Source organism: Gopherus flavomarginatus, chromosome 3 (genome assembly GCF_025201925.1).
Source record: "Gopherus flavomarginatus isolate rGopFla2 chromosome 3, rGopFla2.mat.asm, whole genome shotgun sequence".
Taxonomy (NCBI): domain Eukaryota; kingdom Metazoa; phylum Chordata; order Testudines; family Testudinidae; genus Gopherus; species Gopherus flavomarginatus.
The window spans coordinates 74,895,233-74,967,321 of record NC_066619.1 but is presented as its reverse complement, the minus strand read 5'-3'; positions in this window follow the sequence as shown (position 1 = coordinate 74,967,321).

Sequence of the window (72,089 nt, the reverse complement as noted above, 5' to 3'; positions counted from 1 at the left end):
CACAGCTGCAAAGAGTTATCTGTGGCTGTTCTTGCAGAAGCAAATTTTCAGACAGCCACCTGGCTCCAACAGCTTTTTCAGGGGGCATAGCCTGTCAAATTATCCATTAAGGATAATTTATATGATTTTTTCAAATAATTTGTTTGCAAATGTTTTTAGTATTTGACAAACCAGCTAGTCCATAGATAATCAGACAGTAATAGGAGAATAATTTATTTGACAGGTGTATTTTCCTATCAGTATTTTTTCAATATTCAGTCAGTCTGCATCTACTAATCATATCTTCCCACCAGAAGTTCATTCTTCCTGCCTAGACATCTGCATTGTTTATCATACCTTTCTGCTAAGTTAGCTACCACCCACAAGTTTCTTGCCAAGGTGCAGGTAGTAATTAATGCTACTTGCAGATACAGGGAAAGCATCCTTTTCTGGGTGGCATTTTCATTTGGGACGTGTCAAGGATAAACTCCTATTTAGCCATGGACTTTACCCTAACCATAGTGCAGAACCCTGGCTTCACAGTTAACTTCAAGAAGAGCAGTCTAGTGCCATCTCAGACAGCCGTTCATCTGGGAGTGGAAGTTGTAGTGAAGAAAACAGTGAAAGGTGTGGCATGACACCCATATTCAAGGAGAAGTTTCTCAAAGATCAGGTAATGATAACCCTAATATCTTCCAGTGTAAGCTGCAGGATAAAATCCATCTTTCCTTGCTGGGGACATGGAGTCAAGTACCAACTATTTCTTTTTGTAAATGTTTTCAAACCCTCTGAGAATCATGCTACCAAAATGGTTGAAATAATGTATTTCCATGCACTTATAAGCAGCAGTCCCAAAACAGTGATAGATTCACTGGCACGCGGGGACCCCTTTATGTAGATTAGATTTTCAGATGATTGTTTACCAGGGTAGAGAACCAATGCAGAAGCTTGATCTGGAGATGTGAAAAAGAGCAGTATCATTGCCTGCATTTCAGGGCAGTAAATTACATCCATTCCATGATAATCAGCATGCCCTAGTCACTACAGATGACACAACCATGGTGCCTTATTTGATCCAAAAATGGGTCCCAAAGTATTTTACCACATCAATAAACAATTCCACAACTCCAGTGGGCACTGGAGCACATATTCCAACTGCAAACAATGCAGGTGGAAGGTACTTGAAATACAAATTGAGTGAGAAGTCTCTCATAACAGAATAATTGGCCCTGAAGATTTCAGTGTATCAGGGGTTGATGAACTCCCTTGAGTAGAGCAAAATCAACTTATTTCACCTCTGAAGAGAGCCCCAAGGACAAATATATATCTCCATGAACCAGCATACAAAGCAGTTGACACATTGTCACAAAAATAATGGCAGTTTGAGCTGTAGTATAGCACTTATTTCCTACTACGACTGTCCTCAGAAAGGTGTGTAAAAGGAAAAAAAAATGGGCTAGTCTTATTTTGATCATTCCTTACTAGCCGGGAAGATATTTTTTGTAGGTGGTTGAAATAAGCATGTATCCTCCTGTCCAGATTTCCTATCGCAAAACAACATCAGGATCCACACTCCTTGAATGTAGCAGTATAGCTGCTGATTGGAAGTCTATGGCATCTCACACTTATGGTTATATGATGAGCAATGATAACCGTATGTAACTCTTTTATATAGCACTTTTCATCAGCAGACCTCAAAACCCTCTACAGGGAGGTCAGGATCATTATCCCCATTGTACAGATGGGGAACCTGAGGCATGTAGAAGTGAAGTAACTTGCCCAAGTACACCCAGCAGATCAATGACAGAACCAGAAATAGAATCCAAGTCTCCCAACTTCCAGGCCAGTGCTCTCCCCACTAGGTCACACTGCTTCCCCTATAATTTCTATAGTCTCTTGCTGAAAAAGTAGAAAATGCAATAATTTCTTTTAACATAGCGCATCAAGTGGAAATGGTGACTGTGATATGTAGTGAGTATATTTTCACTGGCTTGAAAGATGTTGTCAATTCTACAGATATTCAGGAAAGGATCACTCTTCACTACAGCAATTAAACACATGCTTAAGTGTTGTCCTGCATAAGCATGAAATTAAGCATGTGCATAGCTGCTTTCCTAATCCAGGAACTATGTATACAGAAATAACTCTTAAATGGGTAAAATCTTACACCCCAGTTGAAATATTTTAATTATGCCCACTGTATATGTGTAAGAAACTGAGACTTTTTCTTATGGGCTGTGTCAAGGGTTTTTTCCCCACTTTGAACTTTAGCGTCCAAAAAGTGGGGGCCTGCATGATCGCTTCTAAGCTTAATTTCTAGCTTAGATCTGGTATGCTGCCACCAGCCAAAAATATAGTGTTTGGCACACTTCCTGTTCCCTCAAAACCTTCCCTGGGAACCCAAGACCCAAACCCCTTGGGTCTTAAAACAAGGAGAGAAAAACCATCCCCCATCCTTTCCCCCCCAAGACTTTCCCCTCCCTGGGTTGCCTTGGGAAGCTATAAAGATCCAAACTCCTTGGATCTTAAAACAAAGAGGAATTAACCATTCCCTTCCTTTTCCCCCCACCAATCCCTGGTGAGTTTAGACTCAATCCCTTGGATTCCAAAACAAGGAAAAATCACTCAGGTTCTTAAAAAGAAAGCTTTTAATTAAAGAAAGAAAAAGTAAAAATTATCTCTGTAAAATCAGGATGGAAAATGTTTACAGTGTATTCAGATTCGTATAGACTAGAGGGACTTCCCCCGCGTAGCCTGAGATTCAAAGTTACAGCAAACAAAGGTAAAAATCCTTCCAGCAAAAGGAAAAACATTCACAAGTTGAAAGAAAACAAACATAAGACTAAGCTGCCTTGCCTGGCTACTTACATGTTTGAAACATGAAAGACTGATTCAGAAAGATTTGGAGAGTCTGGTTGTACGTCTGGTCCCTCTTTTTCCCAAGAGCGAACAACGAACAAAACAAACAACACAAATGAAGACTTCCCTCCACCAAGATTTGAAAGTATCTTGTCCCCTCCTTGGTCCTCTGGTCAGGTGTCAGCCAGGTTCACTGAGCTTCTTAACCCTTTACAGGTAAAAGAAACATTAACCCTTAACCATCTGTTTATGACAGGCTGATATTATAAATTCCATTTTTTTAGTATCCCAAAGGTTAAGAATGTGTTTCTTTCTCAGGCTAAATGTTCTGCAGTCTTGAAAAAAAATCATCCATTTGGATTCATTCAGCCTGCTTTGTTTTATTACAGGTACACCTAATCCATTATGCTTGTTGTTAACATGACAAAAGCCAAATGCTCAATATTTGTGGGAAACGTTGGGAAAATCTGCAGAAATCAGCAACGGGATCTGATTCTTATTTAATATTTCCTCACAGAGCATAAATAATCCTCCTTTTTCCTGTCATGCCCACATACATACAGAATTGAAGAAGCAGCAGCACAGGCAGATTTGAAAACATCATATATGCTGCTTTTTAAATATCTGTCAAGAGACATCAGATTTCAAACAGAGAATGGCTTTCCCTAAAGAAATCTGCTTATGAATGTTGTAAAAGCAGCCTTGAAATTTCTAAACCTTCACTGATTTAACATATTTTTCCCCATGAAAGAGAATCCTCCATTTAAGCTTACTATTTCGAGTGCCAGACATATAGAAGTTAATGGCGAAGAATTTGAAAATATGTTAAATTAGGCATCTATTTCAAAAGTTGTAATTCACTTGAACCATTAAATCAATTACATCAATAAGTTTTTCAAAAAAATCTATTCCAGTTCTCTCTGTAGTGCACCAATATATGGCAAAAAGTGTAGGATGCTTAGAGAGAGTAACTTCAATCAAATTGTTAAAGTTTATATAAAGTTTGAAGAGTTGTTGATTAGTCCATGCTAAATATGAGTTTAGTAACCAGTTACTTAGGGCGTGATCCCGCATGCCCCATGAATGGTAACATTCCACTTGACATCAATAGAAGCAGGATTGTACCTTTCAACCAGAATTTATGTCCAGTCATCTAACTGAAGTAATAAACACCCCAGTAAATTAAAGTTCAACTAATTAATTTTAGTATTAGTATTTCTGGAGTTATTACATACAAGAAAGACTCTAAGAATCCTAACAGGTGAAGTGTCAGCTATGGAGAGTAAACAAGTACAATATCAAACTATATGGAAATGTTGGGAAATCTCTCACTGATGAAAATGGCTTATAATCTTGTTCTTTCTTATGGCTCTGGACTTTTAAGCATAGCCCTGGGAGAGGTGCAGTATGAATATAATTCATAAGGTAACATATGATTTGATATATTTAGAATGTCTAAATTGGTTAGCTGAATTCCTGATCATTCTTAATATAAGATAATGAACTGAAATTATTTTGGCACATCTTTAGGGCCAATGGTAATTTGCAATGTCAAGAAAATGACGTCAAGGCCAAAAGAATGTACTGGGCATACACCTGTTGCCCTACAACAGCACTCTGTGGGGTACATCAATATTTTCAATATACAAAGTGGTCTAATATGAGCACTAACCGCAACTCTTAACTGCTGCTTACAGCTCTCTGAGTATGAGGGCTGGATCCCATTTTGACACCACCTAGACTGCTGTTAAATTGGACAGCATTAAGTTATACCACAGATTTAGCATTCTTAAGGGACCTTAAACCAGTGGAGGATTGAGATAGTGGAACTCTACTCCACCGTGCTCCCTCTCCACTGCAACATGGTCTCTCAGTCCCTCAGCATGCTCCCTATACTCCTGAGTTACAGACCTGGATCTGGCACAGTTACAAGCAGCAGATAGTTCGCCTCACCAGGGAATTCTAGGAACTAACAATCAGATTACAGCCCATTTGCATCCCTTGAGGGGCCCAAAGGGCTGACCTCATTAGAGAACCTAGCTGATAGTGTTCTGCATATTAACCAATCACATGCTTTTTTCTTTTAACACATGCTTACTAAATTAAGTAAAGATTTCTACAGAGTGGTAGAGATCAAACATCAGCGTAACCAGTTTAAAAACAGTTACCATTGTCCCTAGCAGCACTCAAGCTCTTCTTCTACAAAGCCATGTCACCAGACAAAATCATTGCAAAAGGTGCAGACTATAACAGTAGTTGCTATAAAAATATCCTATTACAGGTCCCTGGGTCCTCTACTGAATAACAATCCAGCTGAGTGGACTCTAGCTTAGGCAATATGCATAACATGTACAATAATTAACCCTTTAGTTACTAAGTCAATATACTGTGCAATTCACATAGTTAATAATGAATTTCAGAAATAATTTACATTCTTATTAAACACATCACCACTCTAAAGAGAACATACAACCTTTGTAAGAATCATATTCACTGAAGAAATACTACATAGTTATATAAGTGGCATAACATGCAATAATTTACTCATCGCATCTGGGAATACTGTTTTGTTGCTTGTGCTGATGGTGGCAGTATCTGAGATGACCAAAACATGTTGTTTCACATACAGCAATGTGCCATGCTTGGTATCCTGTTTACTGAATGCTCTATTCAGCTGCAAAACCAAATTAATTGAGTTATGAATTTGGACAACAGAATGTATTGACCCATCTTTTCAGCCACTAGTTACATTTTTAAAAAGTCTGGATGGTACAGTTACTTTGCCATCTGTGGCAGCAGTAAGAAAATGTGCAGAACCATGGTCATAATTATTGCTGACATCCTATATCCTGGCATCTAGTAACAGCTAACAAAAAGGCACCTGCATATGCTTCTTGAATTCTTTAAGGGTTATGGACTTGAAACTAGCAAAGTGAAAAAATAAAAGGCTGCCATCCAAAGCAACTCCACTGTGCAAATTCTATTTGCATTTATTGAGGATAGAAGAAACCATAACATGCCAAACATGTAAAAATGTATCAGCAGCAACATCATCAGGTTTAGTCTCCCTAGTGGGCCTTGTTATATCAAAGCCCTGGCAAAGATGAGAAATGAAGGAGCATCAAATATTTTTCTCTAGTTGAATTCCTTTGGGTAATATTCCTACAGTATTTATCAAATCAAAACAGCATTTTTCAACAACTCCTCTGTGCATAACAGCATTCCAGCTCAAAAGGTTAGTGTTGATGATGTCAGACCAGACCAGCAAAAATAAAAATAAACAAAACCAACCAAACAAAAATGAATTGTGATTCATAGTTTACAGTCTGTTCGTATTTTCCCTGAAATCAGATCTCTATTTTAGTCAGACTTGTGAGAAATTGGACAGTGACAGGAAATACCTATTTTTATATAGTATCAAAGAAGACTATTGTACATTGCAAATATATTTCGTTTAATTGTAACATGAACCCTGGGCACAAGTCTGAGATGCTGTCCATGCTAAATCTTCATCTATCTGACCTATCTGTGCACTTCTCAAACATGAATACATTTATCCTTGCAATACCCCTGTGAGATAGGAAAGAAAGTGGAATGCTTATGAATAGACTTTGACTTTTTCCCAGCATACCCATTAAAAATCAAATTCTGGATTGCAATTTAGCATACACTGTACTGTCAATTCTGCTTTGGGATTTCATCTAAAATTTTCCTCTGAAAATGCAAGATATTACTGTGCAGCATCTGGAAATTTGTACTGGCCATTGGCTTCACCATTTAAAAACTTGAACTAGGGGGTAAAGGCTGTTTTCTTTATTGTAAGGAATATGACTTTCCAGTGAAAAACTGTTTGCTTCATATTAATTAGAGATAGAAAGAGAAAGTTTAAGGTAGAGTAACATTATTGAGAATCACCCTATGTCACTGCTGCATATGATCTTGGAAATTCTGTTTATCTGAATCCGTACCAGTAAGATTTTGGAGAAATGCTTATCTTATCTGTAATGCAGTTCCTTTTAGAACCTGAACACCTCATTACCAGTGAAATCTTTTGTGCTTGACTCTCTCTCTCCAAGAATCATTCATACATGTAGCTGCCACCCACACATAATACCCATGCAAGCAAACCAGGGATACATATTAAGTTTAGACTAGGCTTTGGAGTTCAGGTTGAATCAGGACCAGAATTAGACACTAAAATAAGGTCATATTGAATGGTGCTGAAAACGGAAGAAATATTTCTGAGATCAGGGCATGAACTCAGTTATCTTGCAATATTTCTTACATCTTGGACTGAAACATTAGGAGAATGATTATTTTCATGCCATTTTTGGCTGTATCTGAAGTGGAATAAGAAAATGTGGTCTCTTTAGGATCTGATTTATATCCCATTCAGAACCGAAGAGGTGAGATCAGATGCATAAATTCAAATCCTAACCTTTGAAATTTTAGGGGTCTTCACTCGGCCTATCATTAATATGAGCTGATCTGAATTTAATAAACAAAATATTTTATTTGCCAAAGTGATTGTCTGGGAGTGAAGAGGAAGAAGTTCAGTGTGTCCTATTACAACCATAATATTGTATGCACTGTTTTGGAATGGGTCAAAGGGCTCTTTGTAGGAAAAAATGCTGCGTGTTTGGAAAAAGTGATATATCAGCAAGCTGCATATGGAAAATAACTTATAGTCATAAAAATAAAATATCAAATGGAGATAAAACACAGTCGGTTAGTCATTGAGGAAAAATTTCTCCATGAGAAATGATTTAAACTAGTAATTCTTGAAAAATTACAAGACTTGCCTTGATATATAATGTGATATCATACAGCCCAGTTATTTCATGTAACTGTAGATTATTTTGGTGAATCAGATATATTAACCTTGTATTCTAGAAGCTGAAAATGAAACACAGATACACACACTCAAGCAGTTTGCTGAATGCTGTTTTTTCAGCAAATAGGTTGAGCATGTGTATTCTAGTGTACACATCCCATGTAAAATAAGCATTTTAAGCATAGTCTCTAGTTTACAATGTACCATAATTGACAGGAACTGTTTGTTTTCCCTGGCATAAAAAGCCAAATATTTTAAGTGTAAGGGACATTTATTTTACATTATAGAAAAAGACAAATTTAAGGATAGGATTCTTCCCTTGGCACCCCAGGACTGATCAAGGTGAGTGAGGAGGGGAAGTCTTGTGAAGGGAGGTAAGAAATTTGGCTCAGCCAGCCAAAATTGCTCTCAAGGGCTCCTGGGGATGTATGCTAGAATGACATGTCTAGCATTGTGTTAGGGCTGGTCCACACTACGAGGGGGAAATCAAACTTAGATACGCAACTTCAGCTATGTGAATAACGTAGCTGAAATCGAATATCTAAGATCGGATTACTCACCCGTCCACACCGCGCGGGATCGATGTTCGCGGCTCTCCCTGTCGATTCCGGAACTCCGTTGGGGTTGATGGAATTCCGGAATCTATATAAGCGCGCTCTGGGATCGATATATCGCGTCTAGATTAGACGCGATATATCGATCCCCGAGCAATCGATTTTAACCCGCCGATACGGCGGGTAGTCTGGACGTAGCCTTAGAGATGGCAACATGCTCCTCATTCCTCACCTCACACGGGAGGGTGGTAGTTTTAGAAATACAAGCATATAATTCCGTTCTCAATCCTTCCCTTTAAGAGCTTGTCTTCATTAGAGGAGTTGGTTTTTTTTTTTTACCTTCACTGATTGCTAAGTAACTTGAAAGAGTTAACATTTTTGTAAAACTTGTTATGGACATACCCCAGGGTACGAATAATAGCTCCATCAGGAATGCAAATAGGGCTAACCATTGCATCTTCAATGGCAATCTGTCCCTTTGTAGGAGTGCAATGGATGGGGGTTGCTTCTGGTGCACTTTCTGGGCCAGAACCTGGCCACCCACAAAAAACCAAACACCTATCAGTCTAGGTGAGAGGAAGTACTATGATTTGCTCTAAACATTCTGCATCTGAACTGAAATTCAAAATGACCAGCTACCTGTGCAGTAGGGAGAATGATTGTTGTATACTTATGGGTACAGTACACAGAACATCAAATAATACCTCCTTGCTCTTCCATAACTACATGCAGCCCTACACTGCCAAATTCAATGCAAACTATCCATACAATAGCTAGGTATGGTTTTAAAAACAGTTTTGGTGAACATAATTTCCTTTGCCTAATTTTTAATAAAAATAAGCCCACTAAGATCAATTACCACTATTGCACATGCATATGGGACAAATGCATTAATAAAAAGATTATTTAGAAGCCTAACTGGCCACCTGCATGTATATATACCTGACGTGTCTATATAACAGTGGTAACTGTACATGGAGCTGTAGTTTAGCTATTGCACACACATTATAGTGCGCACAAGTGGGACTTCATTTTTTATAGGAATTGCCATACTAGACCTACACCTCACTGGGAGACCATGCCCTCTCATAACATGGCAATGCCCTTTTAGCACAGGCATAGTTCCCACACCACAGACCTAGCCCTTAGGATTGCAGTATCAGGGACAATCTACACAAGACATCTGCTGAGCTGTGGGGGTGGCCCAGCATCTCTCTATCTGAGCAAACTGAGCCTTCCCATTTCCAGGCAACAGCTCCCACTCTTCAGGGAGACTCAGATCCACCCCTAAAGAGGAGGCCTCAGCCCCTGCCCACATGGGTGTCTTGCTGTCCAACAAGATCGGGAGTTGCTGAGTGCTGCAAAAAGCAGCAATAAATACTCCTGACAAATAGGTGAGTGTTGCTGCTTCTTTCTTTCTTTTATTATTATTAATGATGATAATGATATTATCAGGAGGAGGGTTGAGGTTGAGGTGCTGAGAAAACAATCCCTTACTTTTGAAATGTGGTGTTGGCAACCTTATTCATGATCGTGAGTGCCAACCTCTGGGCAGACAAAAAGCAGGGCAGAAATCCCACATCGGTTATATGGTCCGTAATTAGATTTTACCAACCCGGTAACAAGTGTGAACTCCTAAAGCACTGTAACACTGTGAACTCCTTGGACATTCCAGTCTGTCTTGCCACTCAAGCAAGCTGGACTGTGTGATAGATGGTCACTTTATACCAACAATCACAACATTCAGGTTACTCCCAGTCCCAAAGGACCAGCCACTTACCTCAGATCAGTTGTACTCAGATCTCAAACCGCAGCCACTGGAAGCTGCAGGGGGCCATGCCTGCAGATGGTCAATGTAAACGAAATGTCTCGTGGCCCACCAGCGGGTTACCCTGATAGGCCAAGTCCCAACCCCTGCCATAGGGGAAATTTCTTCATAACCCCAGGCAGTTATTAGTTGGCTTATGTCCTGAATTCATTTTTATACTTTTTCTGTTGCCCTCATCAATATAGCATTGCACCTTGCCACATAACTTATCCTCATACCACTCGTTTGGGATAATAAATATCATTTTACAGATGTGGAACTGAGGCACAGAAAGATTAAGTGATTTACCAGAGACCACACGGTAATTTCATGGCAGAGCCATCAAGAATGGAATGTAGATTTCATGGGCATCAGGCTAGAGCCTTAACAACAAAAACATCCTCAGTGAAGCATAAGGCTTTATGTTCTCTATGAAAATGTTCAGTTACCTATTTAATTGTGGATGTTTCTCATTATCTGTGAAAAAGTCTGATAATTTATTTAATCCTACTAAATTCTCAGCCAAAAATACATTGTAGCAATGATTTTCTCAGACTAAAATTAAAACATGTATCAATATTTAAGATATACCAATATTTTAAACTATGGTTCCTAACTAAGTTGTTTTTTAAAAAGGTACATTTACATTTTCAGTTTGCTGATATAATTTCTCACCACCAGTGGTGACATTTTACTGATGCACTGACAAGTACTTAACAGTCTTAGCAGAGTCAACAGAGAGAATCAAATCATAATAAACAGTACATCAATGAAATTCATATAGAGAGGTAGAGAAAACAATTTCAACCTACTAATGGCTTGTGATGAATTGCATTGTTTACACAGGTCAGGGGCTGGTTTTATACCGAAACTAAAGCCCTAGGTTTTGCTTAAATAATAACCTGGCACACAAAATGTACCATGACTGACCCAATAACATTACTGGCCAGCTAATTGCAAAAGGCTGCAACAGATTTAATTCCTGGCCCCAAACTGGGATAGGACTCTGAGCAGACAGTGGGGTTTGCTTGATATTTTCCTGAACTAAAATCTTTTCCTCTACCAGCGTTGTAAAGTATCTGAATATGCCTGAGCTAAGATTTGCATTAGAACCATAATTCTTGCATGTCTGCTGTTGCCAGCTATGGATGTCATATTAATTCTAAAGATGTTCCATGTTTATAAAACATTTGAACAATGCTAAAAAAGGCTTGCCTTATTTTAAATACATCCTTTCTAAAACAATTCCTCTATTCACTTCCAGCTTTCTACAATACTACAATATTCTACACTTCCAGCTTTCTACAATACTACAATAGCTATTTTCTAACTTTCATTCTCTCTCATTTTACATTATTTCAATCAACAGACAAACATCCCATGCCATCATAGTTTTTTTTTTATGGGAGCCTCATGCACATTAAAACATTATCACCGGGCTCTTTTTCAGACTGTTTGGACATTACAAATTTGTTACATTAAGGGCTATTTGATTTTTTTGTAGTACAGTAGCTTGTGCATCAAGATCACCCTTGCAGAGGCCCCAAATGGCTTTACGCTGTAGTGGGCTCATTCTAAAAGTAACATAATAGGATGAAGCACAGTGGGGCAAATGGTACATAATATAATCCAGCAGTAACTTTGACAGTACAGAACACTTAAGTCAGTAAGAAACAGAATCAAATTGCTACTCAAAAAACAAAGCAAAGGAAAATGTTTTGACTGGAACCGAATTATCGTACTCTTCTCCTACAGATCACATGATTAGTGTTTCTATAGCAGGATCATCTCAGTAGGTTTTAATCCACAGGCGGGTAAAGTTTATAACAGGCTACACAAAAGAATAAAATTCATGTACCAACCCAGCTGTGGCCATAGTAGTTTCACAGATTTGAACCCCTCTTCCGCAGCACTAATCACAAACACACCCTCATGTTTTCCATTCTTACTTTCGGATAAACCCTCAAATATTGCAGACACAGTACAGTTCACAGCCTGAGAGCACATTAGTCCGTATATGCCCTTGACCCACTGCCTATCCACCTCCACTACTTCCACATCCTAATCTTTTTTTTCATCTCTGAAATCTCAGCATAGGCTCCAAAACTCTGATTCTTGAGAGTGAGCAAGTTGCACTAACACAAAGTAGGGTAGAGGGAAAAGTTTTTTTTAAAACAATTGGAAAGTCTTTCTCTGAATCTGTTTTCTTTAGACAAGACAGCTGTAAATATCCTTGCTTTTTATATCTTCTACGGCACTAACATTGAGTGAAATGTGAGCTTTAAACAATGCAGTCATTATAAACTTCTCTGTCAGCTGCACTACTTTCCATTCTTGTCAGCTTAGCAATCTTTCGATTTTTGCATTGATTTATTGGTTGTGCCATTTACCTAGCTATCTTTTTCTATCTCATATCACAAGTTTTGTGTTCTAGCAGGATAGTGTCAGCTCTTTATGATTTACTTCATGAATTATTTTTTGACTCTGCATTTGGCTGGTGAAATAGGTGTCCACATTTACTTCTTTTTCTTCCCTTGTCATAAGTACAATATTATTCATAAAAATGTTCCTGATTGATTCAGAAATAGAGTATTTAGCAGTCCTATTTTTTGTGTAGTCATTTACTATGAGATACTTATTTCAGAACTCTGTTAATTTTGTTACATGTTGATTCACATATCACTGCATACCTATCTGGAATGTATGTGTTGGCACAATTTTCAGGCTGGCTGTAAACTGGGCCTCCCCTTTTGCACTTGAGTAATTACAGGTGCAATTCAGACTATTCATGCTTCTTAGTATCTGAATTGTGGGTATAATTAGCTACTTAGCCACATAAATGACAAAACTTGGTACAGTGTTGGCAAATAGAAAGATCAGGATTTGAAATCTGGTCCAAAGATTGCAAAGATGACATAGAAAGGCAAAACAAAACAAAAAACAAACGGCAACATTATCAACAACAAGAGACTAATTCAATTGAACTTAATTGAAACTACATAATTCAGCTGGAGGGGAAGAATTCCAATTTTGCCTGGTCCATCCACTAAAGCTCCTCAGAAAAAATATGTAATAGGTCTATCTGCACCTGCACTGTCATAGTTGTCACTATAATGCACACCATGACATTCAGGACTTCATAGTGACGGCAAGGGTAGAAATCAGATCCTTCTGCTGCAATAGCATAGGATTCTACTCAGTAGTAGGATTTGTTATGCCATACTTTGAGAAATTCTGATGCCATTGAGTAGAGGGCACTCTCCAATACATTACAATGTCAAGATACAAGCATTACATCATGTGATGGGATGTACAAACTCCACTCTGGAAAGGAAGATGCTAAAGAGCTACTTTGGGCCTAGGTGGCCCTGCCCTACCTCACCTGCAAAGCATGCACAGGCTAGAGGAATAGTTAACAAGGGAAGCAGAGTAGTTCAGTAGCTGGCAGACAGGGGAGGTGAGCTGACCTACATCCTGAGAACCTGGAAAGGAGCATTAGAGGAGCTCTTGCTAGCTGAGGCCTAGTGATAGTGACCATACAAAGCCACCAAATGAAGGGCCTGCTTCTCTGAAGGTTAAAAACTTCATCTTGGCCCTGGTCTACACTATGAGTTTAGGTCAAATTTAACAGCATTGAATTGATTTAACCCTGCACCCGTCCACACAATGAAGCTGTTTTTTCGATTTAAAGGGCTCTTAAAATCGATTTCTGTACTCATCCCCCAACAAGGAGTTAGTGCTGCAATCTACATCGCCAGGTCAAATCTGGGATAGCATGGATGCAATTCGACGATATTGGCCTCCAGGAGCTATCCCAGAGTGCTCCATTGCGACCACTCTGGAAGGCACTTTGAACTCAGATGCAGTAGCCAGACACACAGGAAAAGCCCCTGGAACTTTTGAATTTCATTTCCTGTTTGGCCAGTGTGGCAAACTCAGCAGCACACAGCAACACGGGTGACCATGCAGTCCCCCCAGAATGTTTCTACGTTCCCCCTATCATCTCCATCCCTGAGGTTATCACAGATTAGAAAGTGAAAAAAAAGCACTCATGATGACATGTTTTCTGACCTCATGCAGTCCTCCCACACTGATAGGGCAAGCGTAATGCATGGAGGCATTCGGTGGTAGAGGCCAGGAAAGAATTGCTGTGTTTGCTTAATGGCAAAAGTATCATGCCTCGCTAGCGATCCTGCTCGAGCCAGATCGCTGTGTCAGCCTTGGGCAGGGGCATGACCGCTTTGTGAGCAGGAAGGCCTTAGATATAGACATTGCATTAGGTAGCTTCTGTAGTTAGAGAAAACATTCCTGTGCATTTGGCAAAGTCTGTGGCAAAAAAAGAGAGGCCTAATAGTGTAGTGGTTATCACGTTCACCTAACACACGAAAGCCCTGTTCCTTTTTCTGACTCCTCTCCTGCATTTTTAGTCTTAGAACAGACCGTGCTGTGAAATTTTCCTTTGAATTATATCAATTATGAGTTAAATAATATGGAAGCTCTCTCTAAGTTATAGTCCCAGGTTCCTTATCCTTTCAGCTGCTCTGGTTAGGGGTGGGGGAAAAATTTCATGAAGCCTAATGCTATCTAGGACTTTGAAATAATCTTAATGTGGCCCATAGAGTGCAGTCCTTCGTTCTGGATTTGTCATTCAACAAGTTGAACTGCTCCTTACTACTGTCCAGGCCTCATGAGCCATGGGAGCAAGGGACAGGCTGGGGTAGGTGCGACTGTGTGGTGCTGCTGGCTGGGAGAGCAACCTGAGGCGGAAGCCTCCAGCTCGCATGATATTCCAGGCAGGACTGAATCTCTATGAGATGAAACTTAAAGAAGAGAGTGACCTGGAGTCACTCCCATTCGGTTCTCTAAGAGGAGGATAGCCATATCTGTCCAAGCACTGAGGTCTGCCAGCTGAGCAGGACCTCGGCTGGCAGGAGCCGGTGGACAGAGCCCCAGACAGGCAGTGGGCTGAGCCGCTCACCCTACTGCCTGCCTCAGGTTCCAATCATCCAGGCAGGCAACAGGCTGAGTGGGTCCAGTGGACGGGACCCCAGAAGAAAGGCGCAAAACGATTGTCTGCTGTTGCTCTCGTGGAGGGGGTGCGGCTGACAACATGTACCCAGCACCACCCGTGACAAAGTTTTTGCCCCATCAGGCATTGGGAGCTCAACTCAGAATTTCAATGGGCAGTGTAGACTGCGGGAACTTTGGGATAACTACCTACAGTGCAACACTCCAAAAGTTGACACTAGCCTAGGTACTGTGGACGCACTGCGCCGAGTTAATGGTCTTAAGTGGGGACATACACGATCGACTGTATAAAATCAATTTCTAGAAAATCGACTTCTATAAATTTGACCTAATTTCATAGTGTAGACATACCCTTGGAGCTTAATTCTTTACTTTAGCAGGTGGGAAGAGAGAGGATTGGTAGTAAGTGTTCAAAGAAGGTGGCTGCGCAGTACTCCACAATGCAAGTCTTAGCTGCCTACCACTGGGTCCTGGATCAGATCCTGGTAGAAAGGGTGGGTCTGAGTTCTTCTACCAAACCCTAAAGAGGGAGAACTATGGAAATCTCTCCCTGATGCAGGGAATCTAGCTGGGGGAAGACATTCAAGATATGAGGATCTGGACTACATGACCCCCAACCAAAGGGGAAGCCCTGAGACCCTTGCTTAATCCCCAAGACTGTCCTATTTAGGACTTTTTATATATTCCCTCTGAGGGTGGACTTTAACATCTGACCTGGCTGGAGGACTAAGTCCCTGAAAGGACAGTCCACCGCAGAGTGGAGCAGTAGTAAGAAAGGGAAGAATCTGGCAGGAAGAAAACCTGTCACATCCCTTCCTGACCATTAGGTGGTACTAACAGTGATGTTCCCTTTAACACATCAGTACAACAAATGCTACTCCTGAGAGAATTCTGTACCAAAAAATTAAAAATTCTTCACACACTATTTTAAATGCTGCATAGTTTTTGTCAAAATAACACAGTATTATCACACCAGTTTCAATTATTTTAGTAATTTGTTTCAAAATACCTGTCAGCAAATATGTCTGTAACAATACAAGCAATGAAAAAGATTCAAAAAATGTATGTATGTTTGTTTTTGACAAATATATTCCCTGCTAGGTATATTAATACAGAACTTTGAGTAATAATTAATTTAAACTACGATACAAAAACGTATTTCCTGCACCCCTCAGAAGCAGTGCAAAAACTAGGGGAATCAGGAGTAATGGAGGAACTGAGGGAGAGGAAAGTAATTGCTGGGAAGGAGTCTGGGAGTGAATCTGGAAGGTTGTTGGGTATGAGTGGGAAAAGTATGGAACACATTTTTTGAGGGGAGGAAGGATTGGTAGGGAGTTGGGGAACCTCCTCCATGCAGACTCTATTTGACTCCTAGCCTCTCGCATTCAGTAAGACACATTTGCCCCTGTCCACATGTGTCTCTGCATCCCCAGTCAACTACCCCTCCTTCCCCATGCCCCCATGTGGCCCTGCACCCACACTCCCATTCTGCTTCAATTTGCTCCCCCCACTAGCCATTCTGAATCCCAGTCTGTGACCACCACCACACCCAGAAGCCCCATATATCTTACTCTGTCCCCATCCCCTCTGCTCTCTCCATATTGGCTGTTATTGCTGGTGAGCAGCTGTCCACTATTTTGGTGCCACAGTAGCCCATGGTGGGCCAAAGGCATAACTCCAGCATCTATCCAGCAGAACATATTTTCTGCTGAGAAAAAAAATCTGTGAGGGCGCAGAATTTCCCCCTGAGTAAAATGCTTATTGGCTAATCTTCCTTTGATGATACGATACTGTCACTGAATTTTGGTGAGACCCTTTCATGGAAGTCATACGCCACAGTGGTGATATTTGGGTTTTTTATGTCCTGCCAGCATTTTACTACTTATACTTTTTAATAACATTGCTTAACTCTGAACTTCAATACAAATAAATTCTAAAACAGAAAGAATGACCATAAAGGAATAAAAATATCTATGGGTTTTGGATGGAAAATAAGAGCTAAACCAAGTCTGATTTATTTTGGAACTAGTCATTGTGTAAAGAGTAAAATGTTTTACAAATTCCTTAGGTGAATATAACCTAGAATTTGAAAAGCCATCATTCCCAAAACAGCTGTAGAAGATGTAAATTGCAATAGCACATAATCCTTCATTTTTGTCAAACAATTTAAGTTCTTGTATAAAAACTCAATCATTTCCATAAAACAGCTCTAGGTGGCATTGGGTAAACCTCCAAAAGTGTCACATTTTTCCAGAGACAGAGGACAAGCAGAGAGTTAGAATACATAAAAATCTGAGCATTCACAAGCCTTAGAAACAAGATGTATCATTGCAAGCAAAATAGCACAACACCATATGGAGTGCTATTAATGCAGCATCCTAGAATAAGAATCTTACAGGGTGGTTTATTAGGGGGTTTATTTTGGGGAGGAATATACTTGGAAAATATTTTTTGTTTAGCTAAAAATATTTTTGATAACAGGAAAAAAAATCTTTTGCACAAAAAAGAGCCTGAATAAATCCACCAATACAAACATAAGCCAAGACACTCACACAGACTGCTTATTGTCTCACCTATGGTAATGTTGCTATCACTCACTGACTGACCCACAACCTCTTAGACACTATGGAGATTTCTCTTCATTCTGTGTGGAACTTCTTAGCCCCCTTGTGCAGTAGAAATGCAGTGATTCTGATGCACTGAAGACCTCCTTGTGATTTCTGAGATATTATCCTGAAGTAACTGATAATATCTTACAGTCAAAACTTACCATGGCCCCAATGGTAACACTTATTTCTGGGGAAACTGCAACAAAATGCCATGAACATTCACTCACCATCAAAATGAAATTGCTTTTGCCATACCCACATCCCTTTTGTGTTTACTTTCCACAAACATTTATATAAATGATCTGCTTGCCCAAGTGCTCACAGAAAGTAGAATTTAGCTTCCCAGTTGGCAAATAGGCAGCATCAGTGCTTTCTATATGAAAATTATCTTTTGCAACAGTTAATTGCATTCCTTTGCCTTCTCTTAAAAGCTATGTGTAACACCTAAGTCCCTTTACTGGGAATCATAGTCTGTCTTCTGTCCTTTTCTATCCACAAACTTTAATATAATAGACTATTTTTATAAAGAAACTTTTAAAATATATAACATTAATTACAACTCATGATCTGTCACTACTGTAGTGCTTGTCCTCTAATATCTAGTATTTATTGTCATCTCTTTGCTGTGCCATGTCTTATTTAGGACCAGGTTCTGATACGCTTATTCTTCATGAAGTCCCACTGAAGTCAATGAGTGTACCTTGGGAGTAAAATTTATGTTTGTTGAGTAGCACCTATCACCCCTTAAACTGTCTGGCTTTTGAGTTAAAGACTGTACAAATAAGCTTCTTTTTGGATTTGTTCCATGGAGAGTAATTAGCACCTCCATAGTTAAGGTTGCAGCCATCTTCCAATTTAAATGTCTATTTTAGCCCATTATATCTGAGACTTCGAAAATTGTTTTGGCTTGAAAATTGCCAGATTTATCTGGAATGCAAAGAAGTACTCTATGACAATTAGCCTGGAGATAGGGGTTATCTACATTTGCATGGTAATGAACCGTTCTCTTCCAAGACTTGTCAAAACAATCAAAGAGGCTAATGAGATTTTATGAACCAACTGCTGGACATTCTCCCTTACACAAAACCCGGGTGACAGTGGATTTTTTATGAAATGCAAATCAGTAGTATTGTAAATATTGGAACAGGAACATAATATAAAACGCATGAGAAATACTGGTGAGGTAATATGAACTATGACTGGACAATGGGAAGAAGCACATTGTATTACTGTGCAGGGTTTCCAAGGACAATGTGACCCCTCCACAGTAGGGTATGTGTCTGGCACAATTTACAGCCTAACAACATGGCCAAATTAGTAAGATATATCTCACCTGAAGATCTACAGTGGGTGGATCACCATTATGATTCATATAGATTCTTTTGTTAGAAAGCAGTAAATTCCATTGCCTTGCTTAGAACACTTGCAATCAAGTGATAAGTTTTTGCTAGCTGTCATACTTCTACTATGTTCTTATCCAATTAGCTAAATCAGGTAAATCCATTTGAGCTTGGAGTGAGGTGTGTGTATAATTTAGGACTCAATCACTTTTTTTCCCCCTGTGAACTTCTGTTGATTCTTTAGACTATATATGGCTGGTTGGTGCCATTCAATTGCTTTGGGGATAACTTTTTTTAATCTTACTTTAAACATTTATCTCTCTCGGATTTGGCCTATCCTTTTTATGGATTAAATGGCATTATAGCATTCCATTATCCATTTTAACATGTAATCCAATCCGAAGCAAGATACCACAGTATCCTGCAGGGTCAGAATCAATATGTTACAGAATGATGCCACCCAAGGAGGAAGTCTAAGTACATAGTGGGAGCCACAAAAAATGAATCCTCCAAAATGAAATCTCTGTAGTGATTATAAGGTAGCAAAAAAAGCAACCAATCTATATGCATCATAAAACTTCCTAATAAAAAGAAATCAAACAGCTAACGTCAGGGACTCTCTAGAGGAGGCATGTTCTGTAGCTCATACTCTAAGCCTTCTTTGGTATTAGCTGCCTTTGTGAATCAATTGTCTTGGATGTTCTACAGTCCTGTTTACAGTTATATGTAGAGTGCTTTTTTCTTTTAATTTTATTTAAAATCTATGGCGAAGTTTTAGTATTCTTGCCCGAGACAGTGCTTCTAGGGTATCTGCAGTACCTTTGATAATAGAGGTGAATACTTCAACAGTTTTACTGCCAGAGATTGATTAGAACCTATAAAATGTAGACTACAGACATGAAATGCAGAACATAGCAGCTGGCCATGAAGCTACAGAAAAGAGTGTGTCAGGAGGTGAAGCACTTTTATATAACACTTATACTTTTAAGAAATGCACAAGCTTAATACTATTTGTTTTGCTTAATATCCCAAATTGCGTATCACAACAAACTCAAACTTAGTTATGGGCCTGGGCTGCGATAGTTACAGGTGGACTCTTCCACATCATTTCAGACTGTTTGACTCTGGGATTTTAATTCAGCTGATTGTGAAATTCAGATCCTGGCTTCAGATTTTAAAAAAGCTTCTTCAGTAGTTTGTAATCTTCATATTCATGTTTTTTTGTTTACACTCATTTCAGTACAAGCAGAAATCTCTGTTCCTTTAATGGATGGCTTCAGATAATGATCTGCAAGGATGCAAAAAGGCAAAAGGAAATCATGTACATTTAACATTTGTATTGTTTGGCACAAGACTAAAGTGTTCAGTAACAAAAGAAAGATTATGGGAACAAAATTTGGCAAGAGTCAATGGGTATGAACTGATTTGTAAAAAAACATTTTATCAAAATACCTTGGATAAAGATTTGCCCAAGATTTATTACTGCTGTGCCTACAATATCTTGAAATGGAAACTGCAAGCACATTGATAAATAGGTTGGAAAAGCTGGTTCATTATTGCACTTCTGAATGTCTCTGTATTAAACAGAAGCTTAGCTGAATAAAGAAATTGTGTGTAATTCTCAATATGAAGCTAACTAGCTACTAGGACTTGATTAAAAGTTTTCATCAAAACTATTTTTAACAGAGAATTGGGTTTAAAACAAACTATATGAATTTTGTACATGAAATGTCTACTGGAGGGAAAAAAACCCAACACCTGAAAAACACAGTTGCGGGGTTTTGTCTAAAATTGACTTTTTATTATTATTCAGAAATGCTGCTTCCTGGGAGATGTAATTTGAGTGCTTCTACTCTCCTCTATGGGCCAGGTTTCCCAACCAGACTATATTTCCCAAGATTCCCTGTGGCCAGGAATTCCCATAATGCATCACAGTGGCTCCAGAGGATGGGAGATTGATGTATTTTGGTTTAAAATTTTTTGCCAACAGTCTAAATTTTCTACAAATTATTTTCTGACCAGCTCTAGTAACTGAAGGTAAATTATCTACTATAAAATCTGCAAAGAGAGGATTAAAAAGAGCTTGGTACATAGTAAAAAGAGATCACCTGATAAAGAAAGAACATAATTCCATTGGAAATTACAGTGGGAGAACTCTAGAATGTTGGTTTAAAATAGACATGCCAACTGGAGCAGGTCCTTAGTAAGGCTTGAACTATATTTTTGTTTAATCAATCAGCTTAGGAGTTTAGACAACAATCAGTATTGCAGGTGTTACTGGATCACCTCACACAACTAGTCACGCTTAATCCAGTCTTCGTCTTGGAATTGAAGGTAGAGCAACTGGAAATCTTGCCCAAAATATGACTGACAATGAACCATCAGAGCAGAGAAGTTCTGGAATAGCCTTCCAAGGGGAGCAGTGAGGGTAAAACACCTAACTGGCTTCAAGACTGATGGCTTCATAAGTTTACGGTAAGGATGATATAAAGAGACTGCTCACAATGGCGTGTAACCAATCTATGATTGCTAGCAGCAAATATCTCCAATGGCCAGTGATGGGACATTAAATGGGGAAGGCTCTAAGTTGCTACAGAGACTTCTTTCCCAGGTGTCTGGCTGGTGGGTCTAACTGGTCACCATATGTGGGGTCAGGAAGGAATTTGCCCCCGGGTTATATTGGCAGAGCCCTTGGGCGGGGTTTCAGCTTCCTCTGCAACATGGGGCCTGGGTCACTTGCAGATTTAAATTAGTGTAAAGAGTGGATTTTCTGTAACCTGAAGTCTTTAAAGCATGATTTGAGGACTTCAGAAACTCAGCCAGAGGCTAGGCGTCTATTACAGAAGTGGATGGGTGAGGTTCTGTGGTTTGCAATATGCAGATGGTTAGAGTAGATGATCACAATGGTTGCTTCTGACCTTACATTTATGAGTCTATTTCCTGCAATTGGGGTAGAGCACATCTCTCCTTTTGTGGGTATGGGCCTGATTTGATGATCCATTCATGGAGATTAATAAAACTAGAGTGTTCCTGGAATGTTCTGAGGGAGATCTTTTTTTTAATTGTGCGCTCTATTAATAGATTGTTAGGACCCTATAATGAGTTTATCAGTACCTAAATTGGCACTTAAATATCTTCTTTGTCACTTTGGTTTACGGATGATCTGTGACAACTGAGGTGGGAGTGTATATGGCTAGAGCACTGGTGAGAGAATGCTTGTATCTCATCTGACAGACCATGCCATAAAGGTTTTGAAATCTTGTTTGAAATCAGGGATACGTGAGACGCAAAGGATTTCTTCTACAGAATTATCTGAAAATCCCTGCTTTAATAGCAAAAATTTCCATACCCAAGCAGAAATCCTGATAAGCCAGAATTTCTTCTGGTATTCCCTTTGGGTGACTAAACCTTCACGCGTGTACCTCTGCTTTTCAGTGAATACAAGAGATCCCCATTGCTCTAAAAACAACTTTACACAATTTCTTATCTTTCTAAAGCAATGGAAGAGCACAACTGTGGCCAGTATTACACACATAATTTGTTCAAACAGCTTTATAGTGGTATAGGTGCTCTTTGTCGAATAAATTAGTCAATGAATGACAGAATATTTATTAAATATTGTATAGAAAAACATTTATTTGACCTGCAGTAAAAGTCCTCTGCTCTATCACAAAGCCTCTGGTTATTAAAAACCCATGGTCCTTTCAACATTTATCCTAATAGGTCCCGCATTTAAACCTGATCCTGTCCCACTGAAGTCAATTGAAACTTTTCAGTTGACTTCCAATGGAGAAAGATGTAGGTTTAAGACACAGTCTTACCAAGCTTGCAATTGGAAAAAGTAACATTTCCAGCTATTACAACATTGGTGTTTGAATTAGTCTAGCAGACTTAGAACAGGAAATAACTGATGATGTAGGGGTTTTTGGTAAATGATGAATCACTCACTGATGAACTGGAGGGAGGTTCTGGAGGCTTGTGCAACACCACTGCTGTCAAAGCTAGTTCCTCTTGAAAATATTACCTGGAAAATAAATGAAGGCAGAAGGAAATCAAGATGTGCAGCTAATCACTATGTATGCCATTGTTAGGATTCAGCAAATAGGTATGGAAATGTCTGAGAGTACTTTTTTAAAAATTCTATAACAACATTTTGTTTGGCTACATTTGCAACCTCTTTGTGTTTACCTTCTGAGAACATTCAAGTACTTGGCTTTACTAGTGGGAATACTCACAACAGTGAATTATAAGATCACAACAAGACCTAGTTCAATACATGAACAGGGAAAAAACATCACTGAATATATTATCAATTGCATATTATTTGCTATATTCTCTGTGAGCACAGTATCGATTCCTGTCACGTTCTCTGAATGCATTTTACAGTAGTTTTATTAACATTTATTCTCATGGCGGTCACTGGAAAGAGCATAGAAGGGAATAGTATACAGTGATACTAATGGTGCTTGCTTAAACTTTTGTGAATTAGATTTTTTGTTCCATATTATAAGTCAATCGTATCAGTAAAATATTAATACTGAGAAACTAATTTATTTTCTTGAGAGGGAGGGGGAAACTGGACATGGTGCAAATGGTTCAAGATCTATTCTCCATGCTATGATAGGCATTTTCACATAACCATGGTAAGAGAATGCTGTCAGTTCAAAAATCATGGGCCAGCTCTTTAGGTAGAGTAAATTGGCACCTCTCCATTGAAATCAATGTTAGGCAGGTGACTACATTTTTGTAGGAGCAGAGCAAACAAGAGTATTACAACAGATTCTATATTAGGTGCGAGTCCTGCACCGACCTATACATTATGCTTAAAGTTAAGCAAGAGCAGCACAATTAGACCTTAAGCCTCGTTTAGTTGTTTTAACAGAATCAAATTGGTCTACAATTAAAAATTATTAATCTATACCACTAATTTTAGACATTTATCATTTGAATTGCAGAGGTACTGAGAAGCTTTATCTTCCATTGACATTAAGTCCAAAGTAGACCATAAATATGTCACAAAACTGGGTGATGGAGCAACAAAATGGTTGATGAAATTCAACATTGCTAAGTGCAAAGTAGTACACCCTAGGGGAAAAATAATCCAAAATACACACCCACACACACATGAGTTCTAAAGTAGCTGTTACCACTCAAGTAAGAGATCTTGGAGTCATCATGGATAGTTCTCTGAAAACTTCCATTTGATGCTCAGCAGTGGTCAAAAACCATAACATAATGTTAGAAACAATTAGAAAAGCGATAGAAAATAAAACAGAATATATGATGACTGTATATACATTCTATTGTATACTGTGTCTTGTCCTAGTCACCCCATCTCAAAAAGAATATAGTAGAAGTGGAAAAGGATCAGAGGAGGGCAACAAAGATTATAAGGGTTATGGAATGGCTTCCATACAATAACAGACTAAAAAGATTAGGGTTGTCCGGTTTAAAAAAGAGATGGTTGAGGGGCAGCATGATAGAAATATGAAATCGTGAATAGTGTGGGAAAAGTGAAATAGAGAAGGGCAATTTACATTTTCCTACAATACAAAAACAGGAGTTGCCCAGTGAAATTAATAGGCAGGAGGCTTAATACAAACAATAGGAAATACTTTTTCACGCAATGCACAGTTAAGCTGTGGAACTCATTGCCATGGGATGCTGTGATGACTGAAAGTATAATTGGGCTTTGAATTTGATAAGTTCAGGAGAGTAAGTCCATCACTGGCTATTAGCCAAATTGGCCAGGGTGTAACCCCATGCATGGAGTGACTCTAAACCTCTGACTGCCAGGAGGGGAAGACATCGGTGGGTTTTTCTAAAATTGTCTAGATGACTCATTGGTCTGACCCATTATGACAGTTCTTATCATAGAATCATAGAAGTTAGGGTTGGAAGAGACCTCAGAGGGTCAACAAGTCCAACCCCCAGTTCAAAGCAGGACCAACCCCAGCTAAATCATCCCAGCCAGGGTTTTGTCAAGCCGGGCCTTAAAAACCTTTAAGGATGGAGATTCTATCATCTCCCTAGGTAACTCATTCCAATGCTTCACTACCCTCCTAATGAAACAGTGTTTTCTAATATCCAGCCTAGACCTCCCCCACTGCAACTTGAGACCATTGCTCCTTGTTCTGTCATCTGCCACAACTGAGAACAGCTGAGCTCCATCCTCTTCGGAACACCCCTTCAGGTAGCATATCTACCTCTCCCCCCCAGCTTAGTGTCATTTGCGAACTTGCTGAGGGAGCAATCCATTCCATCATCCAGATCATTAATAAAGATGTTGAACAAAGCCGGCCCCAGGACCAATCCCTGGGGCACTTTGCTTGATATCGACTGCCAGCTAGACATCTAGCCATTGATCACTACCCGTTGAGCCTGACGATCTAGCCAGTTTTCTATCTACCTTATAGTCCATTCATCCTATCCATACTTTTTTAACCTGCTGGCAAGAATACTGTGGGAGACCGTATCAAAAGCTTTGCTGAAGTCAAGATATATCACGTCCACTGCTTTCCCCATATCCACGGAGCCAATTATCTCATCATAGAAAGCAATATATGTTCTTTTGACGTCAATGGGAACTACAGGTTTTAAGAATCTCTGATAACCATATCATTAAGAACTTTACAAAACTTTAAACATGATTTTTAAAATCATGCTGCTCTCAAAATCAATTATGGTGATTTTTATAGAAAAATTTTCATAATTTTAATAGTGTAAATCTCCACAAATATGTCCATTTTCAAAAGCAACAGTGTATATGGAAAGCGATCAGATTTGTAGTCAGCACACATCCATGGACATAAAACTATTATTAAATAATAACTCACCAGGAAAAAGTAATTTATATTTGTAATCACTTTACAAAGGCCAAAATATTTACTGCATCTATTTTCTTGTGGTGTTCTCCTCAGATCATCTTATTACCCCTTAAAAGCATCAGTAGCATCTGTTTTATGTAGTATAATAAGAATATCTTTATAGCTTTGAGCAGCTTGTTTATTACACTTGCCATGTTTTAATTTAATGCTGTGATCACCCTTTCTTCATACTGTATGTGATGTCACACTGCATATCATAGATGTCCTTGTTATTTATATAACACAATTAAGAACTAGAAGAGAAGTGCCTGTGAGTTTCAAAGTACAATGTCTGTACCCTCATAGGATCCTGGGTTTTGTTATCTTCAGATGTATTTTACTATCATGTCAAGCCTGAAATGAATTTTTCAGAGGGATCACAAATAGTGTGTTTAATTCAAATCTAGAATTCATAGCCTCTATCTTCAATTAATTCTAGAGATGATATGATACACTCTATAGTTTTAGGAAAAAATGCATAGCAAAGGCTGAACAGTGCTATTATCTATATCTATTAAGTATTGTTTTTTAGTACAGGAAGAAAGTTGGTATCTATCGCTAGATCTACTCATTCTCATTGTCAAAGAGATAAATAAGTGATATTTCTATGTGCCTAATATGTAAAAGCCCACCCCCTTTTTTAGATGATGACTTTGGCAGATTCTGACAAGCTTGTTTCTGCTTAGAAAGAAATCTGAAGTGAATTGCAGTGAGTTATCATATAGTATTTACATTATGCTGTATTGAAATACAAAGTGACCACATATTTTCACACAGGTTCAATTATACTTGAATACTCTGCCAATTAATGCAATCACATAAGCGGAGAAATGGGATTTCACAGACTTCTATCCTTTCTTGCAACTTCATATGATTATGTGTATCTTATACAGTACATGGCAGATTTTCAAAATCTGGGCCTTTCTGTTATGTTATTACTTCCTTTTCACCTGAATATATTAGCAATGATCTTAATTTACTGGTTATTTTCACTTTAGCAAAATGTCTCTGGTCTCATTTAACCTATTTGAAATAACTTCCTATCAGATCTGAGCCTGAGCTTTTAATGACAGCTTCCTTGCTTTCAACATATCCTTGCTATGTGACATGCAATGAACAAAGACATCCAGCAAGCAATCAGACATAGCTTTTGAATTATCTTGTCTTATTTTCTCATCATAACAAAAAACAGCTTTTTTCCCTTCTCAGTTATGTTACTTGTAAGGAAGATAAGATAGTTCCTAATAGACATAGTGATAGCTAGCAGTGCAGTCATGTAAATATCTGAAGGAAAAGGAGACTGAGTCATAGCAAGAGTCTTGTTTGAAATGACTGCATGGCAAAACTAAGCGTTCCTTAAACTTAAACAGTTGATAGTGTAGGCTTCAGTAAACCTGGAGGTAATGTTGATGCTTCTGTGTCTCTTCCTGTTTCTTACTAAGGGCTTGTCTACATTTAGGAATTGATGCGTAGCAATCAATGCATCAGAGGTTGATTTAGCGGGTCTAGAGAAGACCCACTAAATCAACTGCAGATCACTTTCCCATCGATTCCTATACTCCACCTCTCCCATCGACATCACGTAGTGTGGACTCCACGGTAAGTAGATCTAAGTACGTCAACTTCAGCTACATTATTCACGTAGCTGAAGTTGCATAACTTAGATCAATCTCCCCCATAGTGCAGACAAGGCCTAATAAAGCACTTTAGCTTTGTAACTAGAGATATATGGCTGGAGCTGAGTGCAATCACATATGTGTTCTCCTTCCAGGTATATAACACAAAGCCTAATATCATCATGGTCAATTGAAATATTTTTTCCCATTTAACATTAGCTACAAACATAATTGTCACCCTTTCTAAAGGCTGTCAAGACCCAAAGGAGACACTCAAACATACACACTGAATCTATAGTATGGTGCAGTATCATTTTATTTAACTGCTGTCTGGCAGGAAGCTGTGGTTGCCTTTGAAGACTCTTGTGCTTTGAGAAAGAGACAAGATAGATAGATAAAGAAGAATGGGTTGGGCTAGGAAGTGATTGTAAGCATAAAGTTATTTGAGAATGTGCAATGTGGCATCTGAGATTTTGCACACTTCAATATGTGCTATATAAATATCTATCCTGTATCTTCCATGGGTGGATCAGTGGAAAATAAACTAATCTGTCTAGTCTGCCATCAGTCAGAGGTTGGTGGCATGGTTTTCCAAGTTCACATTGAAGATTATGTTATATGATTCATGGTTTATGAATATGTTTCAAGTGGGATTCTCCAACAGCGCTCTCAAGTGACTTGTGCATCCCTTTTTATGTCCTTTGAAGTCAGAACATTAAACAAGGGCGACTGCAGATAACTTCCACTTATCTATTGCAAGACAGGGAGCAAATCTATATTTAGAGCCACTGAACTAAATTAAACTATTGAGGATGGTATCACTTAAACATGATTAATTCAAGAACATAAGATTCAGTTAAATACATGTGAGCCAGATTCTTGACTGTGAGTGAGCAGAGCTCAGGCACAATGAGGTGGTGGGGAGGACAAGCTGCAGTTCCAACTTCTGCCACCGTGCAAAGTCTTTGAGGTGACTTTTAAAAAAAAATGAAATATTTTAAAAATTATTTTGACCTTCTTATTAAATTTATAAGGGTGTGAAAATTTAATTGGCTTTATCCTATTTTATTTTCAGTAGAGCGGGTAGAAAAATTTTGGGTTTTGTTGATCCATGGAAAATGTGGATAGCAACAACAAAAATCATTTTGGTCTACATTTTTTATAGAAAATTTTGATTTGGGGGGAGAGAAGAGGCAGAAAAACAAACACCAAAAATTTTCAGTCAAATATACAGTATTTTGGGGTGTGTTTTGTGTGTTCAGTTTTTGATGAAAAATCAGTTTTTCCACTCTCTTTTTCCTTTAAAAAGTTTAAATGGACATTTTTAACCCACTGTAGTTTTCAGTCTCCTACCTTAATAGCTGTAAGACCATGAATGCATGTGGATAGTTGAATATTCAGTTCTCTCATTTATTTTATACTTATTTTGTCCCAGTTATAATTCCACAACTTTTTCTGAATGACTTGCCTGATATAATACTGAAAAGAGTAATAGAACAGAAGATAACTTCAGTCCCCAACTCTCCTAAGTATGGTTGCCCTCAGCTCCCCTGAAAATGAGTGTGCTCAGCAGTTAGAAAGGATTATGCCCTTAAAGAACACTTACTGAGTGCTTTCCACAGAGGAAAGATTATACCTCAAGTAGTTATGAAGGTTACAGCATAGAGGCTCTTCAGAAACTTAAGTTCTAAGACTCTCTCGATATTGTTGATATGAATATAGACAATTTTGCCAGTGTAAAACTGAGAACAGCTGAGCTTGAGACGTTAGGCCCCTGTTGGCAGGCGATATTGCATAGTGGATAGAGCATTAGATGGGGACTCAGAATATGTGGGTTCTATTCTGAGCTTTTCTGGTAGTCTGAGTGACCATAGGCAAATCACTTTTCCAGTTTGTGCCTCATTTTTCCCATGTATAAAATGGCAATAATGATATGGAGCTCCTTTTTAAAGTGTTTAGAGATCTACTAATGGAAAGCACTGGATCACTTATCATCATATTACCTAGAAGCCCCAGGAGCAGACCCCATTTTGGTAGTTTCTGAACAAATACAGAACAAAAAGACAGTCCCTAACCCAAAGAGTTTATACTCTAAGTGTCAGATAAGAGATAACAGATGGATGCAGACAGATGGGAGTACAAGCATACAGTGAGACAATACAGGTCAACTTGACAAGCAGTGGTCTCAGTGCACCGGCAGCCTAAACATTGTCAAGTTTTTTGTAGGCGTCATGGCAAAGGAAAGTTTTAAGGAGGGATCTGAAAGTGGATAATGAGTGAGTTTTGTGGATGTTTACGCGGAGCTCCTCTCAAGCATGAGGAGTAGCAAGGAAGAAAGCACAAAGGTGCTTATTTGAAAAGTTAAAGAGTTGGCAATGGAGGCTAGTATCGTTGGCTGATCGAAGGCCAGAGCTGATCTTTCAATAGTGAATGAGAGATGATAGATAGGGTGAGGCTAAGTAGCTTACGTTTAGTATGGTAGAGAAGAGGGAGCCAGTGGAGGGAGGCAAAGAAAGGGGTGACATGGCTGTAGCTACAGGCTAGGAAAATAATCTTTGCAGCAGCATTCTGAATGGTATAAGAGCATTATTATTTATTACTATTTTACTGATGACAATGAGTCTTAATTAGTCTTATCCTTTGACTTTTATCTGCTTTGGATCAGGACCTTCATCCAGTGATCACAGGGACAGTCTATTGCATTTTATGAAAGACTTTTAAAATATTTTCAGCATATATAATGTGGGATTATAGAAAACAAGGTCATGCTATGTAAGTCTTGTCCTGAAGGACTGCTTTTTTTCCTTTGAAGAATGAATTAGAGACTTCTTGGGACTTGCTTGTTTCTTAAACCTGTCAGTTTTATTTCTGCTCAGTGACTGCTGCTTAAAAGATAATTAGGAAAGGTGAGCCCCAGAAATGTGCCTTTAATGTCTGAAACTTTGAAAACCAGCAACCTGATCCTTACAACTGTGAACAATAAACACTGTTATATTTTCTGGCCCAGCTTCAACCTGGGTTACAACTCCATCCTCCTAACCCTTAAGGACCTAGTATTTATGTAAAATTGGTTTCATGTTTACCACTTTCATGTTTGCTCTTCTGTTTTAGTGGAGGCATTTTTTCTGCCATACTGGAAATGAGTTGAGGTTATTGATGGGACTTCACTCCCAGAGGGCATTTTTAAAGCTCTTACATTTAAGTTCTATTTATTTTCAACTTAGTATTAATGTCTTTGATTATTGGTCAAATTTTGCATGGCACTCAACATTTATATATTTACTGACTCACTTATAATGTGCCTATCATTTTGGAATCTGGAGGCATCTCAAAGAAACAAGTATTTGGATAGGTGGGGAAAACCCTTAGAAATGTATGGCTTTTGGCACCTTTACTTGTGTTGGGTAGATTCTGTCACACTTACTCTTTCGGAGTGAGGTAATACTCAGCATATAGCCTTGTGGACAAGATTAAAAACTCACCATTGAGCTACTCATTGAGTAAGTGTTAGTGAGATTTGCTGAGTATGACCCTTATTTTACACCATGTCCCATTATTTGTTTTCAACAAATGTTTCATGAGTATTTGTAGCATGCATACAGTATTTCACTGATGCAATGAACCAGACCACCTGCTCTGTGTTCATAATCAGTTGATAGTACAAAAGCTAAGAAATGAAATGTAGTCTTATTAAAGAGTCCCTAAGTAAGCAGCAGGGATACATGAGAATATACAGTCATTACTGTCCATTGTGTCAACAATCCATATTTTAAAAAGCCTCTGTCTACTGTCAATGTGTAATTAGATAAACTATCATCTAAGGAAGTTCATGAAATTACATGAAAGCCTATAACAAACTGTTGTCATCTACTGTAGTGAGACCTTTCCTTCAATGCCAATTTTGTTGATGTTTTCTTAAACGGTTTATTTCTTACTTTAAAAAGGGACCGTGGGGAATGAGTTAAGCATAGTCTCATTTATAACTAACTCTGCCTGATTTTATAGGTTTAAATTAGATCCTTCATGTTAGCACAAAATGCTTGATTGGTTTTGAACTTCACATATGGAATACCCTTGATATGGAAAATACTTAAGCCTTTCCAGTCACTTGCTACAATTAAGGTTATTATATACCATATATAAAATCTGAATCCAACTCAGGGAAATCCTGCTTTCAATCATAAATGAGGAAATTCTTAAGAGTATAAGTAGCTGTGCCGAATCCTGAAATACTTTTTTCTGGATCTGAAAGGAAATATTTGTCAAAAGCAAGGAAAGAAGGGAGGAAACACATTTTTATCTGCTAAGCCAGGAGAGAAGCACCTCTATATCACTTAATCCAGACTTAACCTGCCACTGGCACAACTTGGAGCTTTCCAACTAAATTGAGTAATAAAAATAATATCCTCTTCAGGCCAATACCACTCTGGAAAAATGTTCCAGTAAAGATTTCTATAGATTCCAATTTACCTAAGATTTGAAAGGCTTTTCATTCTTGAAATGACTACTGTATGTTCCATTTTTACTTCACTCTTTCATACTCTTTACTCTCAAAGGCTATGACTACTGTCAAAATAATTCAGTCTGAGAGGTAGTCTCCTGCTGTTGCTTACAATGAGTTGTCCCTGTGTATGTTATCAAATGAGATCAGTGTGGTTTGGGGTTTTTGTTTTCTCCTTTCTATATGTTAAATGCCAATTGAACTGCACTTTTTTTGGTGTTGCAAATAAAGAACTCTTGAATACTACTGAAACACAACTTCCCTCTTCTGTAGAGCTGAGAAGCTATATTCTATGTATCTTTGTATTTGTAGACGGAAGGGTGGAGAGAGTTTCTCTTATTCTTAAGAAAAGTGTGATGCTGAGTTTTCACTCTGACCAACACTATTGTCCAAGAAAGAAAGCAGAGGTTAATGTGAGCCGCAAATTTCAGATTCAGGTTGAAAATTAGCCAGAGTTTAGGAGGCATTGAGATATGGGATTGTGATTTGGGTTTATCTCTAAAAAGAAGTTAAATGAGGAGACTTCAAGCTTGTATTTTATGTCAGGGGATAGGAAGGAACAGCACAGATCATGACAGGAAGAGACAGAAGATAGATGACTATGGAGCAGGAAGCAGAAAGGCTACCTTCCCAAAACAGAAATAGGAAGAAAGTGAAATTGAGGGACAGGAATCTGGTGAAAAGTGAGAGTTAACACTTAGGCTCAGTTCTGAAGGCAGAGGAAGACAGTGGTGGGAAGCAAAACTGAAAGGGGGAGGGGGTTAATTTCTGAGCTTATAGTTCCCAAAATACATATAACACAGTACTGCTAACATTAAAAAATCATGAGTTTGATTTTAAAATCACAGAAGTGGGTTTTTTTTTGTTTTTTTTAAACACACTTTGGGTTTTTTATTGTGTTCTGGTTTCTGGGTCTTGAAGGTACAATAGGGTCACACTTTCAAGCTTTTTTCTACAACCATGAAGGCTAGAAAGTTACTTTTTAAAAAAAATGAATATTGAAATTCTGTTGTAATTACTTATCTCCAAAAGCTGGGGCTTGAAATAAAACATCCAGTGTTATGAGAACTGGCAACAGTGTGATACAATTCCCACTTTGCAAAGAAAAGATTGACTTATGCAGGTGTGGGGAGGGAGGAAACTTGGTAAAGGACTTAAGGTCTGAGTCATTAAAAGACATTTACATGGAAAACCTATGAAAGCTCCTAACTGTTCTGTAGCTGAATAACTGCATATAAAATACAGATCTACTGAGACATTGAAATCTATATTCTGACTCATGAGGGTGAGAATAATAGTTCAATTTATGTTTAAAAATTAGACTTTGATTCTAGTTTGTTTGCCACTTGCCCTTTCTCCAACCAGTAATGTCTAAAATAATAGATGTCAGCCTAATAACAAATGAAACATTCCCTTGATATGTCAGCCCTGAAAAACTGGGATCAATATCCTAATCTTCCTATGTTGAGTCCTATCAGAGGAAAATAAAAACATAAGAAGGCTGTTACCTTTCCTCTCCTGTGAAGACAGTTTAATTTCTCCTAAACAGATATTCTAGCATTTTTATTCATTCCTTGATACAAAAGAGTTAAAAGGAGAGAATGATCCTTGCAGACAACTCATTCCACCTATGTATATAAAAACTCATCTGGTTCATCTGTCAGGAACCAGAGTGTAAAGTTAAAGCTCAAAAGTCTTTGTCTTTGCTATAAATGCAAAGCAATTTTTGATGCATTTTAGACATCTGTAATTAAATCTGTAATTTAGTCAACATTCACTTCTTAACTTTACAGGTTGGGCTGCCTTTAAAGTGATCCGTGAATCCATGTTTAAACAATAAACTTTAAATGCTGTACATCTGCATTCTAATCTAAAGCAACCTTAAATACAGCAGTTGGCAACAAGCTATAGTTCCTCACGTTGCTTGCCAAATAATTCAGTCATTGGTATGTTCAAAGCAGTGGAAGTATCGCTGCTGTGACAATAGAGTGCATGTTGGTTCTTGTCTTCAAGCTGATTGGTTTACCTGGCAGAACCGAATTTCTTTCTTTCATATCTTTTGTTATATTTATTTGACAGTGTCTCATATAGCATGTCCTGTGAGGAACAGTCAAGCAAATATATTTAACTTCATAGGCTTATTCAGACAGTCTGTACACTACTAACTTAAAGGAAAACTGCATTTGATTTACATTAAGGCTGTGATATGTCAAGAAAAAAAATGGTTAGGGCTAGCACTCTAACTTCTCTTTTTTGTCTTCCTGTCCTCTTTCTCTCTTCCTTCTTTCCTCGTTTCTTATTTCACCACTTCTTCCCATCTTGGGTGAGAGATTTTGAAAATGCCTAAGGGAGTTAGGAGCAAAAGTACTTTTGAAAACCAGTGGGACTTTTGCTCCCCCATTCCTTTTAGGCATTTTGAAATCTCCCTGCAGATGAGAAGTAGGACATCTTGGCCAATGGGACTTGTGCTCCTAAATGACATCAATGGAACTTGTGCTTTAAATCCCTAAAATGCTTTTTGAAATCTCCCTCCAATCAATTTTCAATTCCATTTTTCTTTTCTCCCATATATTTTCTCCTCTTACTCCTCCTCCATCTGCCCTTCTGTCTTCTCCTGCTCCCATCATCAAAATGATTTTTAAAATCCTTTGCTTGGTGTTATCCTTGATCCACTGCCTCCCCTGCCATGCTGAAATCTGTTCTAGTGAAAGCAGAAGTTCCTCTCAATAGCTAACATAATGCAAATCATTTAAAAGCTTGTACCATGTATTTAAAATGGAAATAAGTTAGGGGGATTTTGTTTGTTAAAAGCCACAATGTGCATATAGGAAGATTTTAGGTTTTATATTATTTTACCTAAACACTAAAGTGAGTTAAGGTTCACCACAAACTGGGCTTATGTGCATTTGCCACAGAGCAGTTTAATCTGATCCATTCCAGTCACCCTTACTGAATTCTCTTGAACTCTCCAGAGGTAACAAAGTAGTGTTGGTCTCATCTATTCAATAAGGTTTAGTTGTAAGCCATGTTGGTGTGGTTTTGTTGTATGTTCAGCAATGTCTATTTTAAACATATTGAGCAATCAGCTTGAACTTGTTGTTGTCATTGGGGTTTGAAAATTTAATAAGCAATTACCAGAGTTCATTCCTTTATGTCTTTAATTTTTGCTAAGATGTTATTCAATTTCAGGCCTAAAGCAATCAAACCCTCCAGAATATTTAATTGAATGCATCCATAACTCAGTCCTGCTCCTCACTGTATTTTTCTCCAGTGATTTATTGGGCTGAATGATACAATATCCCCACATAAAATGAGTAAAAGGAAAATGCAAATCAGAAGTGTGGCCATAAATATACAGTACTGCAATGCTCATCGACTCAATGGAGGGGAAACCTCTTCCTCACTTTTGATTATTGTATTGCTCTGCCCTTTCTAAATTCATGTAGAAGACAGAGTGGGCCTCCCTACAATTTGTAGTTTGATAAAATGATATTCTCCACATAGCACATAGGATAAATGGGGGACACGTGGAGCTATGAGTATCCAGAGAATCCAGGGCTGGATAACTGAGTTATTTTTACTTCCTTTTCCATTTCCCTTCCAGGGTTTCCCTCTCCATCAGTATGTCTCCAGCATTTTTCTAATTTAGTTTGGAGTAAAAACAATATGTTATTAAATTTTGTTTTCAATTTTCATTATTCATCCAAAAGACCAGCAAAATGACTCAGATAAGGCTGACTTCTATATTAAATAACCATCCACACAGTTACAACAAGATCAAGGCCATTACCTAATAGAAAGGGGCAGATTCTGATCCCACTTACATATTTTAATGCTGATGTAATTCCATTGATTCTCACCTGTGTAAGTGAGAGAAAAATCAGGTCCAAATTATCCATGTATGTTGTAAGAATAGACACAAACAAGATTTTAAAATCAACAACAATCAACATTGTTTTGCATATGGCGTTTTGATTTTTCACAGTCATATGAACTCCTAATCTTTCCAATGCAGGCTTTTTACTACTGTTACTTTTATTTAATATTTATATATTTATCCCACAAGCACTTTTGCACTTTCTCTCATCCTGCCCCTTATATGTGAAACAAGTTCCCACTCAAAATCCATAAAGCCATCACCTTATCCTCTGGAAAAATTGACCTCTGCTATGGTACATCCAGAAACTATTTGCCAACAGCTAGTTTCAAACTGGAATGCATCAAAACATATTAGGGAACATTTAATGCCCACCTTGGATTGCTGTGTACTAACTCGCCATGTGGACAAGGCCTTAGCCAGTCAGCAGCAGTGATCACAATTGCTGGATGCAAGTTAGTGTGCAACAACCTTGTGTACTGTAGTTTCACACTGTAGCTTGCCACGTGCTAATTTGGTGTGGAGACAAGCCCTGAGATCACGCTCACTGCTACTCTGTGCCTTCCTTTCCACTTGTCTCATCCACCTGTTATGGCTTGTCTTTTAGACTGTCGGCTCCTTTAGGCAGGGCCTGTCACTTATTATATGTTTGTACATGATGGATTCCCTGACCTGGTGGAGGCCTTGAGGCACTGCTGCAATATAAATATTAAATATGATAATTAACAGGACATTACAGGAGTGCCCAGAGTTCTCAAAAATGATCAGTCACTCTGTACAAGCGCATATGGACACAGTCCATGCACTGAAAAGCTTTAAACCACAACAGCAATATAAAGGGGACACATCCCTCACCCATAATAAAAGGATTTCTTTGTGTCACAAGTCTGGTGGAATGGTGTATGTGGTGTGCAGGAGCGGTAGGGAGCATGACAAGGTCACTTCGCACTACGACTAGTCTCAGCAATGTTGATCCACAAGAGGTTATTACAAATCAGCACAATTTAGAGCTGACTTGGTGTTGCTTTAAGAAGTTCTGTGTGTAGGGCCAGAATTCAGGAGGTAAAGAGGTAGTTTAAAGCCACATTGGCCATCTGCCTTCCTCTCCTGCACCCAGACTATTATAGAGACCTTTTTCTGAGCTCTGATGATGCAACCTTGTGGCCCAACTGTAACTCCCTGCTACCTGAAATGTCAAGCAATATTCAGAAAAATTATGATTCCAATGGATGTTAGCAGAAATGTCAAAGAACAGGCTGTGGCTAGAATACTAAGTACCCAAAGGAGGCACTCAAGTTTGGCCACACATCTTTATGTAATACATTTTCCTTGTCCCTTGCTCACTGCCCCAAAAAATGAGAACAATGACATTCTGATATAAAGGAGAGGAAAAACCCATCTAAGTCATCAGTGTATGCTAATACAAACTGGTAAACATTTATGTAAGAAAGAAAGCATGTTTGCACTCAGTTTTCTATCCTTATTTGCAGGCTATTTTGTATTGTTTAACTGCTCTAAACTCCAGTTACAGATTACTGTTGACCATATGAAATATTTTTGTCCGCATTGACATGGGAATTTAATGTGCAGGCCAGTTTCCACTTGCAAAATAAATGACAAACAGATTAGGACTCAGTTGCTAAAAGAATGGCTTCCATTTTTGCAGACACCGTTTTCATCCATCAAATTTGCAGCCAACGTTGAATTGTGGCCATAAATCTGAATACTTGCACATCTAAATAACTGATTGTGGTTATAATTTGGGTACTTAGAAACACAAATGCTCATATTTGCTCCTGCAGTTTATTTTGCAAGTGCAAAAACATGGGTGCAAATTAAAACAATAATAGAGTATGAGCCTTAAGGCTTCTTGAAAATTTGGTCCATAATGTAAACATTTTTTCCTATTTGTTGAACCTTGGAATTTTAAGAGATTAGATTTAATCACTTAAAGCAGTAGTAGAAGAAGAAATATGTTTCAATATCATTCTTACATCAGTGAAGTACTCAGCGAAAGTACATTTTTAATGTTCAGTTCCGGTGTCCCTTATCAAGGCCCATCAAAGTGCACAAGCTACCAGTCTGTTACACAGTTATATTTTTGCCTTGTATTCTTTGTAGGTCGTGTCTGAAAACAAGCTTTCCAAATGGCAGCCAGTGTACTTCCTTGCTTCAGTTTCACACCTTCTTTAAAACTTACTACTCATTTGTTTAGTGTCTGTAAGGAAAAGTCTAGAAGGGAGGAGGTAATGGATATAAATATGCCAGACACCTGCACCTAGTTACCATTGTTTGACTTTTCCATTTCTTGTTTGTGTCTTTTTTTCCCCCTTGATTTGGACAGATTTAGGTGAGAATATATGGCAACCTTTACATACCCTTGTCAGAAAATGTGAGAGAGAAAAAGACCTCTTACATTCAAGTACGCCTTAAACATCTTTGCTCTTCCATTAGACTCTTATCTTAAATTATATGTTCTTGCTTCTTGGTTTTGTTTTTCTTTTAATTCTGATTTTCAGTTCCTAAAAATTAAAATAATGCAGTGGCTGCTTTGCAAACCTTTCTCATATTCATGATACTTCCATTCACTTACTACTTTAGTTATTGGCTACAATATTATACAAGTTAGGGCATGATCTATTAAATGAATAGGTCTCGTTACCTTGTGATAATTTGTGTGTGTGTGGTGTAAAATATTAAGTCAAGTGTGGAAAGGATTTATGTGACAGGGAGCAGAAGAAAATTGTTTGTTCAACAGATCACATGCTTTTTCATTTGTTAAAAAAAAAAAGCCTTGATGGTCTTTGCAGGATTGGTTCAAATTTATTTCTTTTCTTTTCCGTTTTTGAAGATAACTTGTCTAGATTACTGATGTCTTGGTATTTATTTCCCCACTTATATACTTCTACCTATGGGTATATCTATATTACCTTTGTTGAAATGTGATTCTAGAAGTGTCTCTTTCAACATAACATGTCTGTGAGTTATGTCACATAGGTCACAGGATGAGTAGTTGATTAGTAATTAAATACATTTGGCAAATTACACAGTATTTTTCAAATAAAATGGTTACTTCTAAAAATTTGCCTAGCTCCATTAGTCATATGATTTATCCCACATTCTTTTATTAGAGGAGGCTAATCTATAACAGAGTAAATATGCCTAGAATGATGTTAGTAGCTCCCATTATGTAAAAGAATCATTTGTGGGAATAGTGTGATAAGTTTGCCCCAGCATCCTCACAGTGCAAAGATCAAATGATGAAAAGTAAATATTGTTACTGATGTTCACTTTTGTTTCCCAATACCTGCCCAAGTGAAGCAGCACTATTTCACCCAAGAAGGCTTTTTCACGTATAATTGAGGACAATGCAACCAGATCTCTTCAAAGAGATTTGTTCTATATCCCAATTATTTCTTAAAAGTCAGTAAAAGGATGCCTATTGTTTCACTGTCCATTGACCTAAGAACCCTATTATTAACTGTGCTATGCAATTAACAGATAACAGTACATAGAACTTACTGGGATAAAAATGTGATCACACTGTATCACATCGCTGAAATCACAAAATGCAAAATAGATTTGAACAAGAAGCCAATGCTATTCCAAAGTAATGTTAGAGGCAGCATCACGGCAAATGAATCTATAATTTACAACATGGAAAGACCACTGGTTCATTCATTTAATCAACTTACAGAAATACAGTAACAGACATTAATAGCATTGTTGATCATGTGGATTGTAGCTCAGAGACTCCTACTATTTCCCATTCAAATAAATTGGAAAGCTGTAAGTTGATTTATTACAACCCAATGAACATTATTGTTAACAGTATGTTGGTGACAACCCTTTGCTTCCTCTGGGTTAAAGAAGGGATGCTTTTCCTTTTAGTTTAAGTTTCAGCATGCAGAATATAGAACTTGCCATCCTATATTCTGAAAGTGAGACTCTACTTTAGCAGCACTCAAGAAAAAAGTACTGGTAGATGTTTCTTAATGGCATCTTGGAATATAAATTGAATTAGATATTTAATCAGTGATTCTTACTTGCATATATCCAATTGGACTGTGCATCAATCATGGGTGATAGATTCAAGGAGCTCAATCTATTTATCATAACAAAGAGAAGGTTAAAGGGTTACTTGATTACTCTCCATAAGTACCTACATGGGGAACAAATATTTAATAATGGACTCTTCAGTCTAACAGAGAAAGGTAGAACACAATCCAATTGCTGGACATTAAAGCTATATACATTCAGACTGGAAATAAGGAAGATATTTTTAACAATGGAAGCAATTAACCATTGGAACAACATACCTCAGGTCATGGTGGATTCTCTGTTACTGACAATTCTAAAATCAAGATTAGATATTTTTCTAAAAGATCTGCTCTAGAAATTATTTTGGGGAAGTTCTATGGCCTGTGTTCTACAGGGGGTCAGATTAGATGATCACAGTAGTCAGTTCTGGCCTTCGAATATATGAATGGTGTCAGATAGTAAATTTGTTTCCTGATCCCATGCTATATAAGCTCTTTGGGGCAAGAATTGTCATACATTATGTGTTTGTACTGTGCACAATAGGGTGTGGGTTGATGAGTGGGATGCCTCGGATGAACTGCAGTATGATTATGATAAAAAGTAATAATACATCTGTCTCAGTATGTTGATAGGAATCCTGAAAACTTTTCAGATCCCTTTGTTGCACTGAATGAGTATCGTCTATTAAGGTGGGCACATTCCACATGATCAATTTCCTACAATCATGACAAGGAATGAGAACATGGGTATTTGTAACATGGTCTCTCTAGTCTTCTGTCCTGCGACGATCTTTTCTTATTGTTACTTCATGAGATTCTTTCCATTGTTTGTGTCTCTTGCATAAAAATTAAAAGATGTGTATACTAGAGTATGTACTCATTGGAATAGATGCTGCTTGGTACATGCAAGTGTATGTAACTTCTTATGGGGATATTATCTTCAGTGCAGATTTGTCTGTATTGTGCTTGTTGCTACGTCAAAAGGTGACTGATATTACCCATGAGAGGTACAGCTCACCAATGTGTGTAGGTGTTCGATCTGGCACTTACTGTTTGTAAACCCTAATTTGAATGGATGGGTTTAAATATCTAATTTGTGTGAGTAACTGCTCATCATTGTGAAGGGGTCACAATCTACCCCTGAGAGACTTGAAGTGTGGAGGATGATGGAGGTTGCTCTTTTGTCCTAGCCATTTTGAAAGGTATATTAGAATGCTGTTGTTGTATTTTAATAAGTTTGCTCTGGCTTTGGTTGGATCAGACACACCATGATAATGGCCTTTCACACTAGTTTGAAATAGTCAGTTTCAGCCACAGAAGGAACAGGAAAGCATACAGGCAAAGGAAAATGGAATAAATGTAACATTAAAAGTAAACCATTTCACATGTGAAAAAGCAAAGGTTAAGTTCAGGATTTGGACAAAGGTTGAGGGTTAATTCTCACAGTGATAGGGATAGCGGTTTTTCTGCCCAGGATACCTGTATTGTGCCCATACTTACAATTAATATATTCTGTAATATAGGATGAAAAAATAAATTCTGATTTAATTTTTAGAAATGGAGAAAGAGCTAAAATACTCCACTCAAGTAAACAGATGAGCATTATATACACATCTCTGTAACAGATGCTGTCAATATCATAAATATTTGCACTGCTGACTCATTAAGTGTGCCATTTTTCAAATGGTCAGTTTGGGCTATACCTCTCTTTCATGAGTTCAGCGGCCCATTGAATTTTTAACCTGCAAATTGCCTCTGCTGTCCTATGGAGTCAGCTCATGTCAAGCTGTGCTGATCAGTCCAGAACTCCACTGGTTCAGCCAAGAAATTAAATAGAAGTAGGCCAAATTGTACACATTTTCAATTAAAATGAAATGTTCAATATTCCTAAATCAAAACCTCAAAGTGCTGCCCATATGCCGTCTTCTAAATTCTAGTTTAGTAAAGAGGCATTTTGTTTGCCCTTCTCAATAAAACTTTCTAATGTCTGACATACACAAACAGGTTGTTCTTAAAGCTTTTTAGAGAAAAATAATAACAAAAACATTAATTAAACCTTTCTAAAAATGTTGAAATGAAGGTAAGATTTTGTTTTGTTTTGTTTTCCAATGCTGCTGAATTACTCTACAATTTTCCATAGATTAACCTAGCGAAGGATAAGGCTTGACAAAAAAAAATCACCACAAGAGGTATATTATTCAAAGCCATCATCAATATTTTAACCACGTGGCTTTTAAAATAAAATTGCAAGCTTGTGTGTGTTTTTCTGATGTTAATTTTTATAGACACATTGATTACTCCCACACAGGAGTGGTTTTGGGGTCGGGGAAGGGGGAATTTTAACTCCCTGACAAGGAGCATACCTGAAAAACTGAACAAGAGACAAGTAATTCCATAGCTAGGAAGTTGTTTGTGTAGCAGCTGGGCAATTACAGTCTGACAATCAGTGTGTAGGAAAATATTTTATCTTCATTGCTTTTAGTTATTTAATTTTTTTTCAAAGCTGAAAATAAAGAAATCAAAGATATTCAATGCATCTGTCCTTCAAGATTGAAACAATATTCAGATTTATTTTACTACCTTTGACTACTTTGTGTCTTGGACATATCCTATCTTAAATAGATTAGGAACATAGCTTTGTGTTCTCTGAAGATTGGGGTCTGTAATTCTCATTCTTCTGCTATTCCATAGAAATATGAGTTGTAACTGGCTTGAAATGCCACATGCATTTCTTCCTGATATTAAAGCAAATTGGCATATTATTCTCTTAATTTTTTTTCATTACCTGCTTTTTCATATTGATTTTTAAAGTGCATTTTTTGCTCTGAAAAGAGACTATTTTTTAAGTCACTACGCAACATCTTCTCTTCTGAATTGAAATTCAGACCTGCTTACTTAATTGACATTGTGATGGGGGCCAGTGGGGTGGGGGCCACTTTCCAGTCCTGCATACAGCCTCAGATAAAGAGGAGGGGATGTTGCCATGGAGGGCGGGGTTTTGATTTAGAATCCTCAAATTCCCCTTCCAACTGAATCTCAGGGTCCCCACTGGCTTGCCCAGAGGGGCTTGCTGAGCCAGCTTTTCTGGGTAGAGATGAAGGATAACATGCTTCTCTTCCTCCTTGTCTTCCAGGACTTCCTCCTCCCTGGTGTCTGCTGCTTTCATACCCTTATTGTTATCCCATCAGATCATAAGGTTAGCAGGGTTGAATAGGAAGTGATGCGTCAACTCAGGCTTAATACTGGGAACCCTGGAGAGCACCATGCCTACTTCTCAAAGAATGGTCATGTTGGAGGACCTCTCCTGGAGTGACTGCTGGAGTCTTTTTTACCTTCTAGTACTAGAGTCTCAGGTACTTTCCCCATACTCTGGCTCAGTGTCAGGAATGGATAATGTCCACCTGAGCCAGCTTATCCAAAATCTCCCACTACAAATGTAAGTTTCTGGTGCTGTGGGAGAAGTCATGCATAACAGTGAACTCTACCACAAAATGAGCACCTGGGTGACCAGACAGCAGCTCTCAGAGCAGGATCCATGTTCATGTGTTGGTAAAAAGAGTACAGTGAATAATTTTTCAGAAGGGATCAGCAGAGCTGATGAGAACAGGGAGGTCTGGAACCTTTTATAGATTTGGGTAAGTGTCAAGCAGGAAAGGATCAGGGCATTGTGGGAACAGGACTGGAGGACTATGAACTTAGGAAACAGTAGGCACCCCTTACTCCAAAATGGTACAAGTTTGAAGCCATGCCACAACCCAAAGCATGTTCATAGCTATACCCCTCAGAAATACTAGAGTTCTTACCCAGTACATGCCTTGGAACTCATGCATATGGTGTTCAGATGTGGATGGGGGCGGGAGTTCTGGCACAACCACATGCATGATTCTATGAACCCATGCCAAGTCACCACTGTAGACCTACCTTGAATTGCACCAGCTGTCCACAGCCCCAAAAAGCCAATGCAGTAGCTGGTTATAGGATGATGTAAGGAAGCCCAAGTCATGTCACCTTTGCAGGAAGCAGGAGGTGTTGGTGTAGAAGATTCTATATAGGCCATCAAAAAATCTCTCTTATACTGGAGTGATCCTTTTGTTACTTTACTCATCATCATCATTTCAAATAAAATTTGATGCCTTGAGAGCTTCAGTATTTAAATCTAATTCTCACTAAATACACTACCATTTTAGTGTGTTCTTATCTAAGGAATAAGGTGATCCCAACCATATAGCATATAACTATAAAGCATATACAGTGAACTACCAGGACCATCAAGGGGTTCTTCAAACATCATAAAACAAAAGTTGGAGATGCTAGAGAGTGTTCATCCACAAAAATGGAATTACAGCCTTCATTTATGCATACTTGAGAGTAATTATTTAATACATGGAAACCCACTATTGGCCCTGAAATAACACAGAGCTGGGGTACCTCTTACAGCTCCAGTAGAACCTCAGAGTTATGAACACTTCTGGAACAGAGGTTGTTCGTAACTCTGAACAAAACATTATGGTTCTTCTTTCAAATGTTTACAACTGAACATTGACTTTATACAACCTTGAAATTTTAGTATGCAGAACAAAAACACTGCTTTCCCTTTTATTTTTAATAGGTTACATGTAACATTACTATGCTTTTTTTGGCTCTGCTGCTGCTGTCTGATTGTGTACTTCCATTTGCACATGTGAGGGGTGTGGCTGACTGGGCAGTTCGTAACTCTGTTTTGAAACCACTGAAAGGCTGTGCTACCACTGGAAATGCCTAGAGGCTTTGCAACCTCTTAATTTTAAATAGAGATCAATGTCCAATTCTTCTTTGATTTATTCATTATGGGTGGAATTCTGGCCCTGTTGAGTTTTGCCACTGAATTCCATGGGGCCAGGATTTCATCTTATATATATATATATATATTTGTGGTGATTCAGTTGTAAGCACGTTGATGCCATAATCAAATAAGCATTGCTTCCAGGTGAATTAGCTTATAAATGGGAGCACACAGCATTACTTCCAGCCAAATTTTCTACAGTATTTAGGTGCTTAGTGGAAGTGCCTAATTCCCAAGTCTAAACACCTCTGGAAAATCTTGCCCTTAGACTATAATCAGAAACCTCAACTCCTATGGAGTAAAACAAGATAAACCAGGACAATTTTTGTTCTAATTTGCTTGCCAATGAAAATATCATCGGAACAATTTTCCCCAGGGTATTTTCTTTTGAGACCTTGTACCTTAATTCTATTTTTGAGAACAAAACTTCTTTCTTAAACCAGAATGGACATTCTCAGAATGTCCAAACTGCCTGAAAGCTGGCATACTCAGTGGGAATCCAAAACCACAAAGATGCTTCCTTTTCTCTCTTTTAAAGAAGGTTTCAATGTCCTGTGGCTTGTTCTTTTCCTTTGTGTCTATTGCCTCACCTATTTTTTTTAAAGTAGAGATGGGTCATGGTCTGAACCACAGATCCCAGCACATGCAAACTTTGGGAGTATTAAAAGCAAAATTTGGATTCAGTTACAAATTTTACAAATGAGCCTTATTATAATCTGAAACTCCAGATCTGAACATCCTCAGATAATAGGTATTCAAAATCAGGGTCTGGGTCTGAAATTGTGGCTTGGCCTTCTTTCTCAAATTTAATCATAAGATATAGTTGTTTGAAGGACTTTTCTTTTTGGATGTGTATGTATGCACTTTATAGTGCATCATCAATCATCATGCCACTAGACTCCAATAAGGTATTTTCAAGAGATCTGGGAGCTTTTTGTAACAAAACATAAAACTTGTCTGGTTTGGAATTTCATTAATAAATCATAACTTGTACCTATTTGGCTTATAGGTTTGTCCAGGCTCAAACATTTTACAGTCTAGACCAATGTGCGGCAAATCTGGGCCAAATTTGGGTATTAGGTAGAGATTCGCACAAGCCCAATTTAAAGAATTCTGGGGCTCTATGCACTGTGGAGACTGCCCAATAGCCAGCACCACATGCATCCCGGAAGCCCTGACATACATCTCTCCCCGCTCACTTCATAACCCACCAACAACTTGTTCCCAGTTCCTTACCCACTGGCACCTTCCTGGCTACTCACCTTGCTCAGCGATCCACACCCATCCCAGGTTAGGATGGCTCCTCCCAGTCCCAGACATCCCGCATTCACACTACCCAACACCATTCAGGTTTGACCCTGTTGCTCCTCTGTCATGACAGAGTGGGCCAGGCCAAATTTGAGTGCATGTCATTTTGATCTAAGGACACTGAGTTTGATTTGTCTTTTTTTTCCCTAGTGGCTGTGGGGGAGGGGAAGGGGAAGGGGCTGAGACGGGAGGCTTGTGCAATTGCAACAAATGCACAGTGGGTAGTCTGGGCTTGGGTTTGTACACACAACTTGTATTTATGAATGTAAATGAAGTAGCTAGATTTACATTTGCACAGACTGGGTTTTCAGTGCACATACAGGCGAGCTTGCACAAAGTGGGCAATTGTCCATACAAAATTTGCCCTTCAATTTCAACATATATTGGAATCTTCCTCAGTCAACAGCCTGCTCTGAGAATAACAAAGAAAATGGGTTATGGTCTAACACATCCTATATGATTTAAAAACAAAACAAAAAAATCACCTATTTTAAATAAAACATTTCTAGGAGCTATTCTACTATTTCACTGTAAGACGATTCAGATGGTTTAAGCCTGAAATTTAGTGTTTGAACTCTTTAAGAAAAAAATAGATAAAATACATAAAGTTCTGCAATTTTTTAAAATAATAATAAAGTAAAACATTTACCATCCTTCTAGCTGGTTATCCATCCATACAGCATTTTAAGGTCCTCACAGGAATTTAGGCTTATGTATCGGAGGGGTAGCCATGTTAGTCTGAATCTGTAAAAAGCAACAAAGAGTCCTGTGGCACCATATAGACTAGCAGATGTACTGGAGCAGATGTACTGGAGCATAAACTTTTGTGGGTGAATACCCACTTCATCAGACGCATGCATCTGACAAAGTAGATATTCACCCACGAAAGCTTATACTCCAATACATCTGCTAGGCTTATGAAGGTGCTTTAATCTTGACTAAAAATACTTTAATTTTTGTCACTCTTAAGTACTTTACCAATAAAAGTTAACAAATGTTTTAAGACTCATCTGAGATTTTCATTTAAAACAAACTCATTCTTTAAGCACATCTTAGTTGACTTTTCATCTCAATTTTAGGTCATAGAGTGCCAATAAGGTACTATCTGTAGTAGCGGACAATGTGGAGCTACACTGACACACTGGGAACTTTGGGAAGCATTGTTCCTCAGGGAGGCATGATGCTTCTTGGAATGCCTAGAAAGTGCAGCTGAAGCCCTACCTTCTTAGGAGACCAACTTGTTCTGTTGCCAGGTGTGGAGTGGGATGAAGACAGGGGCTTCCCTTTGCTAGACTTCAACAAACCTTGTTCTCAGGGGACCGCCTGCTTGTGGTGATTATAGCTTCCCCCTGCACTGGGGGCGCATTGGTGGAAGGCTTACTAAGCAACTGCTGGATACCATGGGTATATCTACACTAAAATTAAAAATCTGTCTCCAGCCTGGATCAGCTGACTCTGGTTTGCAGGGTGTGGGCTAAGGAGCTGTTTAATTGCAGTGTAGACATTTGGGCTTAGGCTAGAGCCCAAGCTCTGGGACTCTGTGAAGGGGGAGGGTCCTAGGGCTTGGACTCCAAGCCTGAGCCTGAATATCTACAAAACAATTAAACAGCCCCCTTGGCATGAGCCAGCCTCAGCTGTCACAGGCCAGCTGTGGGTGTCTGATTGCAGTGTAGACATATCCCCTGTGAGCACATAAATTTAATTAAACTTGTTTTAATGAAACCTTTTAGTGTGTGTGAATTTTCTTTTCTTCCGACTGTTCTGATACAAATAATTCTCTCTCTCTTCTTTGGAACATTACCTCATACTGTCATAATACAGTCATTTATTGCTACTTTAGGTGAGTGACATTTAATCAGATTTTGCCAAACTTACATCGCAATTGAATATATACCATAGTAGGTAGAATTTATACTAGCTTTTATATCAAGAATGAGATACTGAAGTAAAAGAGCTTGCTTTCTGACTTATGACAAATTTTCTTATGGCCCTTCACTGAGTGGTTAAAAAAAAAGTAAATCCTTATGTTGCATATTATAATATTGCTCACGTTATCATCCCTGTCAGGAACATCACAGATTACTAGTGCTAGTTGAAAAATGAAATTCCAGTCCTGCAAGAAATTCAATATATTTGAGATTTGTTTTCTTTTCCCAATGTGGCCTGGAAAGTCTTTAAATAAATAAATAAATTAGAGAACAAAAAGATTAAAAAAAAATTGGAAATGAAGCAGCATTTCATTTTGGATTGGATTGAGATTACTCAGCGTTCACTTAAATTATTACAATGCCTTATGGAAGTTGCAGTTCAGATATCTCATGCACCCACTATAGATGAAAATACTTGGCCAGACTATGTCTTCCATGATAAACCACAGTTTCTCCCTGTGGCTGGATTTCTTTGGTGCATCCTGGGAGATGTAGTTCAGCTGGGCAGAGTAAGTGTATGAGACGCATAAACCATCATTCCTATGAGGCGCTGCAGCTGCTCAGTCAGATGCCCAGATTAATTTGAACTGATCTCAACTGAAATATTTTGATTTGGGTCAACTTGACTTGTAACAAAATGTTTGGTTTCAATTTTTCCTTCAGCAAATTAAAAGAATTGTACAAGACCAACATTTTCCTCCAGAAAATTTCAATAAGCCACATTTTCTTTACAGAAAAATATTAATGTAAAATTCCCAACCAGTTCTACTGATGGATAAATAAAGATAATGGATAATGTAATGGACATTGGTTAGAGTCATCCACTGCCTAATTTTGTAACTCTTACTTGTGTTCATTAGCTCTTACACAAATAGTGCTGTTTATCTTACTGGCTTACTGATGTGAATAAAAAGTAGTACTCAACACAAGTGTTGCAGAAACAGGTCTTCATTGTGTGTGTTACATTGCTATTATAGTCCACAACACAGTGGTTTGTCTAATGACCCAAGCAGTAACCAGACATTCCAGCTGTTTTTGAATGCTATCAGCTGTATGCATTTGCAGGAAATGTTTTACCTGGAGCACAGCCATTTTTTCCTTAGTGTGTGTGGCAGGTGTCTTTCTTTACTTGTGGTAGTGGTAAGTGTAGTAGAGGTGACAGAAATGCTGATGCCAGGCTAACAATCAGTGTTAAAAATAACACCCTTTCCCCATTTCTAGGCTCAAAGCTAAATCAGCATGCTGCAGAAAAGTATGAATTGTTTGGCTGCTTGTCCATATGTTACCATAAAATTAACTACTCTTCAGCTTCACTAATTTGATGATTATGCTATTGTATCATTATCTTTGGTTTACAAATAACAAGGAGTCTTGCTGATCTGGATTCTATGTGGTATTAACTATATTTGTTTGGATTTTTATCCTATTTCTTGTACACTGGAGATTTTCAAGAAAAAAAATGTCGCTGATGACTGAGTTTCTAAAGAAATATGTCAGAAATAAAAAACCACAATGGTCAGTGCAACAATGTGTTTTCTGATTTGGTAGGAGTATTCCTGTAAATATCCCATTTTTGTAAAAAACACAACAATTATTTAAGTGCCAACATCTGCCAATCATTGCCAAAGAAGTTCTACATATATCTAATTCTAAATGTAAGGAAATGTATGGTGATCTCATATACAGTGGTGTCACACTCTGAGGTGCAATGTATAACAGTGAAGGGTTATCACGACTTGTCCTGTAATCCTAAGTGTCTGAAAATGCTTTGCTGTGCCAGCCAGAATACAAGCACGTACTATGTGTCTGTGTGTTAAGAAGGTCTGACTCAGCAACTCTGATTCCAGCAGCCAGTCTACAACACAACAACCCCACTCTAGTCTCTGTCACTCAGTTATCTTATACAGAGGTGATCCCAATGCACTTGCAGTCTTGAGTTTTCCTAAAACGGTGTGCTGGGAAATATCCATCCCTTTCCAGGACCATGTAGTGGCATAATAAGGTTTCTTTATGTCCACACAGAGACAAAATGCACAGCTTATCCCTTTAACTGGAGTTAGCAATCATTTTAAGTCAAACACAGCACTGGCATGGGTTAGATTAAAAGTAAAATGAGTTTCTTAACAAAAGAATATAGGATTTTAAGTAAGTTCAAGTATAAAGGCTAGATTTAGAAATGGTTATAAGCCTTTGTTCAAGGCAGTTTCCTACCAATATAACTTCTAGCAATATGGCTGACCGCCCCTCTGGTGAGGATCTTCCAAAAAGTCCAAAATGCTTGACGGCTTTGTCATCTTAGGTTCCTTGCCCCTCTCTTTTATAGTCCAGTGAACACTGGAAATGGATTCTTCTGAAAATTACACCTGCCCCTGCACGCACGCATGTGTGCGCGCGTGCACACACACACACACACACACACACACACACACACACACACACACAAAATTTCATTCAAGCTGTGAGGAAGGTACCATGAAGTATACTGGTGAAGATAAGAGAAAATACCATAATGCCACTATATAAATCCATAGTATGCCTACATTTTGAATACTGTCTGCTGGTCTGGTTGCCCCATCTCAAAAAAGATATTCTAGAATTGGAAAATGTACAGAGAAAGGCAACAAAAGTGATTAAGGGTATGGAACAGCTTCCACATGAGGAGAGATTTAAAAAGACTGAGACTATTCAACTTGGAAAGAGATGACTAAAGGGGAGGGGGGTATGATAGAGATCTATAAAATCAAGAATGGTGTGGAAAAAGTGAATAAGGAAGTGTTATTTACACCTTTCATGTAAGACAAGAACCAAGGGTCACTCAATGAAATTAATAGTCAACAACCTATTAATTAAAACAACTAAAAGGAAGTACTTCTTCACACAACACACAGTCAACCTGTGAAACTTGTTTCCAGGGGATGTTGTGAAGGCCAAAACTATAATTGGATTCAAAACAGAATTAGATAAATTCATGGAGGATAAGTCCACCAATAGCTATTAGCCAAGATGATCAGGGATGCAACTCTATATTTTGAATGTCCCTAAGCCTCTGACTGCCAGATGCTGGGTCTGGATGACAAGGGATGGATCACTTGATAATTGCCCTGTTCTGTTCATGCGTTTGAAGCATCTGGCATGGGCCACTGTTGGCTGTAATGAGCAAGAATGGCTGGAAGATTATAATTAACAAGAAGGATGGAGCTACTGCTGTATATTGTGGAAATAGGATTTTAATCAAATAATTAAAAAACAAGTCCAGCAGTTATTCAATGTATTTACCTTTTCCTCTAATTAGGTGGTTTTCCCACATTGAATTTTTGAGAAACCAGTATAGTGTGCCTTTATGGATTTATTAACAGAATAAGCAAACAAATATAAAGCAAAGCAAATATGACACTAATTTACTTCTAATTTCTCTAAACTAATCAAATATAACACAATGCAATGATCAGATTAACAGCGCATTTGAAACTGAATCAGTAGATCAAAGGTTTAATGTATCTGGCTCACCAGTTACTACAATAGGTAGTTAAATCAATGTATAAGGTTAACACAAGAATTACGTTAACACTTGATAGGAAAGTTAAGGAAGAACATATTTCTTTTAATCTAATTTAGGTTACAGTCTGCAGTTGACTCTTCCCTTTGTTTTAAGGAAGTACACTTAGAATGACTTCTTAATAGTTTAAAGTTTTGCACTTTGTTCCACCTTACAATTTCTGTTAGATTCTGTTTACTTAGCTTATTCTCCTTCCCACATTAATTCAATGTCTGCATCATTCTGAAACTCTTACAAAGATGCAGAAGTCAGGCTGTTATAGCAGCTTTGGAATAACACACTATTAACCCAAACTAATCTCTTACTAATTAGATAACTGATTTTGGGAGGATGTGGGTTTAGTGTGTAGCTGGAGAAATGGTTAGTGACAAAAATACATTTCTAATGGAACGGTGAATTCAGACTGCTCTGAATACTATGCAAAAGCACACTCAGGTTTTCTTAGAGTCTCTAACTGTTGAGATTAGTCTTAGTTGCAAATTAGTTCTGATGTTGCAAATAATATCATCTTGTTTCACATACCGGAAGATGATCAGTCTCTTCTCTCTCTTGGTTGCAGGCTTCAGAGTTAAGGTCTTTCATTTCTCCCCTGGATGGCCAGTCCAGAGAAAAGGTGGTGCTGGGGGAAGGCACTCTCACACCAACTTTCCTTCTGTATGGTTAGACTCTTTTGTAGGGTTCAGGGTCCCCTGGCTCTGCCTCAGAGATCACCTTGTCCAGTTAGAGATTTCAGCATGTTGACTCACCATGGACTAATAATTTGGGAACTCTATCTGAGATGGACATTTTCTTGCAAGATATCCAGCTTACAAAGAGCAGATTAGAAAGTTTTGGCAACAGACATCAGGCTAATGGAATAACACTCATTCTCATTGTGCTAAATATAATTAATGTCTCATTAATTACCCTTTCATGCACTTCCACCCCTTCCTTATAACAAGTGAAAAGAGAGTCAGGAAGGGACCAAGCCCATGGTGAGTGCATGGCTTGCTTTGGTGCCTTTTCACCTAACGTCAAGATAAAGACATGGAATGTGTTATTATTGCTGTTGTCTTTCCTACTTCTTGATCCTTGAGATATGTGTATATTGTAATCAAAACAGCCTGACATGTTTCAACAAAGTTCTAAGGAAATCAGCCCAAATATCTCATGCTGAATGCCTCATAAGAGGAGTAATAATGTTTCATAAAAGATTGAAAGTGCTCATGTGATCAGTGACAAGTCAACAGCAGTGTATTTTATTGGGAGTTGGAAGAGAATTTTAGTATTATTAGCAGGGGTACTGTCAGCAAGTGATCCTCCAAGCAAGTGACAAACCAGAAAATGACTGACTGACATCTGTGGGGTTAAAAATTGCCGTACAATTAGAACCTTTTATCTAGGTACACAATGATGGTTATATCGACATTGGTGCCTGGTTTTATTCTAGCATTGTGATGAGGAGGAAGAAACAGCATGATATGGGGATGTAGGCAGAGACAAAACAGGGGAGGGGAGAGCGGGTTGTTTGTGAATGGGAACCCTGGCTCAGCCACTCAAGGTAGGAAAATCATTTTTCTCTCTGTATCTTTTCTTCTTCCCTCATTTTGTATGTTTTCATGTCTCTCTCTCCTCCTCCTCCTCATCCTTTTCTTTTGCTATATGATTCACCCTCCACAAAGTTCTTGTCTGTCTGCAGGTGTGCTTTGCACTATTTCTCAGTAGTGCTTTGCTCATGCTAAGAGCAGCAGAATGAAAGTAAAAATATCCCAGTCTCTGAAGTGCTCTGTATAATTGCTTCAGTAAGAGACAGAAAGGAGAAGGAATTGTCTCATTCTGTATGACAGTCACATATGATAAAACTTATTGAAACAGCCCAAGTTAATCTAAAACACAGCAGCTTGTACATTTAAAAGCTAAAAGCCTACCAAAACTATACACTCCACTGTGCACACAATTTTCCTTTTGGGGAGAGAGAGAACATACCACTCATGACCGATGTTAGTCACGTCACTTTGCACTGCTGCAAGGCACTCAGATTCCATGATTAGGGCAGTATAAGAACCTATACAAAATAGTCTCTCTGAGACCATCAGACTGACAGGGCTGTTTTGAGGGCTTCCCACTTTTCCCTCTTTTTCTTTCTATATCTTCAAAAAATTGTATGGAAGTTAAACATGCTTCCCCTCTGTTATTGTTTTTTATGGCCTCAGTTTACTTCACAGTCACCAAAATAAAACACATTCTAAATCAGAAGCAGGAATCATGATACAGCAATGCTGCTCTAATTGTTGTTACCCTCTGTGTATTTCATCAGCACTTCCATTGCCTCCTGTGCTTAGAAATATTTAAATCCCTCATTGGGTATCAAGTATCAGGGGGTAGCCGTGTTAGTATCTATCCACAAAAACAACAAAGAATCCAGTGGCACCTTAAAGACTAACAGATTTATTTGGGCATAAGTTTTTGTGGGTAAAAAACCTCACTTCCTTGTTGTTTTCATTGAGAATAATTTCCTCAATTTGTTTAGACCCTCCTCCCCCACCTGCATGGGGCCCTTAACTGGATTAGAGAGCCAGATTTAAACAACAACATTTCAGTTACATTTTACATGGTTTAGATAAGCAGATGTGGCTGAGCTAGGTTGCTGGGGAAAGCACATTTTAACATGGTTCCACCTCATCCACAGAAATTGGCCAAAATAAGTTTAGCTGTAACCATATTTACAGCAGATCTCTCTGTCTATGCCCTGAATATCAATCATTAATTGATTTTTATCATCACAAGACACCAGAGAGATAGGGAAGTGTTATCCCTATTTTACAAATGGGGAACTGGGGTGAGACGGAATTGAACCTACACTGCCTGACTTACATTGTGGCTCTCCAGCCACTAGACCATCCTTCCTCTTTGTAGGACCTTTACGCATCCAACAGTTCAATGCATAAGAAGTCTATGGCACTTCTTAAAGTTAATAACAAATAGAGAACCTATCAGACAACCTAACTGAAACTGGGATGCTTTGTTCACTTAAATTTACCATGCTGGAAAATAGTTTACTACTGTTCTATTATGGTAGGTAGTCCATCGATCTGATGATGACAAATCTGTGCAGATCATCTATTGTTGGTCTCATAGTGTGCCCTCTGATGACTATACAATTCTAGAGATGCACATTTTGCTGCAGATGGTGCGTGGGAAGTTCGCAGTCAGTGGGTTGTGCACTGCTGGTGCTCTGTGACGTTGTTCACATACCTCTATTATAAGCCTTATTTAAACAGCTGGGTTCAGAGACCGGACATTATATTACATAATGATATTTCTATTTAGTACTCATGAGGAGTATGAAATTCCTTATTTCCACTCTCCAGTTCCCAGTGAAATCCGCAGAAACTTTCCCATCCTTTTTGTAAGGCATGTCCTCTCTTTCATTCCCTGTGGTAAAGGATTTCCCTGCATTCCAGTTGAAGGGGAAAATATTCTTCTCAGTTAACATGCAAGAATTTATTCTGTCACAGGCTACTGTCAACATAATATTCCAAACTGTGGATAAACCTTACTGGCACTTATATTTTAAGTTGATCATATTTTCTCTTTCTCTTTAGAATCTCTCTGACTCTACAGGACTCTCAGGTTCATTTCCATGCCACAGATTCACTATCTCTTACCAAGCTATAAACAGAGTAGTGTATGAAGGGGAAGAGATCATTTGTGGTCTCTATAGCATATTTTTGTTTCAGACATTGCTTCTCTTAGCCTCACTTTCAATATATTTTCCCTTTAATTCTTATTCTTTCTCAAAGAGCCACATAACAAACTCCTTTAATGCTGAAGCTGCAGCCGTCTCACACTGTGACAGACACTTCATTCAGTCATTGGCAGGTCATTTTGGCCAGACGGGTGCAGCTGTGGAAGTAGAACTTTCCAGTTAGTAAGTAATTACATTGGTGAGGGATTTGTGACCTCTAGATTCAGACTAAAAGACTAATATATTCTGTATATTTCTACAATACCATAACAATCTAGAAATGGATTCATTGCTGAAAAGAGCCCTACTGATAATGTCATTTATTTTTCTCAGACTGGTAGGGACAAAAATTCAACAAGAAGCATTCAGCAAGATATTTGGAAGCAGAATTTTATTTTCTCTTTCTGCATCATTCCCACCGCCATGTTAATAATTTATAAATTTTGTGCTGATTGTCCTGAATATGTACATAACTATTTTCAGTTAGTGGTAAATGCCTGACCATCCTGTTCTGTGTGGCTTGTATTGAACTGAAAGCCATAACAGGTTGCAGCTATTTTCCATATATCCTCAAATGCCAGAAACAAATTCCCTATGGCAACCCATCAATTATTCTAAAAAGAATTATTTCATTCTTCCGGTTTGCTTTCAACTGCTTGGATATGTAAATGTTGAGCACCCAGATTAAAACTGGCATATCTAAACTGTAATAAAACTTACTTTCATTTCATGTGGGAGTGGGGGAAAGAAATGTTTACAAAATGTATGTTGTGTGGAAAGTGTATGCTTCTGGACAAAGGGCATGAATATATTTGAGATGTTCTGAATTTTTCTAAAACTCAAGCAGCATTAGAAGAATTATTTTGATTATGATATTTTGTCACTATGATTTAGAGAGAAATGAGAAAATATTCACATGTTGTTCACTGTTCTGGAAAAGATCTTTGACCAAAAGAAGTCATCTGGTGGTATATAATGGAGAAAATGGTACCAATACTTTTCATGTGGCTTGTTCACACCATGTACTTAGGTGCAAAGTCAATATTCAGAACTTCCAGTGGTGAAACAGACAAATGATCGGTAAAGGTGGGAGTGCATCAGAGATCAGTACTAAGCGCACGTCCAGACTAACCCGCGGCATCGGCGGGTTAAAATCGATTGCTCGGGGATCGATATATCGCATCTAGTCTGGACGCGATGTATCGATCCCCGAGCGCGCTTACATCGATTCCGGAACTCCATCAACCCGAACGGAGTTCCGGAATCGACACGGAGAGCCGCGAACATCGATGCCGTGCCGTCCAGACGGGTGAGTACCTCGATTTTAGAAATTCGATTTCAGCTACGTTATTCCCGTAGCTGAAGTTGCGTATCTAAAATCGATTTTAATACCTAGTCTGGACGTGGCCTAAGCCCTTTGTTGTCTCATTCTGGATACCCTCAGAGGGAACATACAGAAGGAGGCACCTTGGTGCATGTTGTTAGCAGATTACATCATGCTATGCAGTGAGAAGAAAGATAGTTTAGAAGAGGAACTTGAGAAATGGAGAAATGTGTTAGAGAGTCATGGGCTCAGACTAAGCAGAGGAAAAACAGACTATTTGGTATGTAATTTCAATAATGTGAACACTGGAGAATTATCCCTGAAACTAGATGGGGAATCATAGGACAATGGAGAGTTAGTAGGCAACAGAACCTGTTACAAGTTGTCGTAATGGGCCATAAAAACTATGTCTCTGTAAAGTTCTTTTTGTGTCCAGCAGAGTTATGAATTTAAATTCCCAGACTCACCTTTTGAAGCTGTTGTGCAGGTTTCCTTTGAGGACAAGGAATGATAGATCAGATATGGAGCCATCATTTGGTGAAAAGTGTTTGCCCATGGTTAATACAGGGTGTCATAGTATAATTCCCAAATCTGGACCTTAGCGTCCAATATATGGATATTAGCATGAATTTCCCTAAGCTTAATTACCAGCTTAGATCCTGTAATGCTGCCACCAATCAGGACTTAGAGTAGAGCGCCTAATAGACTCTGGTCTCCCCCAAAACCTTCCCTGGGGACCCCAAGACCCAAATTCCTTGAGTCTCACAACAAAGGGGAATAAACCATTTCCCTTCCCCCTTTCTTCTTCCCAGCTCTTTCCCACCCTGGGTACACTAGGAGATCACCGTGATTCAACTCCTTGAATCACCACACAGAGAGGAATGATACCTTCCCCCAGAGGCAATCCAGATTCAAGCTCCGTGAATCTAAAACAAAGGGATTCCCCCTTCTCCCCACCCTCCCTGTTAAGTACAGACTCAATTCCCTTGAGCCTCAACATGGGGAAGAAATCAGACAGGTCTTAAAAGCAAAACTTTTAATAAAAAGAAAGAAAAAGAGTAAAAGGTCTATCTCTGCAATTTAGATGGTAAAAAGTTACAGGGTCTGTCAGCTTATAGAAACTAAAAAGAAACCTCCCCCCAGCAAATACAATTTAAAATACTTCCAGCAAACTACACAATTGCAAGCAAAGGAAAACAAATAAAAAGACAATACCGCCTTTCTACATTTGTACTCACAAAATTGAAATAGAAGATTAGAGAGCCTGTAGGTACGTGTGGTTACTCTCAGAGCCCAGAGAGAACAAAGCAGAACCCAAAAACACACACAAAGGCTTCCCTCCACCGAGATTTGAAAATATCTTGTCTCCTGATTGGTCCTCTGGTCAGGTGTTGCAGGTCACTGTTTGTTAACCCTTTACAGGTGAAAGAGACATTAACCCTTAGCTATCTGTTTATGACACAGGGTGTTTGTCTTTATTTATAATTTTTCTGTGTGAGTTCATTCAAGAGTATAGTGATTGGATTCACCCACATAGTTGTTGAGGCATTTGATGCATTGGACAAGGTACAACACATATTATGGTAGGCATGTGTAGGGCCCATGGATCTTGAAAGGTGTGTTGGGAAGGGTATTGATCATTGCAGCAGTGGAAATATGTCTGTAGGTTTTGCAACTGTTGTTCTGACAGGCTCTGGTGCCTCTTTGAGTTTGGTCTGCCCTAGTCTGTGGAGAACTTTCATCTGATGATGAGCTTGGCAAGGTTCAGGGATTGTTTTAAGGCTAGAAGGTGTTCAGAAAATATTTCTTTTCGGATGTGGTCCCCATCAGGTATCGGTTGTAATTGTTTGATACTCCATATGGGTCCTAAGTAGGGGAGGGGATAGGAGTGTGGTGTCAGTGGTTTGTTTGGTTTGGTTTGGGGTTTTTTTGTTTGTTTTTTTTTGATTGATTGTTTTTCTGTATGGAAGCAGGTTGTCCTAGGCTATTTGGGTATATATCTGTGAGGCATTTGACTTTATACTACACGACATTTTCAATTAAGAAACTAGAACCATACAAAATCTATGTGGCCCATATGAAATGGATTAAAAATGGGCTATCTGATAGGCCTGAAAATATGATTGTAAGTAGAGTCCTGAAGGGATTGGTTCTTGGCTCTTTGCTATTCAATACTTTCATGAAATCCATCAGGTTTAAAGATGACACAAATATTGAGGGAGTGGTAAATAATGAAGTGGACATGTCCATAATGCAGAGCAATCTAGATTGCTTGTTAAACTGGGCACAGACAAACAATATGTTTCAATTCAGCCAAATGTAACATCATACATCTAAGAACAAATAAGGCAGGCTGTACTTAAAAGAGACAGACTATGCTGGGAAGCAGTGATTCTGAAAAAAAACTTGGAAGTCCTGGTGTATAATGATCTGATCATGAGCTTCCAGTGCAATTCTGTGGCCAAAAGGACTGGTATGAGCCTTGGATATATAAACAGGTGACAATCAGAAGGGAGTAGAAAGGCTCTACTATGTCTTTATCTAGCACTGGTGCAAGCACTAGTGGAATACTGTGTCCCATGCTGATGTCCACTCTTCAGGACGGATGTTGAATAATTGGAGATGGGCTAGAGAAGAGCTATGAGAATGATAAAGGGGTTGAAAATATGTTTTATACTAAAAGACTCAAGGAGCTCAATCTATTTAATTATCAAAGACCAGATTAAGGGATGAGTCTGTAAGTACCTACATGAGGAACATACATTTGATAGTAGAGGGCTGTTCAATCTATCAGACAATGGTGTAACAAGATCCAATGTTTGGAAATTGAAGTTATAGAAATCCAGACAAGAAATAAGGTGCAATTTTTTAACAACCAATGGTAATTAACAATTGGAACAATTTACCAGGGCTGTGATGGATTCTCCATCACTGGACACTTCAAAATCAAGATTGAATATTTTGCTAATAGCCACACTCTAGTTCAATCTGGAATTAATTCAGAGAAGTCCTATGGCCTGTGTTAAACAGAATGATCAGTGGTCCCTTCTAGTTTTATAACCTATGAATCTATTCAAATCATGGCATCTAAGCACCTTTGCACAATATAGAGCTTCCCTTCTGATACAACTCTTGTCATGTACGTTTTGCTTTGCAGTGTGTTGAGGTGTGAAATAAAAGGATTAATGTGGGCCTGAGAGGCCAATGAACTTATCTGGTTGCACCTGGAGCACAGGCCAGGACTAACTGAAAGTTGAGTCCGAGTTGAGGAAGGATCTAGGTGGCTACTTTAAAGTGAGAAAGTCTAGAGACAAAAGGGAAGAACTTGGCAGTCACTCTGTAGGACTAGAGAACAGGGAACCCAGGAGAAACAAGGGGAAAGAGTAAGACTTGAATTCTTTCTGTAATAGAAAATGCCAGTAAGTTGCCAGGAGAAAGACAAAGCAGCCATTGGAGTGGACAAGGATCTGGTGGGAAGCCCTGATAAAAACGGTAGGATTAGGACTTCCTGAGAGAGAGCCCTGGGAGGTTTTCAACTGAGAAACTGTTCAAGGGAAACTTTAGAGGGATGACAGGTAAAACCTGAGGAGCACAAAAGGAAGTTTGTTTGTATTTTTGGGTGGAGATTTATTGGTGAATTCCAGTTGTGAGTCCTAGCCTTGAGACAAGGATAAACCTAGCAAAGTTGTGGGAGTAGGTCTGGTAAAAAGCTATGAAGGGAAGAAGCCCAGAAAGGTAGCAGGGTGCATCTGAACAGAAGACCTTGCCTTCTCACTACAGGGTCTCTGGGCTTATATCAGAAGGGATATCAGGGAAGGTGTTAAGTCTCTCCTTTCTGCTGATTGAAACCATTAGAACATGGGAAAACTCTGAGCCAAGAGGGGATGAGGACCATGCAGCACAGAGCTGGGGACCAATACTCTTTTTGAAAGGCTGTTTGGGCTTTTATTTGTTGGATGTTATTAATCTGAATGGTGTGGAACTAAATCATGACCTGGCTGGAGGGCTGAGTTATGGGAAGAGAGATCACTCCAGAGTGGCCATCAGCTGGAGGTGCTAAAGAGGAGAGCAGCTGCTATGCCATGTCCACCCATGCTCTAGTAGGGAGTCCACTTTTCTACATGCAATCTGAAGGGAAGACAGCTTCAGCCAGCACTGCTGTTCTACTCTATATCCAGACGGTGAAAAGTTGCAAGATGTGCACTTAAAACCCCCTGCTCTCTCTTCTACGGGCACTGAGAAATCACTCTCTCTACACTCTTTGCCTTTACTGTTAAAAGTTTTGGATTTGGCCTAAACTAGTGAGATAGTTCATTAAATACATTGCAAATTAGAAATGTTTGAAAATCAGGTCACTTATAGGAATAGAGTTTAGTATGTGTCATCTTTCCAAACCCACCACTCTTTCAACTTTCCCCATGTACATACTGGCTTATGCCATCTTCCTTGTGACTCTTGTTGGGAATAGTGCTCACAGATAGTTCCTTAACTCTAGAATTGACTGTAAAATTAAGACCATTTTTGGTAGCAGTTTACATGCACTTTTTGCCCAGAGGGGAGAAACTACCCAAGGGCAAGGCAGTGGAGAATCACAGATGCTGACCCACATCCTCAGACCCTACTCGTGTTACTTTATTCCACCAGTGTGATGCAAAATGACTTTAAAGTTGCTCTAGCAGGACAGCTGAATATTTCCCCAGTAAGGGGAAATCCTTAGCTTTGCTCTTCCACAAGGACTGATCCCTTGCAGCCAGAATGGTTCTTACGGGGCCATTCTTGTTGTCAGGAACTAGAGCACTCTGTGACTGCTCCGCCTTGCACCAGCATCCCAAGCATAGGGGGAGACATGAATCTTAGCAGCACCTTTGCCTTCCCCTTGCACAAAGTGTGAGTGTAGCTCATCTGAGGACTGTACCTAGGACCTCCGGGAGTACCTAGCACTGAATATCATCTAGTTTAACAATCACTAATTCAAATTCAGATTATTTTAAATCAAAGCAGAATTAAAATAAAAATTAATTAATCTAAACACACCTCAGATCAGGGCCAGCTCCACCGTTTTTGCCACTCTAAGCAGCAGGGAAAAAAAAAGCCGCACTTGGCAGCACCTCGGCGGCAGCTCTACCGCCGCTGCTTCATTCTTTGATGGCAATTTGGCAGCAGGTCCTTTCCTCCAAGAGGGACTAAGGGACCCGCCACAAAATTGCTGCCGAAGACCCGGACTTGCCGCCCCTTCCCCTTGGCCACCTCAGGCACTTGTTTACTGCTCTGGTACCTGGAGCCAGCCCTGCCTCAGACTAACATCCTGGAGCAGACAAAAGCCTTAATTTACCAAATATGGAATATCACAGTCCTATAAGTTAGATGCAATATCATTTAAATCTTCTTGACAGGTAAGGCTGTATCTCTGTGTCCTATTAGTTCCAGATCACATGTCCCAAGAGCAGTGTGCCTCTGTGCACCCTTCTTTCCCAATTTGTCCTGGAAGTGACTCCCGGCTTTATAGAGAGGTTGCTTTGTTTCCTCCTGGTCTGATTTTCTGGAATATAATACCTTTGAAATGCAGCTTTTGTCATCCACTGTTGGCTATCCTTTTCCAAGCGAGGAGAAAAAAAGTCGCTTGTATACTCTATCCTCAATTTTTATTCATATAAACATCAGAGCTTGCCCATAAGTTCAGCACAACATCATACATCATATTTGAAAATAGTTATAACCACATACAAATTGTGTGGCCACTGAGGACATTCTTAACTTAACTCTATAAATCACTTAGCTGGTAAAGTTCTTTTAAGGCCCCTTCACAATTAAATAGCAGACACCTTTATTCCTTACAGGACAGTCATTTTTCATGACTGACATGTTGAGATTATGTTCTCCAGCCTAGAAGGCAGGATGTATGACTTGCTCCCAAGAACTAGCAAGCCATAGGAGCTGCTGTAAGAAATATAAGATCATTACCCTCCACAATGACCATCATATTTACTTCCACTTGCTAGGAGAACTTGAGTCCTAAGATCATGCCTGGGCTCAGACAAACTTTCCCAGTGAAATGACGAAGCGCAGTGATAAAGTGATTCCAGGCAAACTTAAAGTAAAAATAATTTGGACAGCAGTTTTGCTGCTGCTCTATCTAATCTAGTGAGTGGGTTTTTTGTTTGTTTGTTTGTTTTTTGTTTTAAAGAGAGAGCTTTCCTTAGAGCTTGCACAGGTACTTCCACACAGTTTTTTATTTAGGGTCAGAGTACTTAGTGTGAGTCAAAGTACAACTTTGTTCAACAAGTAGCCCCACTGATTTCAGAGAAACTGCTTGTGGAGTAAGGTACCACTCAGTATGATGAGTAAGTGTACTAGAATCTGGCCCTAAGTGTCCATCTCAAACTCTGTATGCACTTTTACATTTTTAAAATTCACAAAGCCTACTGAAGTTAATAGAAAGGCTCTCATTAACTTTAATCACTTTAGATCAGGCCTAATAGCTGAAAAAATCAAGTTATGATATAATAATCTACTTATCTCATTGTGATAATTACCCACTCAGTATAATAAGAAATCTCCATGTCCCCCAGCACATCTTCCCCACATACTAATTCCTCCAGTCTACCAATATAATCTTGGTTTTATGTGGATTCAGCCTCAGCTTGCAAAGTTTCCTGTAATTTCCTTTATGCTTTCATAGGTAACCTGTCCCTTAACATTCCCCCTTTCTAGCCAAAAGAGTAATGTATGCTCTTAACACCATAACATATAAGAACGGCCATACCGGGTCAGAACAAAGGTCCATCTAACTCAGTATCCTGTCTTCTAACAGTGGCCAATGCCAAGTGCCCCAGAGGGAATGAACAGAATAGGTAATCATCAAGTGATCCATCTTCTGTCACCCATTCCCAGCTTCTGGCAAACAGAGGCTAGGGACACCATCCTGACTAATATCCTTTGATAGACCTATCCTCTTCACTACCATGCTTGCTATCAAGATCCTTCAGGAATTAGATTGTAAAGTGGTATTTCTATTCCTATAAACATGTTTAAAGAGAACAAATTGTTGGGTTGTTACTGCATTTATGTTGGGACCTATGAATACATTTTTATAACAATTGTACATTTAATTAATAAAATGCCTTACCTTACAATAGTGATATTTATTTTTTGGTCTTATGTATGGTGTCTTCTCTGTTAATTGATTGCATTTCAGATTTCCAATAGCATTTTTTTAAAGTCTAACACCTTCAAGATACCAAGATCAAATCTTTATGTGAAGATTAATTTTGCTCTAACTGAACTTGAACTCTTAATATACAAGGCATGATTGACAACATGATTTCCTTTACAAGTATTTTAGTGTTTGGAATTAATATCCAAGATTCTTGTAATATTCATTCTAAAGAAAATGAGCTCTTTACAAATAATACATCAAATGGAAATCTTTAAAGGATGGTTTTAGATTATAAGGGATAACAACTCTTCAGAAGACTGATATAACTTAATCTTTTCAGTGTCAACCAAAAAAAATGGTGAAAAGAGAAAAAAAGTTCACTTTCTGCCTTGCTCTACTTAAGGGACTTGTGCACTGATCATGTAGCACAACTAGGTATGCCCAAAATTAATTACTAAACATCCACCAGAATTCATGAACCAACATTAACATGACTTTCAAGTGTTAGCTGACCAGGCCAGAGGATTCTTATTTAATGATGCTTAACATGTCTAATTAAAGTTAAAATAGGCAGTGCAGTAGCCCTACATCTCATTGCTCTAGTAGCACTAGTATTGACCTCTCTACATACAAAGCCTTGAATCTGAATCCTGAGCCATAAGAAAGGCCAAGAGAAAAATTCACCAAAAAGCATTTAGCTATCTAGCAATGGATGGGTTTGAACTTGCAGCTAGACTAAACTGCTGGAGTCAGCCATCTTAACAGCAGAGCACTGTGGTTTAGTCCCTCCCATTACAGCACACAAATTCATAGAAAAAGTAAGTGCAACACTAGTTTTAAGAAGCAGAAAGGAAATGTGGTTGCAACGTTTCCAAGTTCAACAAATATTAAAATCTGAAGTTGTTCCCTAGAGTATTTGCACACATGCTTCTAAAATTTTGGTGCCCTCAATTTTACCTATTGATTTTGCCCTTCAGTACAGCAGTTCTTTGGACATTCACAGACTTTAAATACCTTGGTATCCGGCACCATGTTTCTATATAATTCCTTTAAATGTCATAGCTGGGGATACCATTTCTGAAAGGAAAATTACTATGTAGGCCAAAATGAATAGGCTGTTTCTGCAAATTATGTCACTATTTGAAAAAAAGGTGAATGCAGGGCTATTTTTGTGATAACCACAGATAAACTAAAACAGAAGATATTTTAGTATTAGTCCCTCTCCACTATTTCTTTAATATCAAAATGAAGAATTTGTTAATGAGAACAATTATACATTTTCTAAAGTCTTTGAAATATCAATAGATGTATAAAGGAGGAACTGTGATAATGGAGTTAATACATTTCAGTCAAATCCTCCTGAAATCTGGAAACTCTCACAGCTCCAAGTTTTAGGACAGACCAGATCTCTAGGAAAAACTCAAACTTAATTTGCTATTGAGATCTAACATTTAATTTTAAGGGAAGAAATAAATATTTCATCTGGTTCAAGTTTGTGATGTAATACTTCACTGATAATTCACTGCATAGAATAACATCTTTAATAGAAATGGCCTATTAAATGTATGTTCTATTTATAGTAACTAACATTTTTGAATGCCAGATACTCACTGGTTAGCCAAAATGAGATAAAATTAAAGACTGTACATTAAATGAAAGTGATGGAAAAACTGTGGTTGAGGTGAGCCGTTCCAAGGGGGTTGACTCCCAAAAGGAACAAAATGAACGTAACTGCATTGTACAAAATGGATTTTTAGTTATTTAATGTGTCCAAAACATCACTGCAAAATGCACTGATGTACTCAAATATTACCAAATTCAATTTATTGCAAAAATGCTTGTTTAATATTTTTAAAATGTGAAAAATATGCTCAAGTTTGATACCAACCAGATGGACCACACAATGATATAGGGCTGCAGAGAGGGGAAGAGGGATTAGTTTGGGAACTGTTTCTATTCTCGCAGGATTCATACTTCCATCTGCTGGGAATGAAACCAAACCCACTTGGCCCTGTGCATATCTAGTCAATGCTAGTTCATGTTAGAAGCTGCATTTAGAGGAAGTACTTTGTGGCTTATCACTCATAGGGTGGAGGAATTAAGGCTGCAATAGAAATTGAAAGTTGTTATTGCCTTATCCTCTTATGTACACATAAGCAACAGTTTAGTTATAGGGCAAACATGATTATATGAATCACACATATATAACACTCGTTCTCTGAAACAGAGTCATGTTCTCTGGGGTTAACTGAGGATGTGACACTGTTTTGGAGAACAGGGGCTTTGGATAAGTTAAAGCCGAATAACCAGGAAATCCTACTGGCCAATTCCCCAATTATCTGCCAGGAGCGATTCTCAAGGAAAAAGGGCTGGGAAGCAGAGAAGGAGTCTGAGCACCAAGTGTGGATTAGTAAGGCCCTGTTTCCCAAACTCATCTTTCTGGGCACCTTCCATGATAAATAATTGAGAGACCAGGCCATTGACACATTGGCTAGTTTGATTAGTCAAACCTCAGTCTATCTGAAGCTTTTGGGTTCCCCTGAGATCTTTGGGTAATTGGGATTTTGCTTCATTACAGTTTGCTTCAAATGGAAAAGTTCAATATTAACCTATATCAGACTGAGAGACCTCCACATTTTCAAAAGTAGCTATTGATTTGAGGAGTCTCAGCTCGGAGGTCCCAGTCTGAGACATCTTAACGGTGCCTAGTTTTCAAAGGATGATTGCTAGAATGAATATCCTCACTTTCCATTTTGTGTATGAAGGGACTGAAGATGTCAAAACTTTAATCCCTTAGATTTTCTCCTCACTTGATAAAATAAGGTCTCCCTTTCTTCTGAGGGACTTTAAAAGATTATAGAAGCTAGAGTCCCCAACAACAGGGATTATTGTTTAAACATTGAAAACAATTTGATGTAGGTCAGTTACTTGCCCAGACCCCATCTCTTGTTCTCTGGGCTGGAAGATACTGCAAGTTTCACAGAGGGAGAAATAGCATTCAGTTCCTGGGCCCTCTTTCTCACTACAAATTGCAGCACAGAATCATAGAAATGTTAAGCTAGAATGGTTACTCAAGAGGTAACCTGGTCCATCCTCTTGCACTGAGGCAGGACCACTAAACCTAGACCATCCCTGACAGGTGTTTATCCAACCTGTTCTTAAAACCCTCCAATGACAGGGATTCCACAATCTCCCTCAGTAACCTATTCCAGGGCCAACTATCCTTATAGTTAGAAAGTTTTTCCTAACATTTAATCTAAATCTCCCTTGCTGCAGATTAAGCCAAGGACAAGAAGTAACATCTTCAGAGGACCGAGAGAACAAATGATCACCTTTCTCTTTATAACAGCCCTTAACATATTTCAAGATTGTCATCAGGTCCCCACTCAGTCTTCTTTTCTCAAGACCACACATGTCCTTTTTTTTTAAACCTTTCTTCATATGTCAGGTTTTCTAAACCTTTTATCATATTGTTGCTGTCCTTTGGCTTCTCTCCAATTTGTCCCCTTAGTAGCAGCATAACTGGCCCTTGAAACAAGATTGGGTTCTGCTCTCTTGTTCCAGTCCAAATGTGCTTTAGTTTGGTATAATGAGAAGGACAGGGCTGTCCCTGGGAGTTATCAATGAGAGACCACCCAAAAGCAAGAGAGAGTTCAGAAGCAAGAGTCAAGAGAGGATGAGAGAAGAGATGAGGATATCTAGAGAAGTAGAGAGAGCTCAGGAGCAGAGCTGGGCCAAGAGCTTCAGGAAAGGGATATCCCTGAAGAAAGGAGAGGTGAGAGTTCCCTAGCTGAACAGTGGATCCAGATCAGGCTGGTGAAAGCAGAAGGTAGTCAGAACATCACCTACAAACATTCCCAGGCCAGACAACCATGGCCAGAGAGGGTTGAAGGCTGGAAGCAGTAGAGGCAGATGCATCCTCTTTCTCTGAGCCAAAGAGCTGAAGTCAGAGGGTCAGAACAGGTTCAGTGATGGAGGGGTGAACCCACTGATGTCTCAAGGTGAGGGCTAGAGCCAGACCTGAGAATGCAAGAGGGCAAAGATGCACCCCAGCTAGGGAGCTTGAGGTGATGCATAGTGACAGATGCTAGAGCTGTACTTAATGCTGATGGACTTTTGAGACTGGAAAGATTGAATGTACTATTTGGACTGTGCTGAGAATTGTGGTTCTATGATTTTTGTAATAAATTAACCCCACAAAGGACTATTTATATTTACGTAGATTTACTGGGAACTCCACGTGAGGGGAAACTGAGGCAGAACTGTTCTGCCACAACCTGATGCTAGAGACTGTTCCAGGCAGGGTCGCCTTTTCACATATGGTGGAAAAATCATTACCAGTTTACCAGTTAAGAAGAGGGAACCTGTGAATGCCTAGAAGAGGGAAATCAAGGTGGGGCCACTTGCTGGGTCACCCTGAGATCATGAGGGGTCAATCTGGAGGCAGCCTCCCTATGATGGTCTTAGAAGACAAACTGATGGAAGTAATCTCTTCTGCCAACTTATTGAGAGGTTTTTGGAGTCACAGGGCTTGTTTCTACAAGGTGCTCAGACGTGCTTAAAGTTATGCATGAACTTAAATGTTTTGCTGGACTGGGGACAGAATAGGCCAGAGTCTTGAAGGATTGAGCCAATTAAACACATAACAAAAATATAATATTTTGTCATAATTTAGTAACTACTTTAGAAATCTTAATTTTAAAACTGCCAAGTTTGGATGCAGATGCAAACTTCCCCAAAGTCTAGGGGGACAGGGAGATATTTTGGATCTCAAGCAACCTGAACCCATCTCTAGTTTGTTTTTTTAAAAAATCTGTCTCAAAGCAAAACATCGAAGACAAAAAACTGGAAGTGTCTTTTAAATGATGTGCTTTATAAAGAATTCTCAATGAACTTGGTGTATTGCCTAAAGCATTATCAAATTGTATGCTTCAGTAAGCCCTTTCACAGCACAATGTACCTGTTCTTCTGAACGGGGAGGGAAGAGAGAGAAAAGATTAGCATTTGCTTTTTATGGTTTCCTTTCATTCTTTGTAACATGATCACCATCTGGATTTTGCATACTTCTTGCTTTATGGATCTGTCCCCCCACAACTGTGTCTGAAAATGTCCCAGGTTGTGTTTTTTAAGCATCTATAGTATAGAAGTTGAATAATGTCTATTGTATAGAATCTAGATACATGGATATGAAAAAGGAAAAGATCAAAAGTATTTTTAAGAGAAAACACTCTATTCAAGTTTTTACTAAGAATTCTTGGGTTACATTTTACAAGGTTAAGGAGGGTATGATAATGAACAAAACTGGGCACCTAAACAATGTGCAGCCTCTAAATTATCTGTTGTTCCTTATAAGGAAGAGTGTGTGTGTGTTTTCACATCCTCTGGTCACTGTATCTGAATGATGAAAGTAACTCATCTGGGGTCAGAATAAAAGCAACAATAGTAGTCTATAGAGAATGGCATATTCTCAATTTTACTCATGCACATGTACAATACAATGCATCAGTCAGACATTAGTGAACTGCTACAGCAGCTTTATGCCACCTGGGTATTCATCAGAACAGCGACAAGAGCACTTAAAGCAGGGCTGGCCTATTATTTTCAGCTGCATTAGTCATTGTAGTTGTGTTTATGGAAATAAGATTTTTTTGGAGGAATGCTTATAGTAGTCATTGGGACTGGTCTTGGAATGTGTGCACATGCAGAATTCCAACTGAAGTCCATAGGAGTTCCCTGCACAGAAGGCGTAAAGAATAAAGCTAATTCATTGAAAACCGAGTCCTTCTCTGGAAATAATTTTTTGATTTATTTTACTTCTAATTATCCTGCACTGCCTCAGCGGTCTCTGAAAAGGGCAGCATGCAACCCATAGATGAGTCAGCCATTCCACAAGTTTAGTCCTGTTGTTTGGCAGGAAAGCATGGAAAAATGGTAAATAAAATTCCAGCCAAGAATGGGGGAATGTTTTCATCTGTGCCTTGAATTGATTTCTATACACAAAAATATGCAGCCAATCCCACCTATGGCCTGCAGTTAGAGTGTATATAATCAATGTGTCTATCGTATTTATTGCTACCAACTCCCATATTAGCATTTCATTGTAAAACCACAGGATGTTCACAAAAGGGAAGTGGGTCAACTGCTCCACTAATTTTAATGGGTCTCCATTGTAGTGAAAGCAATTTAAATAATTAAAACAATGAAATTCATTTACATTTTGTTTTTGTTTGTTTATTCTGTGATAGGAATGATTCCAATATCTCTTATATTGCTGATTTTCATCTGTATAAAATTAATATTGTATTGTGCTGTATTAGATTTCAATCTAGTTTACCCTTCCACTATATTTACGTGCAGACTCTTCAACTTTTCCTGGGAGTCATTTCCTTTGGGATCTCATGCTCTTCCTTGTGATTTTTGTCAAGCTTCTCCTTGATTCTCTTTTCTAGAACCTAGTGAAACAGCAATCATGCTTTCCATTCTGGGTTGGAGGTTATTTCTCCTGGCAAATGCTATCATTTCCCTATCCTCTACCAATAAAATGAATTGGCGAAAGGAAAGAGGCAATGGCCAAAAATGTCTATTTTATCTATAACTTCTTGCATTCATTTTTACTTACTAATAATAGGAGGTTTTGTAATCATTTCTAGCCATTTGGGGGGAAAAATCTGTGATATATGCACAATTTTGCACCTAATAATTGCATACCCAATTATCATGGATTAGACAAAGTACTCACATATGGACATTTTGTATCTGATCCTGCTCCCATACAATTCAAAGGCAAAGCCACCTTTATTTTACTGGTGCTGGATTGAGCCTCAGTTGTTTATATATAACCATGTGCATCACATACTGTGAGGAAGAGTTGCTCGGTTTGAATGCAGACAGGAAAACTAGGCTTTGCTATTACTTGATTTATTTATATAGAAAACTGGTCTCCAATTCTGGGTGCTTCATAAAATGACTATAACATAATCTACAAAATAACAATATCCTTTTAGATGGAAGAAATAGCTCAAAGCCTCCCATACCTCTCAGACATCTAAGATGTATTTGCATGCACATTTGTGGTATTTGCCTAAAAATGTACAGGTATGCAATTGTGCACATGGTCTTTCATCCAGACCTCAGGCCTCTTTTTTTTTTTCTCAATATATGTCCATTGTTGCCACTTGGGGCTACTAACATATACTATTAAAAGCTGCAGAGAGTAAGAAAATAACCCAGATGTTCTGTTAGGGCCAGATCATGGCCTGTGCTGGGTGCCCATGCTAGATAGTATGGGGGCAGATGGTATTCCTTACTGTGGTACGCCAGCTACTCACATTACAGAGAGACGCATGGGGGAAACAGCTTCCACAGAGTTCTACTACCTCATCTCACCCACATGCTTGGGGAATGAGAAGCAGGAGCGGGGAATAGGCAGACACTTGACTTCACCCCATAATGAGTGTGGGGAAATACACTGAGATAGTTATAGGGTTGGCCCAGCATATGTCAACTCTCCAAGAACAAGGAAGCAACAGGGAGGCAGGGCTGCTTCTGAGGCAGCTCAACAACAGGCTGCCCCATGTACAGAACATGTGACAATTTAGCTCTTAATATTAAATCACAATTCCATTCCCCAGCACAAAGGAGGATCCTGGTTACATGAGGTTTTCCTGACCGGCACTAAAGCAGTAATACATTATTTGAATGTTCTATTCCCCTTTTCTTAACAGAGGTCTCCTTTTTCATTTCCTTTCTTTTACTTAGCAGGGAGACTAGAAGAAATAGCTTAAACTAAAATGTATACAACTCTCTTGGGCAACAGCCTTTTAGGCTGCTCTAACTTGCACCAGGACATTAGTGGATTGCGGACAGGCTCCAGGAGGATTGTGGGAGGGGACAAAAATAGATTACAGCACCTTGGCACCCATCCATACTCCGCTGCACAAGCAATCCTCAGCTATAGTAGGAGATCTGGCCTGTAATGTTTTATAGTCTGCTCTATGGCATCTGACTGTGTTGCTTTTGCTGACAATTTCCCTCTCAAAGAAAGGCTCTGTTTCTGTATGAGACAGTGAAACAGTATTTAATGTGACCACTGCATGGTAGACTTGCTCTTAGCCTGAGGGCCCAGCTTTGGACGAAAATAAATAGTCTGTGTAGCCGGTTTCCATGGTCTGCTGGATTGCTATGTAGAAAAAAAACGGAATTGTTTTGACGAGAGTTGGTGAATAGGCTATGTTTAAACAGGCTTGGCCTATTTTTAGCAATTTAAAAATACTACTAAAACTGTTGAGCTGTCATTAAAAGGCACTTACAGAGTGTTCAGGACAAAGCCACTACAAGTAAATTGGCTTCTTGCATCTG